The sequence below is a fragment of the Quercus robur genome, chromosome 1 (genome assembly GCF_932294415.1).
Source record: "Quercus robur chromosome 1, dhQueRobu3.1, whole genome shotgun sequence".
Lineage (NCBI taxonomy): Eukaryota > Viridiplantae > Streptophyta > Magnoliopsida > Fagales > Fagaceae > Quercus > Quercus robur.
This window is the reverse complement of record NC_065534.1, coordinates 27,925,205-27,997,293: the sequence shown is the minus strand read 5'-3', so window position 1 is coordinate 27,997,293 and position 72,089 is coordinate 27,925,205. Positions and strand designations below refer to the sequence as shown.

At 34.8% G+C, this 72,089-nt stretch overlaps 2 protein-coding genes across 5 annotated transcripts; one reads left to right on the top strand and one right to left on the bottom strand.

Moving 5' to 3' along the window:
• The first annotated feature begins 16,489 nt into the window (after positions 1 to 16,489).
• On the top strand, positions 16,490 to 28,975 carry LOC126728111 (uncharacterized). Of its 4 annotated transcripts, XM_050433982.1 has the most exons (14): positions 16,490 to 16,919; positions 21,126 to 21,233; positions 21,327 to 21,381; positions 21,480 to 21,611; positions 21,699 to 22,307; positions 22,407 to 22,553; positions 22,665 to 22,778; positions 22,869 to 23,720; positions 23,823 to 23,996; positions 24,085 to 24,188; positions 24,280 to 24,364; positions 24,450 to 24,536; positions 24,689 to 24,790; positions 28,253 to 28,975. In XM_050433982.1, exons 2-14 carry the CDS (start codon positions 21,130 to 21,132, stop codon positions 28,328 to 28,330), a joined length of 2,643 nt encoding a protein of 880 aa, XP_050289939.1. In that variant the 5' UTR covers positions 16,490 to 16,919; positions 21,126 to 21,129; the 3' UTR covers positions 28,331 to 28,975. The 4 variants fall into 4 exon arrangements, with proteins under 4 accessions (XP_050289939.1, XP_050289942.1, XP_050289948.1 ...); XM_050433991.1 differs by lacking the exon at positions 21,699 to 22,307 and having other exon boundaries at positions 16,491 to 16,919; XM_050433998.1 differs by lacking the exons at positions 21,480 to 21,611; positions 21,699 to 22,307 and having other exon boundaries at positions 16,491 to 16,919.
• LOC126696269 (protein FAR1-RELATED SEQUENCE 5-like) lies at positions 28,429 to 30,470 on the bottom strand. Its single transcript, XM_050393057.1, has 2 exons — positions 28,549 to 30,470; positions 28,429 to 28,444 (listed from the first exon to the last, which is right to left on the bottom strand). Exons 1-2 carry the CDS (start codon positions 30,468 to 30,470, stop codon positions 28,429 to 28,431), a joined length of 1,938 nt encoding a protein of 645 aa, XP_050249014.1.
• Positions 30,471 to 72,089: the final 41,619 nt, after the last annotated feature.

Genomic DNA, 72,089 nt, shown 5'->3' with positions numbered 1-72,089 from the left:
TTTTTTAAAGGAAGTTCTATATTTATTGAATGAGATATATATGTCGAGGGCCATATAACTGAATTGGCACCTCCCCATACATAAAGTGTCTAGGGTTTAAGGGAGAAAATGTTCAAATTGTGGGAGTCAAGGAGAAAAGGTTCAAGTTGCGGGGTTAGCATAGATACTGTAATTATTTCTAAATTAAAAAAAAAGATATATATATATATATATATTGTTTTCCTTGAGCTAAAGTAGTTGCAATGGATGTGTGGAGTGGATGGTTTTTTTTTTTTTTTTTTTGTCCTTGAGTATTTTGGGTTGTTTCAAATGAGTAATGGCTCCTCTTAGGTTCCTAAAATTTTTGGTTTGTTGATTTTGCTATCTATAACTTGATTCTTCTTTACCTAATAAAGTTTGGAATTTTTTGTAAGTATATTTTTTCTTCAAGAAAATGAATAGAAATTTACCTTCATGTTCATGCTCATGTTAATGTTCATATTTGTAAACCTAAATAATATTTAAGCCCCTAATTTTAAAAAGAAAAGGGGGAAAAAAAAAACCCGTAGGGGTTTCGGTGTCTTGATAGTAGTGGGTGGCCTGTATAACAAAGGTGATGACCCCTTAGATTCCTCTTTCTCTCTCTTTCAAATGTTTTATCAGTCTTAGGTTTTTTATTTTGGTAATATATAATGAAACATTGCGTTTTATATAACAATCCACAACATTTTTGTGTCTCTCTATCTTTCTTCAAGACCTTATCTAGTTAGTTATTATTATTAGTCCTTAATTATTATTATTTTGCTTTTTTTAAAATACTAAAATGGTGGGTGTGCTAAAAGACATGAAGAATAGAGAAAGGTATGGTGTAAGTTTAGTAAATTAATGAGACATTAATAAGCTAACAGTAAAATAAGTTAATATGAACTTTTGGATAACAGTAAAAACACTTAATGAAAGAGGTAAAAAAAAAATTGCACAATGCAAAATTAGAGTGACACTTGGCAGGACCTCATGCACTCCCGCATATGGTCTCTGCTTATATATATATATATATATATATATTGATTTCAATGATGTGACAATTTTTTATAAATGTTTTTATTTTTTATTTTTGTTAATTTTGGAATAGTGCAGCAAAAAGAATTAATATAGCATTTTGAATTGTGTATTTTTTTTTTCTTCCATACCTTTTTATCATTTGAAGGTGCATCAAAAATCTTAGCAACTATGTAATTTTCAAAACCATCATTTAGATTGAATTCATTCAAATGAAGTAGAGAAATCCATTTTTTTCCTAATTTTTTTTTTCAAATCATGTGGGATTCCTTCTCCAATATCAATATTTTTCCAATAATTTAAATAAGTTGTACCTCGGTTTATTTTTCAGCAAGATCTCTTGTAGATTTGTTTAGGATTTTCTCAGCATCTTGATCAAATATCACAAAATTTGTTTTGTTAGTTGCATCAAAAACTTCAATTTGAAAACTGTATCTGAAGTAGTTTGCAATTGTATATATATAGTAGTTATAGTGAGATAAATATATTATAAATATTTGAAGAGTATGTAGTTAATGTGAGTGCCTCTAACTTTGGGATAGAAAGATTTATTTTTGTTTCACATTTTGCACACCAAAATGATCCTGCTTGTGGTTTGACATTCCTTTCACAAAGTATGCACAAAATGTAATACCAACCCATTGTTGTATCAATATTACTTATTATTGCAATACCCTAGCAGTTCACATCTTGCAATGAACTTTGAAATTAATATGTATTATTTTTTTAATGTAAATAATATGATGTATTATTATTTTTTTACGTAAATGATAAGTATAATTTGAAATGATTAACAAACCTATTTCGTAGGATCTCATTTAATGGATTTTATCTTTACTATTTTCTTCGTATTCTTTAAAGATAAATCCTCCTATGAAAATTGTTTTGCATGTATTTTTGGTATTTCTTGTATGGGATCATGTTTTTTACCATTCCTATCATTGAATTTTTTTAAAAGAAAATATTAAGTTAATGGCATTTTGTGAGATAGTATATGCTATTTATTAGACTTTTTTGTTATTATAAATTTTAGAAATATGCACTTGTCAATTATTTCAGCAACCTCAGGGATCTCAAGATTTATAAATATTTTTGTTGCACTGGTCATTGATAGAGAATTTGTCTGCAGAAATTGCATAGAACATTATTAATAGACAAAAGCATATTGAATTGAAATTGGGGGAAAATGAAGACATGATTTCATGAGAATAAGATTTTGTAGAATTATCATCTATACGTGGGGAGGAAGAAGAGAGTTTGTAAGAGGGTAAGAGTTTTTGCTTTGATTTACACAATGGAAGGGTCAAACTTGGGTCATAATATGTAGGGTAAGAACTGGGCTTGAGTTTTTCATAAGGTTTGGTCTACTTTTAAAAGGTAGTCTATTTTATAGTGAATAACTTTTGGTCTAATTGATCAAATTTTCAAGAACAACCCATATTTTATATAATAGTAAAAAGAAGTTACTATGATCTATTGGATAACAGTAAAAAAAAAAAAAATTAATAATAATAATAATAATAAAAAGAGTTAAAAAATGCTAAATTTATATAATAGCAAAAATAAGTTACTATGATCTATTGGATAACAGTAAAAAGAATTATTATCTATACGTGGGGAGGAAGAAGAGAGTTTGTAAGAGGGTAAGAGTTTTTGCTTTGATTTACACATTAGAAGGGTCAAACTTGGGTCATAATATGTAGGGTAAGAACTGGGCTTGAGTTTTTCATAAGGTTTGGTCTACTTTTAAAAGGTAGTCTATTTTATAGTGAATAACTTTTGGTCTAGTTGGTCTAATTTTCAAGAACAACCCATATTTTATGTAATAGTAAAAAGAAGTTACTATGATCTATTGGATAACAGTAAAAAAAAATAATAATAATAATAAATAATAATAATAATAATAATAATAAAAAGAGGTAAAAAATGCTAAATTTATATAATAGTAAAAATAAGTTACTATGATCTATTGGGTAATAGTAAAAAAAACTTAATGAAGAAAGGTAAAAAAGCTAAATGTAATATTAGAGTACCACGTGGCAAGACCTCATGCACTCTCACATGAGGTCTCTATCTAATTTTCAAGAACAACCCATATTTTATGTAATAGTAAAAAGAAGTTACTATGATCTATTGGATAACAGTAAAAAAAAAAAAATAATAATAATAATAAAAAGAGGTAAAAAATGCTAAATTTATATAATAGTAAAAATAAGTTACTATGATCTATTGGGTAACAGTAAAAAAAACTTAATGAAGAAAGGTAAAAAAGCTAAATGTAATATTAGAGTACCACGTGGCAAGACCTCATGCACTCTCACATGAGGTCTCTGCTTTTATATATATATTGATAACATACCTCATTTCTTCCTTCTTCAAATCTTTATAAAAATGAAATTGAAGCTTATATGGCTATGGAAATTTTGCGAAAGCTAATTTTGTACAATTATAATTAGCTAGTAAATTACCCGTGTGATGTACGGATAATGTTATAATATTTTATGTAAGATGGGGGTTTTGGAGAATGTTGCATATGTATTGTAGCATAATTATTATAGAACTTTATTAGTAATTAGTTCATCATAGAAAACAACAATTATAAATTACACACACATATCCATTATAATTATTCAATTGAAGTAATGCAAATTAAAAAAAAAAAAAAAAACTTTGGAGAAATATTGTAGAATAAAAGTTAAAATAGAATGTCTTTATCTTCCTCCTTAATTATAAAACAAAATAAACATCCCAATCACCCACAATCAATCATATCATTTACAAAACCCACAAATCCAGTCCGACCTTAACATCAAATCATAATTTCCATTGTCGCTCAATATAAAATGCAAGCCCCCCTTCCTTGGTTGTATCCAACTCTTATGGGTTAGGACTAGATGAAACAACAATGTTAGAGCTCGGTAGATGTTGGTGAAAGATTGAGGGTAAATGACATCGTTTTTGGTTTGTGTGTATTTGATATGGGATAACATGATGGGCTATGGGTAGGTATATATAAATGGGTAGAAGTGCAAGAGGTGAAGGCATGAAGATGGATCCAAGAAACAAGTGAAGAAAAACTATTTTATTAAAACTCGACAAATAGCTACTATTGAGACTAAATGGAAAGCGCGACATAAGCTCGATCTATTGAGAATTACGATTTTAGAATTTCCAGATTTGAAATTCGGCCCAAGCTGTATTATTTGTTTAGGGTTTTTTTTTTCTTACAACTCTAAACATATATAAGGTTTATTTTTAAGAGCCGTCACACACAGATATAGAGACCAAGAGTTTATTTTTTCTTTATGAGAAGCTATTACGTTTGTACGCCATAGGATTTTGTAACCAAGTGCTTCTTGATTTTCATCGTTTATGAAATGAAGAACTTTACAGCCAACAACAATCATTCAAGTTGCTAGAGTTAGTCACGTACAGGGATCCATGCAAATGAGTTAGTCACAGATTTGAGATTTGTGCATCAAAGGAAAAAAGACTACCACAAGATCAAGTCCAATTGAGTATTGGAGTGAAGGTTCAACTGTAAGGTGGTATTTTGAGATAGGTTAGGGTAGTGGTAAGATTCCTCATACTTGTAACTGCTTGATTATTGATTAGTGGATTCTTGAGAGTGGTGACCTTAAATTCACCTGGTGAGGTTTTTGTCTTGTGAAAGGTTTTTCCTATTTGTCAACAAATCACCATGTCAATTTAATTTCAACTGCATTTAGTTTATTTGGTGATTTGTTGGTGCCTCCATGATTTGTATGTAATTTGACCTAATTAATCAACTTGGGCAATTGAATTAATTAATTGAGGTCAAGCTATCTTAACCCAACAATGTATATATGCAAGGAATGAAAAGTCTTGAAACATTGAATCAAATGATAAAAAGAATATATATTTTTTAATTAAAAAGGTATTGAAACATTGAACCAAATGAAAAAAAAAATGTCAATATTTAATTTGTTTTTATCTTTGATATGACACTTGAGACTATTTTAGTTCTTTTTGTATAGAAAGTGTCACTTGGCAGAATATCATTCTTCCCCACTTGAGGTTTCTGCTTATACATATATATAAATATATATATATATATATATATTGCAGATTTTGTTAGAAAATATATAATACTATACAATTGTACATAAGTTAAGTAGAGAAAGTTACAATTTAAGCATAGTTTCTAATTAAAGTGATTACTCTAATTACTATATTTTTAACCCATTGGAGTATGTTGCAACATTAAGGGTCCGTTAGGTTGGAAGAGTGGAAAAGTGAGAGGATAGAAAATTGGTGGAAGAAAGAAAAAGTAGGAGGATAGAAAATATTTAGTTTTCTCTTGTGTGTGTTTGGTTGGAAGGGCGGAAAAGTGGAAAGGATGGAAAATTTTTGTTAGGTTGAGGAGAAAAATGGGAAGATAGAAAATATAGTTTATATAAATTTACTTCTATACCCTTATTACATAAAATGTAAGAAATAATTTATTTACTTATTAAATAATTTAAAAATTAACACATCATATATATAACATTATATTATTTTTCTTTGTTATTATAGATATTATAATCTAATACATTCATACATATATATATATATATATATATATCTCTCTCTGGACATGTTGCAGGTAAACAAAAAAAAGTGGGCAGCAAAAAAAAAAAAAAAATCTGGAAAACAAAGAGAGTAGAGAAAACTAGAGGAGAAAAAGAAAAAAGAATAGAAAAAAGATGAGATGAATTACTATTGAGTTGTGTAGATGAGAGTGAAGAGGAGATACAAACAAACAAGGAAGACATAAAGTAGGTGTGTAGACCAAGGATGTCAATACCGTACCGGAGGCCGTACCGGTTTGGCCACCGGTACGATATATTTCGGATACCGGTCAATACCGGTGTACCGTTTCGGGTTTACCGCTATTTTTTATATTTATAAATAAATAAATATATATATATATATATATTTATGTATGTATGTGTCTATGTATATATATATTATAATAAATATAAAGTTTACCATAAAACATTTCCTCAATTCAGAACTAATTATTCATGGTTTTAGACTTTAGTATCAATTAAAAGGGAAAAAGAAATAAAAAAATAAAATAGAAAGCTTAAAAGTTACCATTGCATACTAAGAAAACAAATAATACTAATAAGTTAATACAAATAAGTTACCATTCTGTCCTAACAAAAATTCAAAAATTACAAAACTTAAAAAAAAAAAAAAAAACATTTTTCTGTACCGGCCGGTATTGCCTGAAATTGGCCGGTACAGCCGGTATTTTTTCCGGTACGAAACAGGGGGGTCGAGCGTACCGGATTGCTGGCCGGTACGGTATATTCTGGCCTGTACGGCCGGTACGGTACGGAATTGATAACCTTGGTGTAGACACTAGACCAGGGGAAGTGGGTGGGGATAGGTGAGATTCTTGCAAAGCATTAAAATTTTGGGGCAATTTTGTCATTGTGCTGCAACAAGAGTTTTTTGGTGGGTCAAGAAAGAAAATACCTGGTCCTACCAAAAAAATTTCATCCTTTCTCTCCTTACCAAACAACACACAAACTCATTTTCTCTTATTTTTTTTCTCATCCTCCTTGTTCAACTTCCAACCAAACATACACTAAGATAATTAAAAAAAAAAAAGTAGAAATAGTAACACATAATAACAACTATACTCACACAAATGAACGCGTGTGCATACACAAAAGTTGATACAAATGCATAATGGTTGTATTAAAACTCTTTGATTATATCTCCCAAAAAAAAAAAAAAAAAAACTCTTTGATAAAAACAACTTGCATAGCTCAAGAGCTCTCCCAACACTGCACATCATGCTTCTTCTTTATCTCTACCACCAAAAAACTATGCAATAAAATTAGGCGTAATGCACTTTTGGTCTCTATATTTTGGGTCATTTCTCAATTTGGTCCCTAAACTGATTCTTGCTTCTAGGTCAGTCCCTGAAATTAGAGAATCAATTCTATTTTGATCCCTGCCGTCAAACCATTAACAGAAAATACATACGTGGCAGATGGAATACATTGTTTGCTGATGTGGCTAATAAAATAATATATATATATATATTTAGCATTTTCTAAATGCCATGTCATATTTAAATTAATAAAGAAATGCCAGCTCAGAAAATTTAAACCCAAAAAAAAAAAAAAATCTAATTTAAAGTAAAATCATTTCTTAAAAAAAAACGAAAATAATTATCTTAGTCTTTTTCTTTTTCTTCTTATTTCTTTAACCTCATCAACATTTACTAATATCAAATTCTCTCTTTTTAAATTTCTTTTTCTTCTTATTTCTTTAACCTTATCTTTTTAAGTCTATTTCTTTTTCCAATCTCAAATATTCTCTCTCTCTTCACCGTCCATGGACGGAATCTCTCTCCATTGTAACTCCATGGCTAGAGCTCACAAGCTTGATGAGGAGAAAACAATCTAGCATGGACGGTATCTTGATGCAGTCTTGGGTCTTGGTTTAGTGGAGTTTCCCTTAAGGGTTTTCACGTGGGAGGCTCGTTGGTGGAGGTAGCAGCACACCTATTCCCGATCTGCCATAGACGAACCACCCCAAGCCTTATCTCCTCCGCCTACAGCTTCACATGTGGTTTGATTTTCCTCTCATTTTTCAATTGCAAAACTTTGTTCCTCTTGTTCTGGGTTTGTTTTTGTTTTTGTTTTTCTGGATTTGATGGAGGTTGGATTTGGTTACTAGATTTGGGGTTTGCTAGAGATTGGTTTGGTTGCTTCTTGGACTTGGGAAGAACATGAAGAATATTTCCTGTTAGTATTTAATTTAATTTTTTCTTCTTTTCGTTTGTGTTCTTCTGATATGGGTTTGAGTTCTTGGTAGTTGGGTTTGTGTTGTTGTGATTTGAGTTCTTGGTTGCTAGGTTCGTGTTCTTGTGATGGGTGAGTTCTTGGTTTGTGTTATTGTGATTTGAGTTTTTGGTTACTGGGTTTGTGTTCTTGTGATGGGTTTGAGTTCTTGGTTGTTGGGTTTGGTTTGTGAAGAACATGAAGAACAAGCTGAAGATCATGAACAACATTATGAAAAAAAATTAATTAATTAAAGTTTTTAATTAAATTAAATTTAAGGTTTTTCTTAAATTTTTTTTAAAATTTTTTTTTCTGAGGTCACTTTAAAAAGAATTAAAATGCTAATGTGGTATTTAAAAAAGGCCAAATAAAATATTTTATTATTTTTTTAATAGCCACGTCAGTATTTAATATGCCAAAAAGGCACTTCGTTTGCCACATCAGCGTTATTTTTAATATGTTCTTGTGATGGATTTGAGTTCTTGGTTGTTGGGTTTGGTTTGTAAAGAACATGAAGAACAAGTTGAAGAACATGAACAACATTATGAAAAAAAAAATTAATTAAATTAAATTTAAGGTTTTTCTTAAAATTTTTTTTTTTGAGGTGGCTTTAAAAAAAAAAAAATTAAAATGCTGATATGGCATTTAAAAAAGGCCAAATAAAATATTTTATCATCTTTTAATAGCCACGTCAACATTTAATTTGCCAAAAAGGCACTTTGTTTGCCACATCAGATTTTTCTATTAATAGGTTCACAATAGGGACCAAAATAGAATCGATTTTTTAATTTCAGTGACTAACCTAGGAGCAAAATCCGTTTATGAACCAAATCGAAAAATGGCCCAAAATGTAGGAGCCAAAAGTGCATTTATGCCTTAAAATTATTAGTAACAATATAAAAGGATTAAAGTGCATGTATTTTTATTAGGTTAAAGAAATGATCTTTCAAATTGTGTGGTTTTTCGTTAGACATTTAGATTATGTTTGGTAATAGTTTTTATTTTCTATTTTTTAAAACTTATTTTCGGGAATATAAAGAAAAAACAATTTTCTTGTATTTTTGAAATCAAAAACATGTTTAGTTAGTTGAAATTAAAAAAAAAAAAGTTTTTTGAAGGAAAAAAAAAATACTAAAATATGTTGTTATTAGGATTTGAATTCTAATACTAACTCATTAAATGAGACAGATTCATTAAATCAAATGCGTATTTTCTTTTACTTTTGAAAATTAGAAACTGAAAACAACTTTTTGCATGTTTTCAGTTTCCTTCACAGATTGAGTTTTGAGAATAATTTTTTATTTCTGTACATTTTGAGCTGCCAAACAAGTTTTTTAGTTTCAAAAATAAAAAATTGTTTTTAAAAACAGAAAAGAAGGGGAACAAAAGTTACTAAACAAACCCTTAATCTTTTTGCAATCTTCAAAGTGCTTATTTTTTTTATAGGAATCTTTAAAGTGTTAATACTTGTGGTGGCTAAAACTTTTTAAAACTTAAATGAAAATCAAGCAAAAAACAACAACATTTATTTTTTACATGTTACCTTTGCGAAGGTTTCCCTCTTGGATGTATCAAATCAATCGAGAAAAATAGTAGTATATAAGAATTGAGATGTATATAACAATACTAAAACATCAATTTAACAACTATACAAATTTAACATATAGGAAAACAATAATTTTGTTGATATCATTTTTTGAGTTAAAAGATAGAAATTATGTTGATATCATTGCAGTGACAATGATGTTTCTTTCTTTACAGATTGAGAAAGACATTGAGGAATTCAGAAAATAAATTATTTGTCAAAAGTGCTTTTTGGAAGATGTGTCACCATAATGTTAGACACAAATAATTAGTAAAAGCCGTAATTTAATATTATGCTTGCAATTAACCAAAAAAAAAAAAAAACTAAAGTTGGACAAAGCCGGATCATTTTTTAGAAACCCAAAAGGCAATAAGAATCATAATTAGCAAGTAAAAAGTATATGTAATAAAGGAACATCTTAGTACCCAAAAAGAGAGAGAAGGAAATTACCATTAAAGACCATGGTATGTGCAAGAAGGGGATTTGTTTTTGGAAAGAGAAAATGGTTTTTTTTTTGGGGGGGGGGGGGGGTGACTAGTGTAGCTTTCCTACTTGGGTGTAACCATAGTAGCATCCTAACTGCTCTCGGGCAGGACCCCATACTCCCGATTAGTTAAGTTAGGTCGGCCATTTGGGATGGAGATGGAATATAAGAAGCACTTACATACAGCTAGTTGTTGAGGCTTGAACCTAAGTCCTGAGACTTGTTAGCCCAGTTTCTTACCAACTAGGCCACTGAATGTTGGTAAGATGGGGATTATTGTTGATTACCAACCCAAGTGGATGACTATGTGTTTCCTTGGAAGATTCTTTTGCCCTTGGATCCAGCACATATTTCATAAGATGAAGATAACATTTACTAGGAACACAATAAGACATGTTATTTCAGTTTGAGCAAACTATACAACTAATAATTATAATCTTAGCAACATAAGCATAACAAAAGCAACATGCATGTAGTAATAGTGCAAGAGAAGTAAGCATGGTATGTTCTTTTAAAAAAACCAAATGGTGTGGTATGTTTTGGGAATTGGAGAAGTGGCAAGGGCTAAACATATGAAAATTTAAAACAAAGAAGCTAAAGAAATAATGGTCAATTTAAATCCTTTGGAGAGTGTGCGTAATTTGGAAAACAAAAAGTCATTAATAATTAACATCCCTCTATCCTATCTATTACTTGAAGTTTAGTAAATTATTGATGCAACATCTAAGAAAAGTGGTAAATTAATGATGATGTATTTACCCAGAAAAAGAAGTAATTGATAACGATTTGGAATATTGTGGTGTGAGTTCAATTCTCCTTTTAAGAAGTATGTCACTTGGCAAAACCTTAGACTCTCACATGATGAGATCTTTGCTTTCATATACACCAGTCGCAGATTTACACAAATAATTATTTTGTAATTGTAATATAATGTATATTTTGTTTTTTCTAAAATTTGATGAACATAATTTGTTCTCCCTAAAAATTAAACAATTGCTATTCGTTCCGATTAGGTCTACTTCAATGTACTTCGGTCCCATTTAGTCCAATTTGGTCCACTCAATCAATTTCGGTCTTCTTCGGTCCATTTTGGACTAATTGGGCCTTAAATTGATTCTTTTTGTAGGTTTCCTTTTCAAGTTTAGCTCAAAAATTCATTTTTCCCCTTAATTTTTGGATTGAAAAGAATAAATTTTATTATATTTGGGCTAAACTCTTTAATTTTGAGTTATAAATAAAAACAAAATAGACATTATAAATTAGAAATTGAGCCCTACAAATGCAATAAAAATGATAAATATTTAGAAGTCCTATTCAGTTCACTTCAGTTGTAATTAGTCCATTTTGTCCTCTTTGATCCACTTTGGTTTTATTTGTCTATGGTTGTCCTATTGGGTCCATTGGGTCCACATTGATCCTATTCTATACTTCAGTCCACATTGGTCATTTTCAGTCCATTTAGTCCACTTCAGTCCTATTCAGTCCATTCTGTCCTATTCGGTCCACTTCAGTCCTATTTAGTCAACATTGGTCCTATTCAGTCCACTATGGTCCGGTTTGGTTCACTTTGTCCTATTCAGTTCTATTTGTTCCTATTCAGTCCATATGTCCACTTTGGTCCTAATCTGTCCATTCGTTCTTATTCAGTCCACTTTGGTCCTAATTAGTCCACCTTATTCCCATTCGGTCCTATTATGTCCATTCGGTCCACTTCGTTCCATTTAGTCCATTTGTGTCCATTTCAGTCTATTTTGGTCCACTTTGGTTCATTTTTATGCACTTACATATAAGGAAAAGATATGTTTGGATTGGAAGCACCTATTCTAAATACAAATTTATTAAAAATAATATAGATCTCAAACTTGCAATATCTAAAATCTTAAGTATAACATTTATTGTTGCTACACTTTTGTTGAGCTACATTAATGTAGCATTTTAATCCACTTCCACCCAACTAAATTTAAGGGAAATTCTTTCTAAACCTTCTACTACGAATATACAAATCTAAGTGAAAGTCAATACTTTTAAATGAATTACATGAGATTGATTATACCTTCAAACAAAAAATATAAATATATATGTATAATTTTTATTTAAATAAATTATTCAAATTTTTCATCATCTTAAAAGAGATTATTATGATAATAAAAAATCATAACAAACTTATACTAAATATGTATAATATATTCTCTAAATTTTATTGTAGATAATTTGTTCTCCCTAAAAATTAAATAATTTTAAAAAGTAATTTCCATCACTCTGTTTTTACAAATGTATAATTTAATCATTTTTTTAATGTTTTTGATTGATATTATTCTTTTTATGAAATGGTCATATTCTTCTAATTATTTTTATTGTGCATTATATTTTCCTAAATTCTTTTGTTACAATTAAAATTTTTAAGTTTTAAAGTTATTATTCAAATTCTCATTCTCTTAAGAAAATTATTATGATGACCAAAACTTATCATATGATTACAACTGATATTATTCAAACAATTAATAGTACTCTCAAACCAAACTTGTATTTTGTCATTTTTAAATAGGTACACTGTATTGGACCGAAGTGATATAAAATGGACCAAATAGACTGAGTGGACCGGAATGACTAAATTAGACCAAATAGACCTAAGTGAGCCATATGGACTAAATTGGATCGAATAGATCAAAGTGGATTGAATTGACCAAATGGGGCAAATTAGACTGATGTAGACTGAATTGGATCGAATAGGACTAAATTGACTAGAGTAAACTGAATGGACCTAATTGAACTGAAGTGGACCGAAGTAGACCAAATTGAACCAAAATTGACCAATGCGGGCAGCAGTAGATCGAATCGGACCAAATTGATGATGTGGACCAAGATAGACCGAATGCCGATATGTTATTAGTATAGCGAAGATTATGTTTTGAAATAAACTCAAATTCTTGCTTATAAAATAATCAAGTATTAACTCAAACAAAATCAAACCAACAAAAACTATGTGAGAGAGAGAGAGAGAGAGAGAGAGAGAGATACTACTTGTAATGGGGAACTAAAAAAATACAACACCAAAACATATGAACCCAAAATAGAGTTTTAAAAATCATAATGATTCATCAATATAAAGTAGAGTTGCAAGAAATTAAAAAAAAAAAAATGAAGAGAGAGAGATAGATGAAAAAAGAAATAAAGAAAAAACCTAAATACAATTTTATCTATCTAAATATTAAAAAAAAAAAGAAAAAGAAAAAAAGAAGAAGAACAAATTGATATAGAAATCAAAAAATGGGGGGGAAAAAAAAGATGATTTTTTTTTAAAATTTTTTTTTTTATGGATGAGAAGAAGTTAAGTTGATATTGAATTATTAAGTTTTTGTGTTTATCAAACTTTATCCAAAGAAGGGATTTCAAATTAAAAATTTTATCCACTTGGAGATTATAGTAGAACTAAGTCCATCTTTTATTATATAATATATATGATATGATATATAGATAAAGTTAATTAGTAAGTAATTATGTGCTGAATTAAAACAATAGCATTTTTATGAAGTTTTATAGGCAATACTTACACTATGAGGGCGTTTGGATTGCGCTGAAAGTGGCTGAAATACAATGTTGCGTTTTCCAGTTTTTTTTTTTTTTTTTTTTTTTAAATTTTCAGCCGCATTATTTGACCGAGTCAACTGTGAACAGTGCATTTGTGCACTGTTCACAGACCTACAAATTCCACTTTTCAGCAACTTTTTCATTAAAAATGGATCCCACGATACTATTTACACTTTTAAAAATTATTTTGTTACAGTATTTTCAGTTTCAGTTTTCAGTTTCAGCAAAAATAAGCTCAATCCAAACGAACCCTACATGTACTATTATTCCGATCACATTAAAAAAGGACGAGACGGACACATCTCATTTCCGCGGGGTGCAAAAGTACTTCTAACTATTAATTGCACTGAAATGTAAAGTAACCTGGAATATACATATTACTAAAGCTCTAATTCATTTATAAATTTTGTAGACATAATTTTTTATGGTCATTTCATACTCTATTTAAGCCATTTAAATAAAACATTGAAATCCAAATCCTTATCATTTTAAATTTTTAATACCTCTATCTAGACAAATCAATAAAAAGTGCAATAATTCTTAATAAGAATACTAATCCCATATTAATAAGAAAAGAGTTTGTGGCATTGCTATGCAATTAAAAGAAGGAAGCGATACTCTTTCTTCAATGACTCTATTTGGTTTGTATCCAAATGAGTTTAGGGATATTTTTTCTTTTGAAAACATATTTTTTAAGGGCTGAAAATGGGCATTACTCAACTTTTGTTGTTATTATTTGGACGATTTTTATTTTTTATTTAAGGGCCAAAGATTATGTTTGGGGAGGTGGGAATTCTAAAATCTCATAAACATTTAACATTTTTACAATTTGGTCCTAAATTCTAACTATTACTATTAACAATTTAATCCTAAATAATATAAACAATTTAGTCCTAAATTTTAGACTACTCTATTTAATTCATAGTGGTTGCTAATTTTCATTGGCATCTTCTCTCTCTCTACACCATATTAGCATTAAAGAAAACCAACCACCTTTACTAACCCCCTTTTTTTTTTTTTTTTTTTGAGAAATAATTACAACATGCTGCTAACCCCGCAACTTGAACCCTTTTCCCCTTAGACCCCCAAGCACTTTGTACATGGGGAGGTGTCAATTCAGTTACAAGGCCTTTGGCTTTACTAACCTATACTAACTTATTTAAAAAATAAAAAAATAAAAAAATCTATACTAGCTTGTCTCTATTTCTTAGGAACACCAACACTCTGTGTTTAGTTTGGGCCACAATCTATCACATATGGTTGCAAAGGAACAACGGATATTATGGAGGAGTTTTGACAAAGGAACAAATTATACATAGAATTAAATGGGATATTAGAGCTAAAATGGGGCATGCCGTTATGACTGAAAATACCATGTTTCACAAGGTTATAAGCTCTAGATGGGGCTGCTTGCACCTTGTTCCCTGAGCATACTTCTTTGATTTGCTATTGACTCCTATGGCCAATTATGTTTTCTAATGCTTTCTATAGACTAAGCAGTTGCTTTAGTTAATCTGTAATAAGAGTGCTAGTTGGTTCTTTGTTGTTCTCTGGTTTGTAGCTTTTATAGTTTGCTAGAGGAGTTGGCTCTGTTTTTAAGAGTGTGTAGACTTGCTGTCTTTTTGTTATATGAAATTATGGAATTCTCAACCAAAAAAAAAAAAATCTGTATTTAGTTGCTCAAAATCTCAGTTAAAAACACATGCATCAAAATACATAGCTCATATTAAACCTTTCTCATGAGAAAGAAACCACAGAGAAAGCTCTATCTATTACAGAGACACCCAAAAAAAGAAAAAAAAATCTCCAGATCCATACTGATCTATAAAACCTTTCTCATGAGAAAGAAACCACAGGGAAAGCTCTATCTAAATAGATTATTCAGTCTACAGTGACGCTAGAAAAAGAAAAAGAAAAAAATTAGTAGTGATAAATTTGAATGAACCTCAAAGAGAGCGTCAATGGTCAGTGGTAATTGAGACTCTAAGAGAGAATGGAGAGAGCGAGAAGAACGTAATCAGTAGTGTGAAAAATGAATGTAGAAATGTAGATCAAATATTTATGTTATTTTGGGTAAAAAATAATAATTTCATGTTATTGTGGCTAAAAAAAAAAAAAAACACAACTCATAGAGGCATTTCATTGAACAGTTAATTGCTTTAAGTGGTTATTTAATACCAAAAATTGCATTTCAGTTAAGAACAACCTTGAACTCTAAAAAATAAAATCTCTAACAAATTTTTAACAAAACTAAACTAATTCAAGCTCCAAACCTCAATAACATTGTCACTCCTAGCCTTACCAGTAGATATAGACCCATATAGACACATCCAAAGAAAACAAAAAACTCATGAAAATTTTACCATAATCTTTCAAACCCATATCTAGGAATGAACGAAAATCAACCATTGAAACTAAAATAGGCCGAAGACATTACCTTTTAGTAAGGGTGACAAATGAGCTGGTTGGGTCATAAATGGGTTGGGTGCGTTATAACTCATTTATCAATTTATGACTTATTTATATATAAATTAATTATCTATTACCCGCCCAACCCATTTAATTAGTAACCTACCCATTCAATCCAATATGACTCAAATACCTTTAAAACTAGTTGAATACCCTATTGACTTCCAAAATTACCAAAATACCTTTGGAATGTCCAGAATTACACAAAAAACACTAAAAAGCCAAAAATTCCCAAGACAATGACACAGGTTTTAATGGATTGTCCTGTCTTGCACATAAAAGCTACTATATTATGAAGGCATAAAACAACTTTAGATTCACTATATTATGAATGGGTCATTCTACTGTACCCCCTCCAAAAAAGGGGGGGTACGGTACCCACCTATATCTGGGCCGTTAATTTCTTATGGTTTTGATCATGTCCGTTAATATAATTTTAAAGGTTTTTGGTTACCGGTTAAACAGGTTTTAAATATAAACAAAAAAAAATTAAAACATTCATCAGCCTTTCCGCCTTTCTCCTGTCTCACGTTTGCGTCTCTACCCAGCTCTGTTTGCCTCTCTAAACAAAACCCTCACAGAGCCTCTCTAAACAAAGCCCTCAAATCGTTTGCTCTGTTTGCCTCTCTAAACAAAACCCTCAAATCGTTGATACCACATCTGAGGCGCAACCCACAAAACCCTCAGAGCCCGGCGCACCCACAAACACTCAGAGCCCGGCGCACCCATAACCTCAAATCGGAGGCGGTCCTTCTCATCCAATCCACTTGTCGGCGCCGCTCTCTAGCTTATTCGCTTCCAATCCATATTCAAATCAGCGGCGCACTCATATCCAATCCAACTCGACGGTGCTTCATCTCTTCCCGGACGACTCGGCAGTGCTTCTTCTCTTCCATTCTAAATCGGCGGCGCCACCCACAATCTTCAGGTTCTCTCTTTACATACGATTAACGCTAATATGGGTTTATATTATTTCTCTAAACTTTGTGGGTTTATGATATTATTGTTTTGTTTGAGTTTCGGTTCTTATATATTTGACAAATTAATCTTTACACCAAAGGGCTTGTCAGTCCACCATTGATTGCCTGGATCACTACTGCCATGTGAAACGAAATTGTAATAAGGTTGCTGATGCTTTGGCAAAGAAATCCCGGGTTGGGCTAGAATTAGAATGTCAAGTTTGGGTTGAAGACTTACCTGGGGACATTATCCCCCTTGCTCTGTTTGATTAGTTTTCTTATGTTTTAATAATAAAAGCATCGGTCTGTCTCACAGACCGGTTTCTCAAAAAAAAGAAAAAAAAAGTCTTTACACTTTTGAGTTTGGAATGTGAGACGTGGGAACCCTTATCCATAAGTTGGGATAAGATTAGATTTGGTTGGGAGTGTGGGGAGGACACGATACTATGGACCTACAGATTTAGGAGTCTTTTTTTTTTTTTCGACCACCTTGGCAGTAAGAACAACCATCAACGTAAATTAAATGTTTACCAATGATCGGAGACAAGAAGAGCGAACTGGAAAATATGGAAGTCCAAGGCTGCAATACCTTAAAGAATTGGTGAGTCAGTTTCAAAACTCTACTGATGAAGGTATTATACATCATAATCATATTGATGACTTCTTGCAACCTTGGAAAACAGTTTGTGCTGTTTGGTTTGTGTTCAGATGTGCTTTTCTGATTTGCTTATTTGTTGAAACTAGGGAAAAAAGTTTTCTCTTTTTGGTGTGGGGTGCGTCAAAATAAGCTCAAAAAGCTATTTCTTTTTACTTGTTGAACGCACTTTGCACTTGAGTGGGGAGAGTCAGTGGGCCATTTTCTTCTTCAATGTTGCATAGTGTATGAGTTATGGACAATAGTGTGGAGTTTGTTTGGTCTTATTTGGGTTATGCCACAGGGTCCTTGATTTGTTAGCAGCCTGGCAAGGTACCTTTGGTAGAAACGGAAATATAGCTTTTCGGAGGGCTGTGTCACATTGTATTATGTGGTGTCTTAGGCGGGAACAGTATGCTAGATGCTTTGAGGGATGTGAATGGTCTATTATTGAGATTTAGTCTCTCTTTTTTTGTACTTTACTGGACTGGAGTCTTGCTTTTAAACCTTTTCCCTGTCCTAATTTTCTAGATATGCTTGAGCATTGTAATTTGAAAGATTGATTGTACTCTTCCCTGAGTACACCCCTAATGTACACGGGTGTTTCCTTTTTTATCAATAAAATTTTCGTTACTTATCAGGGGAAAAAAAAAAAAAAAAAGGTATATACAATTTTCAAGATACTGCCTACAATGATTGACTGCTACCTTCTAAAGCCTAGTTGTACATGCAGATAACCGGTCTAGTAAATGAGCTTTATGGATTCCATAGATCTGATATGACCAGAGCTACTGATGTAATATTTACTGCTGAGTTAAGTTGATGACTGTTGATTGTTTATATCCTTTATCACCAACTTGAATTGAATGGTTATTGCAACAAGGAGTTCTAATGCTCTACTCTTGTCTCTCACAATATGAGGATTTCTCCATGTTGGTTCTAACTAAATTTTCTATTTCATGGAGTATCTTGTTTTAACCGTTGAACAATTACTACTATGGCAAGTTTTGTGCCACTCATTATTGTACAAACTTTTGCCTCAACTGACTTGTGCTTATGAGTATACCAAACTTGCTGAGCAATTTTTAGCAATGGTCTTTGGCAAATGGCATCTCTTGCCTCAGTAAGAGAGGAAGGAAAGTGAAGTCATGTCTAATCCTGCATAGGTGCTTGAATTATTTTGTTTATTAAAAAAAATTTCTGAACAATTATGTTTTGCTTTTCTAGTTATTGGTCTTTTTCTTCAGTCATTGTATTCATAGGTTGGAAGCCATGATACAAGAGCCTATTTCTCTTGAGAATGCATACTATAAGGCAGTAAGAACACCAATTTCAGTGTTGGTTTGTGCTATTTTTTTTAGTTGGTTTCCTATTTTAGAGTTGGTTTCTCTAAAATTTAGAATTTGAAAGAAGCCTGGTGAGTTTGCTCAGAGTTTCAGTTGTAGATATTTTATCTGTCTGATGTTCACCATAAATTGAAGTTGTAATAAAAACAGCCTTCCTAATTAGATCATCTCCTGTATCAAAACTGTGTCCCTCTTTTATCTTACATGCCAACAGGACAGGTATTGGAGTCACTAAACGTCTAAACCAAACCAAGCTGCCACATTAAGCTAATACCAACTGGCACCAACCCTTCATTTCCTGCTTTCTGACTAGTGCCTCCCCTTCTAATTATTCAACACAACCCAAACCAAACCAGTCTAGACCATGTCTAGCCAAAACAGAACTTAACCAACCACTAGCTCTAACTTATACTAGTTTGCCAAAAGCCTATAGACATTTACTTTATTGGTAAGTTACAGATGGACCCATTGAGTTTTCAACCCATAATCGAGACATTTACAATAAAAAAACTTGTGGAATCATAGGCTTCAAATTGATTTGTCAACGGAGGATGCCTTTCAAGGAAAAATCCATGATAATGCATTTTACCACTCATCTATCTCTTACATGAGTAAGGCATGAATGATACCAAAGGCCTAAGGATAAACTTAAGGATTAGGATTAAAATCCCCTGGTGGACTTTGGTGGAATGGCATTAAAAAATATAAATGTGCAAATGAGACACTTGAAGGAATGTTTTGTTTTTAATAAGTGATACTTGAAGGAAAATTATTTAAACCTAGGTAACAACCAACAAAAAGCTGGGAAATTTACATCAGAAAATTCCTTTAGAGAAAGATCCACAGAAAACCCTCTCTAATGTAGTTCTTCAAATAGAACCATCCAACTGAGAACAAATTAACCAAAACTACACCCAACGGTGGAGGAACTGAGAGAACTAGGGAATCCCTTTTCTCCCAAAAAAAAGGGAGAAGAAGAAAAAAGGAAAATGTCCAACTAACTTGCATCCAAAAATTATGATAAACATTCTCACAATTGAATGATGAAACTCCTAAGCCCTGTCTGGATTTAATGACTCTTGACTTTGTACAAGCCCTAGAAACTTATACAAAACAAATAATTGATTTTAGAAATGGATGTCAAGTTGCATTAAGTGCAGTCCATCTCCATAATCACCCCACTCATTAGTCATCACATTGGAATTCAACTATTAAACTACCTTTATGTGTCAGCCTATATAATATGTCAAGTAGAAATAGAAAATTCATTAAAGAAAATGTCAACGTGCAGTATAAAAAAGAATTAATATAGAACACGAGCATGCAAAAAATAAATGCATAATCTAAACTAGCAATTTTCAGTTAGTCACATGTAAAGTAATATAAAACAAGAACCATGATAAGTCGAACACAAGTGGAGTTAGATAAATGCAAGACCAGGCAAAAGTTATACATACATCATCCTGCGCCTTTCTACTTTCTAGCAGTGTGGCTCTGCATAGTCCCTTGAGAATTCTTCTGTCTTTTATAAATTTTAATATCAAAGCCCTCTATTCTACATCAATTATTTTCTTTCAAATAAGAGTATTTGGCAACTCAAACTTACATTATTGAAAGAGGGAGTACATGGGAGTCATTCTCTAAGTCAATTCAAGAAGATCAAACAAAAATGGGATGAATTTGTTATTGATGCCACCTCTGTTTGATTCCTTGCTCAACTTTCTCATTCCTTGGCCCTGCTTATTTGGATGTTTGTTGATGCCTTTTTTTTTTTTTAATTTAATTTTTTTATATTATTTTAAAACTACATTATCAGCTGTTAAATATCATTTTATTACCTTTTTTTTTTCTTTCAATTTTAAATTTTAAATTTTTTAAAGTTGGAAAATCATTTCAATGCTTTTTTCTCTACTTGATGAAAAAGCTACTACTAAGCCAAGGCCTAGGGGTGTTGAATACTTCATAGATTTTGATGATTTAGCAGGTTTTGCATAGGTTGATGCTTTAGGCCCAATTGATAGCAAACTCCTTATATCTTGTGTCCACATCACACAAATTTATTTTATGTTTAGTTTCAAAATTCACCTTTTGTCTAGTTTCAAAATTCAACCATGAAATATATTTACTTTTTAATGCATGTTATTGCTTACCTTTTTTTTTTTTTTTTTTTTTTTCTTCATGCTATATTGTGATAGGAGTATGGGGAGAGTGAAGAACATTGAAGAGCAAGATGCCATTGAAGAGCAAGATGCTCTCCAAGTTAGGCCCCCGAAAAGACCACTTGGAGCATTTATAATTTATTAGTAAGATTCACGCAATTCAATATATATTTACTTGTTTTATTTATCCTAATGTTATATTCAAGAAAGTGAGTTTTGTTCAATTTGGATTTTTAGTAAAAGGCAAGTAGAAATGATGAAAGCTGAAGGCATTGTCAAGATAAGTAAAGCTGTAAGTTGAATAATACTTATATTTTTTTAGGTTATTATTATTTTTTAGTTCACATATTCATGGACATCATACTTGAGTATGAAAATCTAAAATTACAGGTTAAGGATGAGATTACAAAAAAGTGGAATAATCTTGATGACGACTCTAAATTAGAGTATAGGAGGGAAGCACGTGAGAATTGTGAAAATTATGCAAATCTAAAACATAATATTCCTTGCAAACCACGTAAAGTAAGTATTTACCTATGAAACTTTTAGAATGCATCACTATGTATTAAATTTCGTTATAAAACCTTTTTTATTTATTTTATAATGCAGGTTTCATTAGATACTCGGTGTACCCTTGGTCGCGTTCGTTCGATGGTTAACAAATTGAATCTAAGACAAAAATCTGTCATTCAAGAGTTAGGGTTTGGTAGTTTGTTGGATTTAAAGTTTATAAATTTGGATAGAGATTTATGCAAATGGTTAATTGATCATTTTGACCAAAATTCATGTGCATTGGATATTTGTGGTAAGAGGTTACCGATTTCCACTGAAGATGTAGAATATATTTTAGGAATAAGATCAAATGGGGTTGATATATCTATTGTTGGGAGCGCAGAAGAGATAAATCATATGTGCCAACAATATGGATTAAATGTGGAAGGGGATATACCAATTAAGCTCTTAGAGGATGAGTTGAATAAGATGGAAACATTTGGAAATGAATTTGTGAGTTATTTTTTGCTGTTTATAGTGGGTACTTTATTATGTCCCACTACAAAATCTTATATGAAACGGTCTTTTGTTTTAATTTGCCGTAATGTTGAAGAGATTAGAAACTTGAATTGGGCAAAGTTCGTGCTAGATTTTCTCATTCAAGGTGTACGCAAACATAAAGACAATAATCTTATAGCAGTTGATGGTTGCGTGTTGTTATTAATGGTAATATGTAGTAAATAGTTACATTCAAGAATACAATTTTATTTCTTAAATTTCTATGAATCTTGATTATAATTTTATAAACATTTTATACATTTGCAGTTGTTTTATTTTGAACACGTTAACGTTGAAATTGACGTTGAACATGTTTCCAAACGACATCGACCACGTATTTGTTTTTGGGGAAAAGAGGAAGTTAAGCAAAGGATGCTGAAATTACATTCAATTGGAGGTTTTGATAGTCCTAAGGTAACAATTGATTTTTTATAATGTTTGAATACTTATCATTCTATTAAATCTAGTGCTTATTTGAATTTTTACCGTATGTAGTTGACATTATTTATTTTATGTTTATTATAGTTAGTAGTAACACAAATGGAGGGTGGATATGAGACTGCCAATATTCCATTGGAAAAGCAATATATTAATCAGTCTCATGCTATGCCATGTAGGGATGAACACAAGCCAAATATGGTATCGTTTTCACCCAATAAATTTTATGACTTTGATGATTTTTTGATAATGGACATGTTTTTATGATTGTTTCTATAAATTAATCCACAGGATTCTGATGAAGCAACTCATAGATTTGAGCAATCCTTAACAAGTATTAGAGATGATATGCTAGTTTTGCATAACACCATGAATGTCATTGCAAAAAATATGGAAACATTTAAGAAAGATATTGTTTTGGAGTTGAAGAATGTCATTGCAAACAATATGGAAACATTTAAGAATGAGATTGTTTTGGAGTTAAAGAATGTGTTTGCAAACAATACGGAAACATTTAAGAATGATATTTGTTTGGAGTTAAAGAATGTAGCAAAAAGGGAACGTACTGGACATACCATTGATTTGGACCTAAATGATATCGTAGAAGGCCTTAAAAATGAGACAAAGGTGCTGCCTAAGAAAGAGTCTACATCTCTAGTCCAAGGAAAAATGGACCACGATGATACAGTTCATGTTAAAAAAGAATCTAAGAAAGAGTCTACATTTCTAGTTCAAGACAAAAGGCACCAAGATGATACATCCAAACCTATTTGTTTGGAGTTAAAGAATGTAGCAAAAAGGGAACATACTGGACATACCATTGATTTGGACCTAAATGATATTGTAGAAGAGCTTAAAAATGAGACAAAGGTGTTGCTTAAGAAAGAGTCTACATCTCCAGTCGAAGACAAAATGGACCAAGATGATACAATTCATGTTAAAAAAGAATCTAAGAAAAAGTCTATATCTCCAGTTCAAGACAAAATGCACCAAGATGATACAGTACCCATTAAAAGAGAATTTAAGACGGTGTCATCATCTCCAATACAAGACACAATAGAGAATGACCGCAATGTTCACATGGTTGGGCTAAGCAAATCCATTAAAGAATCTGGTAGCAAAACAGTCCTATCTCGTAATGTGGTAAGCAGTACAATACTTGCTAGTTAATTATTTTAAAATAGTTTAGAATTTCTATTAGCTACACAATTTTTTAATTTTGTTTATTTGTTATAAATTGTGCAGGATGTGGATATGCTACAATTAACTTTCCCACATAACAATAGAATTATTGCATCATGTGTTACACATTCTGCCAAGAGTAAAGTCAATAAATCTCTAAAACGTAGCCCAATTGTCACCTCCCAAGTTGTAGTTCCGAATTTGAAAAAGATGAAAAAAATCAAAGATACGTCCCAGGTGAATCCTTTAATGTGTACATTAATAAATTAGGGTGAGAATACAACATATTTTCCCATGTTAATTATTATATACTATATTGTTTTAGGAATCCAGACTGGTTGATGAGGAGAGTATCAATGAGTTTGCACCATTTACTGAATTGGAGAAGATCATATGCAATTATATTTTCAATAAGGATCTAGATGGGAGGTTTGTCATTTTTGTTTATATATAGAAATTAATATTAATGCATTTTTTGAATAAGATCTAACTAAATAATATGTTAATGAATAATGTTCAGTGAAGTTCTTGCTAGCATGAAATATGAGCATGGTGATCGTGCGGCTTTTTTTTCATTGCTCCCTAACCAATGGATTAGCAGTCAGGTTAGTTTATGAAATTAAAATAGGAAAATATAATATTAATTTTTTTTATTTATTCACTAACTCTAACAATAATATTTTATGCTAGATTATTAGCTTGACCATTTGCATGATGACTTTGGAAGGGAAAAAGTATGGACAACTATATGCGTGGCATTTGCCAACACATTTCTCGGTAAGTTTGCTTAATTATTTTTGGTTGTGCATATAGTATTTAATTAACATATTACTTTTCATTTTTTATATATGTTTCGGGTTGTGCTTATAGTATTTCATTGCTTAGTTATTTCTATATATATATATATATACATATATATATGTTTGTAGCAAAAAATGATTGAAGAAGATGGTAATCCCACACTGGAATGGTTTAAAAGGACGTATAGGGACGATGACAAGTATATGTCAAGATTGATGTGTTGTGAACAGGTAAATTTACTTAACACACTTGTGTATTTTAAATTAACACATGCTAATACATTATTTGTTTGTACTTTTAGGTTTAGGGAGTATTTTGGTAATTTTTTAGGTTTAGGGTGTATTTTGGTAATTGTTAGGTTTTTGGGGTATTTTGATATTTTTTTTTGGTTTTTGGGGTATTTTGGTCATTGTAATAGGTTTTGGGGTTATTTTAGTCATTTTTTAGGTCTTGGGGTATTTTAATCATTTTACAGGTTTCAGAGGTATTTTGGTCATTTTTTAGGTTTCGGGGGTATTTTTGGTAATTTTAAGGTTTCAAAGGTATTTCGGTCATTTTTAAGGTTTAGGGGGTATTTTGGTCATTTTTTAGATTTAGGAAGCATTTTGGACATTTCTTGGGTTTTTAGGGTATTTTGGTAATTTTTGGGTTTTGGGGATATTTTGGACATTTTAGAGGTTTGGGGGGGGGGGGGGTATTTTGCTCATTTTAGAGGTTTTGGAGGTATTTTTCTCATTTTGTGGGTTTTGGGGTTATTTTGGTTATTTTTTGGGTTTTGAGGGTATTTTGGTCAGTTTTTAGATTTAGGAAGCATTTTGGACATTTTTTGGGTTTTTAGGGTATTTTGGTAATTTTTGGGTTTTGGGGATATTTTAGACATTTTAGAGGTTTGGGGGGGGGGGGGTGATTTTGCTCATTTTAGAGGTTTTGGAGGTATTTTTCTCATTTTGTGGGTTTTGGGGTTATTTTGGTCATTTTTTGGGTTTTGAGGGTATTTTGGTCAGTTTTTGGGTTTTGGGGATATTTTGGACATTTGAGAGGTTTTGGGGGGTATTTTACTCATTTTAGAGATTTTGGAGGTATTTTGGTCATTTTGTGGGTTTTGGGGGTATTTTGGTCATTTTTTGGGTTTTGGGGGAATTTTTGTCATTTTTTGGGTTTTGGAGGTATTTTGGTCATTTTTAGATTTTAGGGGTATTTTGGTCATTTTTTGGGTTTCAGAGGTAATTTGGTCATTTTTTGTGTTTTGGGAGTATTTTCGTCATTTTTTTGAGTTTCAGGGGTATTTTGGTTTTTTTTTGGGTTTTGGAAGTATTTTGGTCATTTTTAGATTTCGAGGGTATTTTGGTCAGTTTTTGGGTTTTGATGGTATTTTAGTAATTTTTAGGTTTTAGGAGTATTTTGGTCATTTTTTGGATTTTGGGGGTATTTTGGTAATTTTTTGGAGTTTCAGGGATATTTTGGTAATTTTTTTGGTTTTGGGGGTATTTTGGTCATTTTTTAGGTTTCGAGGGTATTTTGGTCATTTTTTAGGTTTCGAGGGTATTTTGGTCATTTTTTGGGGTTCATGGATATGGATAAAAATTGCCACCCCTAACACTAAAAGACGAGATTTGTAAAGAATATGTAGATTTCCAAATTCTAATTTGTATGTATATATACACACAAATTTCAGTTAAGTTAGAAAAAATTAAAGGAAGTGTCCGTATAATCCATGAATTTCTCTCTCTCTCTAATTAAAAAAAAAAAAGAATTTCTTTTTTAGGCGAAGACAAAGGTACCTAAAGTCAGGATTGCCACGTAACCTAAAGTCATTCACAAAACATGAATTTTTATTTTTTTTAGAAGAGACAAAACATGATTTGAATTAAACTTTTTCTAAAACTTCGGTGACGGCTTTCTTTGATGATAATCCAATAAGTCTTCCATAGAGAGAGGGAAAATAAATATTAGAGTTCCCAAGGTCCAATCCAAAACAATTAATGAATAAGAAAAGAATGTAAAGCTTACTTTATATTTTTTTGGACAGCAAAAGAGGAGCGATCAGTAAAAACATTTCTTTAAATTGCTGGAAATGTGATTAGATCGCAACGAAAATAAAGCCTTTTTTTAAATTAAAAAAAAAAAGGATAATTAAGCTATATTTATGAAGTATAAGTAGGTATATATCTTAATTCCATTGATCGTATAGGTTCCATGAAAGTGGAAAACTCTACAGTTTGGTGCAATCAGTTGGCTTGAAGTAGGCCATCTTTGTTTCCAAGTCATACCCAATCAAAAAATTTGCTTGAACACTGCTGCCATATAATCCTGCGCCATCCTTAAAATCCAACTTAGTATTTGCAAATTTGTAATTGCAAAGCAGTAATATTCATATTCTTTAACTGGTCGATTGAAAGTTTGTATGGGCTTTAACTCCACATCTGCTCCTTCAAAATGGACAGTCAATATTGGTCCATTTTTATTAGTAATTTCAGTTCTATAGCAAAGCCGTGTCCCCAAAAGAGTGTCATTTTTAATGGGATCAATTGAAATCTGGTTCTTCACTTCCACCACTAAGCGATCATAAAAATTTGGTGGCAAAGTCAATGGTGGTGATCCTGAATCCATACAAATGTTGCCCTTAGAAACCCTACCTTAAGAGTTAAAGGGTACATATGTGTCTCCAACACTAATTCCTTCCAGTGTCAAATAATATTGATCGCCACCTACATATGGTGTTGAACCACGGTCTTCACTGATAACCTGTACAATAAAGGTCTTAGCATAAAAAGAAAAATATAAAAGAGAAAAGGTATCATTTGATAGAAGTCTGGCATTGCTTTTAAGAGTCACATGTAATTTTGAAGATAGGCCCAGAATTGTTTAACTTATTGGCATACAATTTGTGTGTCCCAATATAAAAGTTTCTCTTTTTTATTTCTTGATTTATGGGAGGAAAAAAAAAACCTTAAGAAAACCTTTCATAATATAGAAATATGAAGTCATTTAACTACTTAGAAAAACCTTTTTTTTTTTTTGGGGGGGGGGGGGGGGGGTGGCAGTGGATGCAATAATGTATCTCTGCCCCCCAGAGGGTTCCTTTGATTTTGCTTCTTGTCAAAGGGCCTACATGTACTTCAACTATCTATATAGCTCAAGCATGAAGAGCACACAACCGTGGAACATCATATTGCTACCAATAATCGTGTGACCCTCTTGATAAAAATATTTCAGTGTCCAAGGACGTATGAATTACTAGAAATACATACACATCTATCTCATAAGGATTTCAATATCATTGCAATTCATTAATGGTCCCAATATAGATATAAAACTAACAGTACTAGTCCTGGAATACAGAATTAGAATATCAAAATAAAAAACAGGACCTAGAACAGAAAATTTCTAACCATTAAGCCACATGACTAAGAACTCGGGGTTTGCTTCTAAGATCAGTACTCAAAGAGTTTTTCATATTAGAAAACATAAAGCAAGCAACTAAAAAGAACCGGTGATAACAAGATGAACTTAATACCAACTCCAATCCAGTAACTCTATTCCAAAAACTAACAATGTGATAACAATAACCAAAAATGAAGTTTAACCAAAAAAGCTAAAAGCCGGAAAAAAAAAATTCATATGTTGTCTAGTAAATATCCCATCGACATTTCACTATTAAAGAAAATTATAATAATTTGTTTCCAAATCAGGTGAGCCAACAGCTGGATGTTCCATGGATTCAGGGACGTTGTCACCATCAACATGTTCACCTTGTTGAATATGTGTAGATGGACATGTGCGCCTTGTGTGTCCAACATCTTTACAACTGCTGCATCGCCTAACTTTCGCATGGCTGTGGCTGTTGCTTGTGCTACCATGGTCGCCTTTAGTCTTGACAATGGCTGGATCACGAACATTTAAGTTTGCTTTATTGGACGCAGTGCGTATCCCATCTTCAGCAGCTTCTTTACTTGAATTATAAAGTTCTTCCATGCGGCGTGTCAACCTTGCTATTTCAACCTTCAATTCTTCGAAGCCTTGTGTTGTTCTTGAACCAAAGTAACACATCTGACTACAACTAGCAGACAATGCACTAAACTGTGCCATACGTATGATATCAGGAGACATTTGGGATTCAAGTTTGTAAGGCAAGTCGGACTTTGCTGTTTTCAGCCATCTGTTCATTATACATGTCGGTGGAATCTGTTTCAAATGTTCAACCTTCATAATAGCAAATAGGTGCCCACAAGGATATCCATATGACTCAAATAGCAAACAAGAGCACTTCATAGATTGATCAGCTTGACAATACACAACCTCCCATCTTGAGTCAGGGGATGCATACTGAGATAACGTGTACGTATGATAACCTTCCTTATCTATGTAGTAAAGCACAATGAATTTTTGTTCATTCAATAATTCTTCTTGAACCATGCTGAATATCTCCCTTGTGAATATAGTAGCAGCATGTTTCTCTATTTCAGCTAACCCAGTAATCAGAATAGGTTCAGTATAATTTGAAGAAAAATCTGCCCCCATCTCATTGTGTCTAATACGTGAAAGTGCTCTATCAACTTGCTGGAATAACTCATAAAGCCTAGTCTTCCTATCCAAAAATCTATTCAAGAATGCATTCATGGCTTCACAACATTGTGTACTCCTGCAGCCAGAAAAAAAATGACCTCTCATGTAAGCTTCAGCCCATTTCATTTTTTTAGCATACATTTCATGCAACCATTCATGGTTATGTAAATTGTGATTGTCAACCATTTTCTTCCACATGTCTTCAAATTCATCTGGTGTAACATATCGTACCATACACCTAATAAAACTTTCATATACTTTATCATGTAGATTTGCAAAAGCATTCCTTTCAAGATGCCACACACATAAACGATGTCGAGACTTTGGAAAAACTGTTTTAATAGCTCTACTCATTGCTTTGTCCCCATCTGTCACAACTGAAATAGGGGTCTTATTGTTCATTGCTACAAGCATATTTTGCAACACCCAAGTATATGTTTCAACGGTCTCATCAACCAATAATCCAAAACCAAATACTATAGTTTGCCGATGGTGGTTGACTCCTACCAATATAACAAGGGGTTTTTTGTATACATTTGTCTTATATGTTGTATCAAACGCGACTACATCTCCAAAACATGCATAATCTAAACGACTTTGAGAATCTGTCCAAAACAGATTAGCCAAACGGCTTTCTTCATCAACAGTGTATTTAAAAAAAAATGAGGAGTCCATGTCTACTTTTGCTTGTAAATATCCCAAAGCACATTCAGCATCACCATCTCGCGTATTGTTGTTGCGAATTGCCGCTACATAATTGTAGAGATCTTTTGAAGTGAACCCTATATTCTCGTATCCTCCAGCTTGTTGGATCATATGATCCATGATTTGATTTGATTTGACCCCAACATTATGCAATGCTATAATCTGAGCCTTATCAGAATCCTTAATAGTCCTATGTGAACGGAGAAATTGAGTCTCAAATTGTGGAACTAAGTCGTGATTATGCTCCCTTTTAAACTCTCCTACCACCCATTCACCTAACTTTCGTTCAAACCTAATACGAAAAGCTGCCTTGCAACCACTTCTTGTTATTGGTCTCTCACGCATGCAATTTACATTGGACTCATTTTTCCTAATTCGCAACCCTTCCTTTGCACAAACCCATCTTCTAGAAGTCACAATGTTATCTTTATTACGCTTTATCTCATCTTTACGAATACTAAACCCAACCAACTTTGCATATGTGTTATAAAACTCTCCACCATCATCTAGGGAACTGAATTTCAAACCAGTTATTTGGGCATCAGTCAACTGATCTATTCCTTTTTCGAGAATAGTACTCCAATGTTTTTCCAAATCAATAAAATCAGTCTTCCCTTCGTTCTCCGTATCATGATCCATGTGAACCAATATATTATTCCTAAACAAAGAAGATGTACAATTTTCAATTTTAAAAAAAAAGAAATAAAGAGGACCAATATATTATTCTTGTATCATGATCCCTTGTAATCATTTCTATAATGTTCTGAGTTTCCACTATTATTTTAATAAATTTTTGTGACAATTTATTATCTATACTACTATTTAAGGGGTTTCATCTGTTTGGATTTCTCACTTTTTTTCTAAGTAATTGCAAAAATGAAATTGTCTACAACTTTTTATCACTAAACAGTTTAACAAATTTCAAAAGTTTGACACATTTTTTTCCTAAAAATCCGCCTACATTATCTCTATTTAGATACATTCCACACACTTTTTACATATCCTATTCATATCCTAAATTAAAAAAAAAAAAAAAAAAAAAAAAAAAAAAAAATCCCACGTTCACCCATCTTCCAAAAATTTTATCAAAAAAAAAAAATATATATATATATATATATATTCCCAGCAAAAAAAAAAAAAAAAAAAAAAAGTTAACAATTGGATAAGATAACCTACGATGAACTATCGCTTTAAAAAAAATCTGTCTACAAATTCTCACAAACACAACTTCAAACTTCCGCCCATTATCATTAAGCAGTTATAATGTTCTCCCTCCATCCCTATCCTTCATAGCAACAACTATTTTTGTATGTAGTCTCAAAGGGTAGGGGACGTGAAGTCCGTGCTACAAATGATATGCCACCATTTTGAAGTCCCTTCATGTTGACAACCTGGCTGCTAAAGTTCATTATAAAGTCTACATTCCTAACAGAGCAACATCATCTCTGGAGGTAATTATTTCATGTTGTCTGGATCTAAATATATGTTAGAATGTATTGTGGGAGTTGGATTTGGGAAGTGTCTTCCTAAGTTTAGTAAGCCTAGATTCACATGTTTAATTTTTTTAGTACATTCTGTGTAAAGAGATCAAAAAATAATTAAAATTTATCCAAAAAATAAAAGAGTCTATAAGTACACGCGTGAGCGCGTGCTCAGAGTCTAGTATTATATGATTTATGTTTGTCTTTTGTCTTTTATCTTTTGTCTCTTTGCCATTATCTTTCTTCTTCTTTTCTTTTTTCTGATACTGACCCATTCACCAGTCCCACTACCGACACAATGAACTTATTATCCACTACCGACAAACACTTTTACCATTTTTATTCTTTGAAAGTTGATTCAGTTTTCCTTTTGCTGTGAGCCTTTAACTTGTCCTTATTTTGTTGCCCAACTACCACACAACAAACAGTCAAACACTGATATTTTCTCTAATCTCTAGAGACTCTACTCTCTCTCTTATCTATATAATATAGTCACACAGAGTCACAATTCACAAAGACAAACACAGACTCATCAGTAAGATATTCACAGAGTCACAGAGCCAAAAAGCCAAAGAAAAATAACACAGGCACAGATTCCTCATCAGTAAAAACACAAAAACCACAAGCACAGATTCTGAGATTTTGAAGGATAGATTAAATACTTGACTGTGAAGGCTGGAGCAGATCAAAGCCAGCAGCGGCGTCACGGCGAGATGGGTGTCGCGTGGTGGGTGTGGCCGTGTGGGTGTCGCGTGGGTTTGCGAGATGGGCCTCGCCGCTCTCGCGAGGTGGGGCAGATCAAAGCCAGCAGCGGTGTCACGGCGAGATGGATGTCACGTGGTGGGTGTGGCCGTGTGGGTGTCGCGTGGGTCTGCGAGATGGGCCTCGCCGCTCTCGCGAGGTGGCGGCGTCACGGTGTGGGCAGCAGCAAGATTTCAAGCTCTTACCTCGCGTTTTGGCAGCTTCACTCACGGCGTGGGCAGCGGCAAAGTCTCTCCCCTCAGACTTTTTTTTTTTTTTTGAAAAGCCTGTCACTCTGTCTTGCCTCAGCCTTCTTTTCTTTGTTTTTTTTTTTTCTTTTGTTTTTCCATTTGGACTTCGGAGACAGGCTGCTGGGTTTACATTTTTGGACTAAACCCCTTGTCTTTTTACATGTGGGCTGGCCGGCTGGGAGGGGTCCAAGCTTTTTGTAAGGGGCTCAAGTCTCATTTTTTTTTTTTCCTGAAAATTAACCTACTTAATTAATTTTTTTTTATTTTTTTTTTTACATGTGGGCTGGCCGGCTGGGTTACAATTTCAGAGGGGGCCCAAGCTTTTTGTAAGGGACCCAAGTCTTTTTTTTTTTTTTTGAAAATTAACCTACTTAATTTTATTTATTTATTTATTTTTTATATTTACATGTGGACTAGTAGGCTGGGTTACAATTTCAAAGGGGGCCAAGCTTTTTGTAAGGGGGCCCAAGTCTTTTTTTTTTTTTTTTTTTTTTGAAAATTAACCTACTAAAAAAAATGGCCCAAAGGAGCCCAGGCCCCCACCTGTGTCTATCCCTAGCCTTGCGAAACCAAAAGGAAAATAAAAACAAAACAAGATTAATAACAATTCAGCAATACAAAAGTCAAACGGCCAAAACCCCAAATGGAAAACTAAAAAATAAGGATGAGATGTACTGAGATTTTACCATGGTCTGAACACACAACTGTGATTAAGTTGCAGATGTTGTATAAGAACAATTAGAAAGCACATAAGGTTATACATCTTCGGTTTTATAGTATATATTGATGACGCATAGAAAACCAGTAGGCTGAATGCTTCGGGTTTCAATGGGCTTGAGATTGCTTAGAAGGCCTGAAAAGAAAGAAGCACAAGATCAAAGATGATTGGGGTGAATTGGCCAAGAACCCTCCAATGCTTAAGTTAGTTTTCTTTCTTGAAATCAGGAATTCCAACTCTATAAGTGGTGAAAAACTTACTTTGATTTCATATGGCTGCGTCCTTTTATAATGAGCTTTGAAGTGGTTACTTGTTTAGTAACTTCCTCAGCGTGGATGGAAGTTAGAAGGTTCGGATTTAATTGGTCACAACTGTCATCAGAAGTTAAGAACTTAGTGGGAAGTTAGAGCGATGAATAAGAATTTTGCTCCTACTTTTGAATAGTAGAACATGGTCTGAATCATAAACTTTTGGATATAGATTTACTCCGAAAATTTTTAAGTGTTTGGAGATAGTCTAATTTTTGGTTTACCATCATATATAAATAATAAAAATATAAACATCAAGAACATGACCTCAACTATGTTATTTTATAGGGAGGTATGACCTTGAATGTGATGGAAGCTACCAAGGGAGATACGTAGGAAGTTAATTGGTATATTCAAATATTTGTGGAAGAAACCAAGATAATTCCAGCTGATTTTTTTTGTGAAGAGTAATTATTGTGGTTGGGCTAAATTCATGGGATGCCTTTTTTTTTTTTTTTTGATTTTAGATCTAAATTTTTAATAACTTTAAAAAAATTATTATTGTGATGAGCGGTTATTAGTAAGTAAAAATGTGACCACAGTGATAAGCCTAAATGTAAAATTATGGTCAGATGTGATATTGGTAGTGCTTACAATGACGATTAAACTGTCAATTGTAAGGAAAAAAAATTAGGGTACCACCGAATGTGAAAAAAGTACGGTAAGAAGTAATGTGGGTACTACCCTATGTAATAACGGAACGATCAAATTTGAGAATAAAAAAAATAGGGTACCACTGAATGTGACAAAAATAGAGTCAAATGCAATGTTGGTACTACTTAATGTAATAGTGGAACCATTAAATGTGAGAAAAAAGTAAGGGAACAACCAAATGTGAGAAAAGAACTGTCACATATGATGTTGGAACTGCACAATGTGAGGATAGAACGGTCAAATGTGAGAAAAAAAAAGTAAGGGAACCACCAAATATGAGAAAAGAATTGTCACATGTGATGTTGAAACTGTACAATGTGAGGATAGAACCATCAAGTATGAGAAAAAATTAAGGGAACCACTCAATGTGACAAAAGAACTGTCATATGTGATGTTGAAACCACACAATGTGAGGATGAAACTGTCAAATGTGAGAAAAAAAGTAAGGGAACCATCAAATGTGAGAAAAGAACTGCCACATGTGATGTTGGAACTATATAATGTGAGAATGAAATTGTCAAATGTGAGAAAAAAGTAAAGGAACTATCGAATGTGAGAAAAGAACTGTCACATGTGATGTTGGAACCGCACAATGTGAGGATGAAACCGTTAAGTATGAGAAAAAAGTAAGGGAACTGCTAAATGTGAGGAAAGAACTGTCACATGTGATGTTGGAACTATACAATGTGAGAATGGAACCATCAAGTATGAGAAAAAATTAAGGGAACCACTCAATGTAACAAAAGAACTGTCATATGTGATGTTGGAACCGCACAATGTGAGGATGGAACCGTCAAATGTGAGAAAAAAGTAAGGGAACCATCAAATGTGAGAAAAGAACTGTCACATGTGATGTTGAAACTGCATAATGTGAGAATGGAACCGTCAAATGTGAGAAAAAAAAGTAAGGGAACCATCAAATGTGAGAAAAGAACTGTCACATGTGATGTTGAAACTGCATAATGTGAGAATGGAACAGTCAAATGTGAGAAAAAAAAGTAAAGGAACCATCAAATGTGAGAAAAGAACTGTCACATGTGATGTTAGAACTGCACAATGTGAGGATAGAACCATCAAGTATGAGAAAAAATTAAGGGAACCACTCAATGTGACAAAAGAACTGTCATATGTGAAGTTGGAATCACACAATGTGAGGATGGAACCGTCAAACGTAAGAAAAAAAAGTAAGGGAACCACCAAATGTGAGAAAAGAACTGTCACATGTGATGCTAGAACTGCATAATGTGAGGATGGAACCGTCAAATGTGAGAAAAAAGTAAGGGAACCATCAAATGTGAGAAAAGAACTGTCACATGTGATGTTAGAACTGCACAATGTGAGGATAGAACCATCAAGTATGAGAAAAAAATTAAGGGAACCACTCAATGTGACAAAAGAACTGTCATATGTGACGTTGGAACCGCACAATGTGAGGATGGAACCGTCAAATATGAGAAAAAAAAAAGTAAGGGAACCACCAAATGTGAGAAAAGAACTGTTACATGTGATGCTGGAACTGCATAATGTGAGAATGGAACCGTCAAATGTGAGAAAAAATTAAGGGAACCACTCAATGTGACAAAAGAACTATCATATGTGACGTTGGAACCGCACAATGTGAGGATGGAACCATCAAATGTGAGAAAAAAAAAGTAAGGGAACCACCAAATGTGAGAAAAGAACTGTCACATGTGATGCTGGAACTGCATAATGTGAGAATGGAACCGTCAAATGTGAGAAAAAAGTAAGGGAACCATCAAATGTGAGAAAAGAACTGTCACATGTGATGTTGGAACTGCATAATGTGATAATGGAACCATCAAATGTGAGAAAAAAGTAACCTGATATAGCAGGTTACCTACTAGTGGGTACCGTACCCCCCCTTTTTTTGGGGGGTACCGTAGAATTACTCATTATGAATATCTAATAATTTCTCCATTTTCTCTATCTTCCATTTAAAAAAAAAAATAAAAATTCACCATTTTGGGTTCATGGGCCCATCGCGATATGGGATCTAGGTGTAGATGTAATTACGTAAGGTTAGTAGATGACAGCCTTGTAATTCAGAAAAAATAGCCTTAATTAGCTTGTTGGTCTGATAAGAGAGTTTGGGGTCCGTATCAATTTGTCCAGACGAAGATAGAAAACAAAGGGACATGGATAAAAAGCCGAAACACACGTGATGAAAGCTAAATAGTCCAGAGTCCACTCTCATCTCTTGCTTTCTTTTGCTAAGCTGTTTTGACTTTCCATTTTTGTCTTAAACGTAATCATTCAAAAAATCAGACAAGCACGCCCACCTTCCTTTACTCTCTATCTCTCTCTCTCTTGCATAATCCTAAATTGTGTTTTTTTTTTTTGGGTAAAATGGAAATTGCATTAAAAACTAACAAGGATTACAAAGGCGGGGGTAAATAATACCCCAAGAGTATGCCATAAGTTGGTACATAATACATGCCGGGGATGGGGGTGAATAACAAAATCAAAATGGGAACAATGTCCTTTCGCCAAAAGATCCGTGCAGTGGTTTCTCTCGCAGTGGATGTGCGTGATGTGAACTTCCTCAAAAAGTAGGAGTAGGGACCTGCAATCAATGATGATGGCACTAAAGGGGTGAGTGGTGTCATGCATTGCAAATCTAACAAACAGAAACTAAAGGAACAGGAAAAAAAAATACAAAAATAGAAACTCTCAGACACAAATCCAACAAATACCTGAATTATCAAAACAAATCACATCTGAATCCAGTTATACAAAATTCAAAACATAACAGCTGAGGTCGAAAAGAAATTTCACGAGAAGTTTTGAATCTTATTACTATAGCCATGTAATTTTACTTTAGAAAGTGCTTCTTGTTGGGGAGATAAACACCTTGAAGAGCTTTCTTGAGTAATTAATATAACATATAGAGACACACTTTAACCCAAAAGGCCTAAACCCAATGGGTATGTGCTCAATTATATTATATTAACCACTCATTCTTCTCATATTTATTCAATGTGGGACTTCACTCACACGTGTAACCCAACAATCTCCCCCTCACGTGTGAGTCTCTGCTTCTCTATGGGCTTCAAGACCTCTCTATGGGCCATGAACAAGTCCTACTCACTCCCCCTTGCCTAATGGGCTTTTCACTTCATCAATGCATCATCCATGAGTCTCTCGTACGCCATCCATGGGAACCACATGTCAACCCCGCATGCACATCCATGGGAACCCCACACGTTCATGTCCATGAGAACCTTGCATCACACCATTATTTAGCACCATTAGCAATATTCATTTGTTGGGCTCTTTTTTTTCTTCTCCAAGAACTTTGTGTGTGGGCCGTTTAGGCTTTTTCTTTCCCCGTTGGGTAAGGACCATGAATACCTCACCACCTTCACCGCACACCACCATGGGCTCTGATACCACTTGTTGGGGAGATAAACACCTTGGAGAGCTTCCTTGAGTAATTAATATAACATATAGAGACACACTTTAACCCAAAAGGCCTAAACCCAATGGGTATGTGCTCAATTATATTATATTAACCACTCATTTTTCTCATCTTTATTCAATGTGGGACTTCACTCACACGTGTAACCCAACAATCTCCCCCTCACGTGTGAGTCTCTGCTTTTATATGGGCTTTTGTGGAGCCTAGTTTTGTTTGATCCGATTTGACCACCCGACCCGACCTAAATAATATTGCATGGTTTTTAATGGGAGATTTACTAAGGCTTAGTCCATGGAGCAGAGGCTTAGGCCAACAGGCCCAAGCCGAAGCGCTCATGAATTTTTGGGCCGATTTCATATATATAAACCGACTTTGCCGTGATTAGGGTTTTTAAGATTGTAGGTTGTTGTTGCCGCATTCTTGAGGGTGAGAGAAAAAAGTATTGTAGCCGCAATTCTTGTACTTTGTATTCTTCCCTGATAACAGTGAAATCCCTGCAACTCCGTAGACGTAGGCAAATTGCCGAACCACGTAAATACTGTCTTGTGCGTGTGATTGTTCTTCTTTGGCGTGTGTTTTCTCTATTTTTTTTTTTTTTTTTTTTTTTTTTTTTTTTTTTCTCACAAGTTGGGATTTTGGTTAAATTCCCTACAACTGGTATCAGAGCCAGGTTAGGTTTGAGTGGGAGCAATGGCAGAGGAAGCAGGAAAGGCATCTGGAATAGAAAAGTTCGATGGCACAGACTTTGGATTTTGGAGAATGCAAATGAGGATTACCTTTATGGGAGGAAGTTGCATCTGCCGCTTCTAGGGGAAAAACCTGAGGCTATGAAGGCTGAGGAATGGGCTCTTCTTGACAGACAGGTATTGGGAGTTATTAGGTTAACTCTGTCTAAGGTCTGTTGCACACAATGTTGTAAAGGAGAGAAGACCACAGCAGATCTGATGAAGGTTTTGTCCGGTATGTATGAAAAGCTGTCCGCAAACAATAAGGTGCATCCGATGAAGAAATTGTTCAATTTGAAGATGGCAGAGAATGCTTCTGTAGCACAACATCTGAACGAATTCAATACTATCACAAATCAATTGTCGTCTGTAGAAATTGATTTTGATGATGAGATTCGTGCTTTGATCATTTTTGCTTCTTTGCCTAACAGTTGGGAGGCAATGAGGATAGTAGTAAGCAATTCTACAGGAAAAGAAAAGCTGAAGTACAATGACATATGAGATTTAATTCTGGCTGAAGAGATTCGCAGAAGAGATGCAAGCGAAACCTCAGGATCCGGTTCTGCCCTAAACCTTGAGACAAGAGACAAAGGTAATGACAGAAATTCAAACCGAGGCAAATCAAAATCCAGAAATTCTAATCGGAACAGAAGTAAATCTAGATTAGGCCAACAAGTACAATGCTAGAACTGTGGGAAAATAGGTCACTTTAGGAATCAATGCAAAAGTCCTAAGAAGAAGAATGAAGATGATTCTGCTAATGCTGTAACAGAAGAGGTACAGGATGCATTACTTCTTGCAGTAGATAGTCCACTTGAAGATTGGGTTTTGGATTCAGGAGTTTCGTTCCATACCACTCCACACCAAGAAATCATACAGAATTATGTTGCAAGTGATTTTGGTAAGGTATATTTGGCTGATGGTTCAGCCTTGGATGTTGTAGGTATGGAAGACGTCCAGATATTGTTGCCCAATGGATTTGTTTGGTTACTGGAGAAGGTTCGACATATTCCTGACCTGAGGAAAAATCTGATTTCTGTTGGACAACTTAATGATGAAGGGCATGCAATACTATTTGTTGGTGGTACTTGGAAGGTTACAAAGGGAGTTAGGGTATTGGCTCGTGGAAAGAAGACTGGTACTATGTATATGACCTCATGTCCAAGAGAAACAATTGCAGTTGCTAATGCAAGTACTGATACAAGCCTATGGCACCGCAGACTTGGTTACATGAGTGAGAAAGGGATGAAGATGCTGCTATCAAAAGGAAAACTACCAGAATTAAAGTCCATTGATTTTGACATGTGTAAAAGTTGCATCTTAGGAAAGCAGAAAAAGGTGAGCTTCTTGAAAACTAGCAAGACATCGAAGGCTGAAAAATTGGAATTAGTACATACTGATTTGTGGGGGCCTTCTCCGGTTGCATCCCTTGGAGGTTCAAGGTACTACATCACTTTCATTGATGACTCAAGCAAAAAGGTATGGGTTTATTTTCTGAAAAATAAATCTAATGTATTTGAAACTTTTAAGAAGTGGAAGGCCATGGTTGAGACAGAAACAAGTTTGAAAGTAAAATGTTTGAGGCCAGATAATGGAGGAGAGTACATAGATGGAGGGTTCTGTAAGTATTGTGCTGCATAGGGAATTAGGATGGAGAAGACCATTCCTGGGACACCACAGCAAAATGGTGTGGCTAAGCGCATGAACAGAACTCTTAATGAGCGTGCTAGAAGTATGAGGTTACATGCTGGACTACCAAAAACTTTCTGGGCTGATGCTGTTAGCACTGCAGCTTACCTGATAAACCGAGGACCATCAGTTCCCATGGAGTTCAGACTTCCTGAGGAGGTTTGGAGCGGTAAAGAGGTAAAGTTTTCACACTTAAAAGTTTTTAGTTGTGTTTCTTATTTTCATATTGATTCTGATGCTCGTAGTAAACTTGATGCAAAGTCTAAAATATGTTTTTTCATTGGCTATGGTAATGAGAAATTTGGCTATAGGTTTTGGGATGAACAAAACAGGAAAGTCATCAGAAGTAGAAACGTGATATTTAATGAACAGGTTATGTACAAGGACATGTTAACTGTAGTGTCAGATGTTATAGAGATAGATCAAAAGAAATCTGAGTTTGTCAACTTAGATGAATTGACTGAAGGTACTATCCAAAAAAGGGGTGAAGAAGATAAGGAGAATGTAAATTCACAAATAGATCTGAGTAAACCTGTAGCTAAAGTCCACAGATCTTCCAGGAATATTAGGCCTCCACAGCGTTATTCACCTACTCTAAATTATCTCCTGTTAACTGATGGTGGTGAGTCAGAGTGTTATAATGAAACCTTGCAAGATGAGAATTCAAGCAAGTGGGAGTTAGCCATGAAGGATGAGATGGATTCCTTGTTGGGGAATCAGACATGGAAATTGACTGAATTGCTAGTAGGAAAGAAGGCTTTGCACAACAAGTGGATATACAGAATAAAGAATGAGCATGATGGTAGCAAACGTTACAAGGCCAGATTAGTTGTTAAAGGGTTCTAGCAGAAGGAAGGCAATGACTACACAGAGATATTTTCTCCAGTTGTGAAGATGTCAATAATCAGACTGGTACTGGGAATGGTGGCTGCAGAAAACTTACATCTTGAGCAGTTAGATGTGAAGACAACATTCCTTCATGGTGATTTGGAGGAAGACCTTTACATGATTCAATTAAAATGGTTCATTGCTCAAGGATAAGAGAATCTGGTCTGCAAACTGAGAAAGAGCTTGTATGGCCTAAAACAAGCTCCTAGACAGTGGTACAAGAAATTTGATAGTTTTATGCATAGAATTGAGTTCAAGAGATGTGAAGCTGATCACTGTTGCTATGTTAAGTCTTTTGACAATTCTTACATCATATTACTGTTGTATGTGGATGATATGCTTATTGCAGGGTCTAGCATTGAGGAGATTAACAATCTGAAGAAGCAATTGTCCAAACAGTTTGCAATAAAGGTTTGGGAGCTGCAAAGCAAATCCTTGGTATGAGAATCATTAAAGACAAGGTTAATGGTACATTGAAACTTTCACAGTCAAAGTATGTGAAGAAAGTTCTCAGCAGGTTCAACATGAATGAAGCTAAATCAGTGAGCACACCCTTGGGTAGTCATTTCAAACTAAGCAAAGAACAATCACCGAAGACAGAAGAAGAAATAGACCATATGAGCAAGGTGCCCTATACCTCAGCTATTGGCAACTTGATTTATGCTATGGTGTGTACAAGGCCAGACATTGCACATGCAGTGGGAGTTGTGAGCAGATTCATGAGTAGGCCTGGAAAGCAGCATTGGAAGGCAATCAAGTGAATTTTGAGATATTTGAAGGGTTCATCAGATACATGTCTTAGGTTCACAGGTGCAAGTTTGAAACTGCAGGGTTATGTAGATACTGATTTTGCTGGTGATATTGATAGTAAAAAGAGTACTACTAGGTTTGTTTTTACTCTGGGTGGTACAACTATATCATAGGCTTCAAATCTACAGAAGATTGTTACTTTGTCTACTACAGAAGTTGAGTATGTTGCAGCAACTGAAGTTGGAAAGGAGATGATTTGGCTACATGATTTCTTAGAAGAATTGGGTAAGAAGCAGGAGGTGGGCATTCTACACAGTGACAGTCAGAGTGCAATCTTTCTTGCCAAAAATTCGGTTTTTCATTCAAAGTCGAAGCATATACAAACAAAATATCACTTTATCTGTTACCTTGTTGAAGATAAACTGGTAATACTTGAGAATATTTGTGGATCTAAGAACCCGGCAGACATGTTGACTAAGGGTGTCACTATTGAGAAGTTGAAGCTGTGCGCAGTTTCAATTGGTCTTCTAGCTTGAGGACAAGAGGATGAATTTGCAAGGATTAGAGATTGTTTCTTGAAGGATAGCGGTTTCATGTTGGTGATTGAACTAGTCTCCAAGTGGGAGATTTACTGAGGCTTAGTCCATGGAGTGGAGGCTTGGGCCTGTCGACCCAAGCCGGAGCGCTCATGAATTTTTGGGCCCATTTCATATATATTAACCGACTTTACCGTGATTAGGGTTTTTAAGATTGTAGGTTGTTGTTGCCGCATTCTTGAGGGTGAGAGAAAAAAGTATTGTAGCCGCAATTCTTGTACTCTATATTCTTCCCTGATAATAATGAAATCCCTGCAACTCTATGGACGTAGGCAAATTGCTGAACTACGTAAATACTATCTTGTGCGTGTGATTGTTCTTCTTTGGCGTGTGTTTTCTCTATTCTTTTTTTTTGTTTCTCACAGATTGGGATTTTGGTTAAATTCCCTACACTTCTCCAATTTGGTATTGGACCTATATGGGTTCTTATTTTCTTGCAGGATGTTAGAACTAATGCAAGGATTCTAAGGGGGCTACTTTTTAGGCTTAGAATTGATTAAGGGAAATGAGAGTTGCTTAGAACAGCGAACAAGTTGTGACAAACCTTCTTAATAGAAATCCATCTCTTGAAAATAGCACTAGGCTAATCTATGTAATTGCATTCAAAACTAATCACAAAGTAACTACGATGTGGTACTTAGACTATTTGTTTAGCATTGGAGCCTTCTAGGTGCTTGACAAGTGTCTAAATCCTAATGGCTAATGCTTAAGCAATCATCTAACTAACTAACTAACTAACTAACTAACTAAATATTTACAAGAGGATTAGGATGCAACAACTTGAAATTCCCTGCATCAGGACTCTCCTTCTTAAGAACTTAAGAAGCACTTGACCTCAAGTGCTCTTGGTTGCCACAAGATTTGTATGAATTTCTATCCTTCTAGGATGATGCAATTGCATTGTGTAATGAGTTTTCTACAGTTTGCAGCACACCAAAGGTTGCTGCATCTGCATAGCGAAGTCCCACACAACTGAACCAACCTTCATCTTGACCATTGGCTTGGGGTTTAATTTCCTCTTCTTTGGTTGCAAATAGTGCGGGTATACCATCCTGTACATAATGTGTGTGCTACACCTTCTACCTTCTTGAAACCGACCCATTTCACATTTCAAATCAAACGTTACAAACATAAAATTACATGACAATTTTATACCTTTAAGGCAGTCACAATTTTTAGCCGCTTTTCGTACAATGTGGAATACCAAATCGATCAACTCAGCACCTTCAGTGTAATGCCCTTTAGCCCAGTTGTTTCCAGCACCGAACTGGCTGAAAACGAAGTTGTGTGGCCTGAAGATCAGGCATAAGGACTGGACCTCAAGTTGTCCATGGTCCCAGGCTCCAAGTCCAATCAGAATAGCACGACACAAATTTACCAGAACTCGCTTCATTGTAGTACACGTTAACCCTCTCAAGTTGAAGTTCCAAGTCACTGCAGTAGCGACCGGTGGAATCGATGTTATACTCAGTGCAAACCACTTCCCAGAACTTGGCACCAATTTGTATCCCACATTTGCAATACGACCAAGGTAATTAAAGAAGATAAATTGTAGAAACTTTATATTTTGTGTGCTTGATTTTATGATTTGTGTGCAAAATACTAGTCAACTGTACACCTAAGGCAGTAGATTAACAGGGAACGGACTGATGATTAAATAGTTTATAATAGCTTGCATCAAGATGATAAACATATGTCATACCACAACTTAGCAAAATAATGGAATGGAGACTACATACTCTATACAATCTATGGTATTGTTTTGCCTGCTTCCTACCTTTTCAAACCAAAACTTAGAAATCTGGTCCCAAACCACAGTAGAAGACTTTGCATAGACTTTAAAATTAGGCAACAGAAACTGAATAATAAACAAAGGATATATAGTAATAAGCCCAAAATAAACCACTCCATAGATTGAGGTAGAAGTAGTAATAATGTCTAGATGATTGTTTGGGAGCTAATAAGAGCCATTGTTAGCTTAGCCTGTGATTGATATTAGAATCCACCCCGAAATCGAAACCTAGGAAAAGCAGTGAAGGACCCACATATAAGAAAGAATAAAAACAAGTGTTATGAGTAATAGGGGCAAAACAGTAATATCATGTACTTTATATATAAATAATATTTTATGTGTTAGGGTTGACTTATCAAACCCTAAAACACTTTCACAGTAAACAACATGGTATCAGAGCCACCAAGCTGCCGCGGCCGTTAACCCTCCGACCACCACCCATCGATATTGTTGTCGCTGGCAACCATATCCCTACTCGCTAACTCCGACAACCCTAATAGAGACTTCGACAATCTCAATTTAGTGGCTGAAGGAGTTGTCCAGCGCCGGTGACCCTCTCTCCGGTCTCGCGACACCAAATCGACGTCGCCTGATCGCGAGAGAGGCAAGGTTTTACTCGCCCTCCTCCGGCGACCATCCTAGCTTACTCGTCGGTCCTCGCGCCGTCGCTCCTGCACCCTAGCGCTGCCGCCGGAGCTTTTTCAGTTAAGGGTTTCAACCATGGTCTGATTTTCTTCTCTTCTTCAATATGTTCTCTGCGTATCTGTTCAGGCAGCCTTAGGTTGATGTTTAGTGGTGGATTGGGCAATTATTTTTTTTTTGGTGTTGGTATGGATTTGTTACTGCCTTGTTTTTTGGAATAATTTGGTGTTGATTCGTTGATAGAAGAGTTACTGTTGACGTGGCTAACTGGTTGAAGTACATTGGTTGCTGGTTGGAGTTTGTTTTAATTCAGTCTAGCTTATTTCTTTAGTGTTAGTTTGTTCTTAAGATTGCTATTATGGAGTCCAAAGACAGTGCTCAGCCCCCTAATTATTTCTTATCTCCTGATATGTTATCAATTACCTCCATTCATCTAAATGATAGTAATTATGCTCAATGGGTACAGGCAGTTGAAGTCTTTCTTCTTGGTAGAAAGAAGTTTGATTACGTGATTAAGGAACCTCCTGTACCTACAGACCCTAAATTTGCTGATTAGAGAGCCGAAGATGCACAAATTAGGAGTTGTTTGTGGAATAGCATGGAGCCTAAGATCAGTTGTAGTTTGGTTTTCTTACCAAGTGCTAAACTTGTTTGGAAACAAGCCAAGGAACTTTACTCTAATGTTAATAATTTGAAGCGAATTTATGATCTTCATCAAAATTATTTCTCCTTGAGTTTGGGTGATATGTCTTTAGAAGACTATTATAACAAGTTTAAGGGTGTATGTGAAGAAACAACGAGATTCTATGCATGTTACTCACCTACTCTTCGACGTCATTTCATTAGTGCTGATGTCACATTTGATGAATCTCAATCCTATTTCTCTCCTTCAGTTGCTAGTGACAATTCTCCTCCTTGTCTTCCTCTCCTACCACCTGTGTCTCCTATTGAATCTCCTCAGAAACTACTCCAGGTATATTGTCGCTAGCAGAAACCTCCAACAGAGACCTCTACCCTGCCTAGTGATCCAACTCCTGATCCTGCCTCTCTTCCAATTGCTTTGCGCAAAGGTAAGCGTTCTTGTACCTTTCACCCTATCTCTCAATTTGTCTCTTATGGTCACTTGTCTCCATCTCTTTATGCCTTTACCACATCCTTGAATTCTACTATTGTCCCTAAGTCTGTCCATGAGGCTATGTCCATCTCGAGTTAAAAATCTGCTATAGAGGCAGAAATGTCTGCCCTGTCTGAAAATGCTACTTGGTCTTTAGTTACTCGTCCTCCAAGGAAAACTATTGTTGGTTGTCGTTGGGTGTATACTGTGAAGTATTTGCCTGATGGTTCTATTAAGCGTTTGAAGGCTCGCTTGGTTGCCAAAGGTTATACCCAAACATACGGTGTTGACTATGCCGAGACATTCTCACCTGTTGCTAAAATTTCTTCTGTTCGGATTTTGATCTCCTTGACTGCTAATTTGGGTTGGCCATTATTTCAATTAGATGTTAAAAATGCATTTTTGAATGGCGATTTGAAGGAAGAGATGTATATGGAGCAACCACCTGTGTTTGTTGCTCAGGGGGAGTCTGGAAAAGTGTGTAGGTTGCATAAAGCCATCTATGGTCTTAAACAATCTCCCAGAGCTTGGTTTGGTAAATTCAATGAAGTAGTGTTAAAGTTTGGATTGCGACGTTGCCATTCTGATCACTCTGTGTTTTCTCATACCTTTGATAGAGGAAAGATTTTGTTGATAGTATATGTTGATGATATTATAATAACTGGAGATGACAAGCAGGGTATTGATGATTTGAAAAGATACCTTCAAAACTCCTTTCAAACTAAGGATCTGGGTAAACTTCGTTATTTCTTGGGTATTGAGGTAGCACGATCTAAAGAAGGCATCAGTTTATCACAAAGGAAGTTTGTGTTGGATATTTTGGAAGAAACTGGCTTGTTAGGATCTAAACCAGTGGAGACTCCTATGGATCCTCATGTCAAATTGTATGAAGATCAGGGGGAGCTGTTATCTAATCCTAAGAGATATCGTTGTTTGGTTGGTAAACTAAATTATCTCACAATTACTCGCCCAGATATATCATTTGCAGTTAGTATTTTGAGCCAGTTTATGAAAGATCCTCGCCTTCCACATTGGGAGGCAGTTATTCAAATTGTGAAGTATCTTAAAGCACATCCAGGCCGTGGTCTTTTGTATAAAGCTAATGGTCACCTATAGGTAGAAGCCTACACTGATGTTGATTGGGCTGGATCACCGTCAGATAGAAAATCCACTACTGGGTATTGCACTTTTCTAGGAGGAAATTTGATTACTTGGAGAAGTAAAAAACAAACTGTTTTTGCCAAGTCTAGTGCAGAGGCTGAGTATAGAGTCATGGCACACACATCATGTGAGCTTATGTGGATTAAGCATTTACTTGAGGAATTAAGATTTGTTGTAAAGCTACCTATGACTATGCATTGTGATAATCAAGCAGCAATTTACATTGCCTCCAATCCTGTGTTCCATGAGCGAACCAAGCATATTGAAGTAGATTGTCATATTACTCGGGAGAAAGTAGAAGATGGTGTAATTGTTACTCCATATGTTTCTACAAGAGTCCAGATTGCTGATATGTTTACTAAAACTTTATATAAGACTCGTTTGGGTTTATTATGTAACAAGCTAGGATTGTATGATATATACTCTCCAACTTGAGGGGGAGTGTTATGAGTAATAGGGGCAAAACAGTAATATCATGTACTTTATATATAAATAATATTTTATGTGTTAGGGTTGACTTATCAAACCCTAAAACACTTTCACAGTAAACAACAACAAGAAAAAAATGATCCTCAAAATTCTCAAAATTCTTATGAACGTAGGAGAGAAAACAAATATGATAAGAAAAGAGAGCATACTGCCAAATGAGACCCTATGGCAAAACACCAAAAAATCATGCTTCCTTTAAACAGAAAATAAGTGGTAATCCAAACTGGACATGGAGTTTCCACTGTAACAGGATAACCTAGTTCAACTAAAAGCAAGAAAACATAACAGCGCAAGAAAACACACACAATATATATATATAAATAAATAAATAAATATACATATATATAGGTCTCTTCTAGATGTGGAAAAGGTGCTCGTGTTCTGAACGAACTACACTGGGATGCAGTTCTACCTCTAAGGTGGATAGTTGGCTGCCTAAAGGGTTGGTGTAGATCTATGGATCTAGACCCTGGTTCCTAGTACAGATCTACCGAAGATCTGGGCCTGGGTTCATCATAATCTAAGGGACTCCTATACCTAAATTGGTCAAAGCTAAGTCTAACTGTTCCATCGGCTAGCTGTTGGAGTGTGTCAATACTCGCGGCCAAGCAGTAATTCCCGCCAAGCTAGGAGAGCGTTAGGGTTTGCGTAAGGTGGAGTTCTAGTACACCAGAATAGGAGTAAGCGATTGTAAGTGGTTACAAGAGTCACAAAAGGCATCAGTCTCTTTGAACACCCTGTTTCAAATCTAAGGTTAGATCTAGAAATTGGAAGATAAAGGTAGTCTAGGTTGTAATTAGATCCAGAATGATGAATAGGATGTTTAGAAGGAGTGATTCATCCACCAGCATTAGATCTAGCAGTACAACCCTCCCTGAGATCCCTCAAGATGATGGAACGATCAACTCGGAGTCGTACCAGCTTTCAGATCTAGATCAGAAGTTAGGAGATTGGAACATACCAAAAGTACCTACAAACCAGGTCTATAAGTCATCATCGTGGTCCTTGAAAAAGACTTTCAAAACAGACTACCATGTTAGGACTATAGAGCAAGTTTATAGCATCAACAAGGAGTATGAAACATGCTACTTGTTATCCCCTGCAGCAGTGAAAGCTCACAAGGACAAAGATCATAAATTCCTTCACCTCGGTTTAGTCCAAGTTGGAGTAAAACCATTGATCATAAGGTTGAACAACTCAATCCTTATGACCCTTAGAGATACTCGCCATCTTAGGTTTAATGACAGCCTCTTAGGTACCATGGAATCCAGTTTGAGCGGCGCACCAATCCATTTTGATTGTTTCCCCAATCTCACTGTAGCAGTTGATGACCCTCACATCTTGAAGGTCCTCACCCTCAACATCAAAACCCATGGAACTCTCCTGTTACATGGAACCAGACAGCTTACCCTTATATACAGAGTGTATTATAAGTTCATGAGAACAAACATGTCTATCCAGGCTATAGACAAGAGAAAGGCTGGTGAAACCACCCTTATCCAAACTCCAGACGTTAGATCCACAGTTCAGGTACCCAGAACCCTGAAATGGTCTGAAGTCACATTCTCAGCACATTGGACTATAGATAATGAGAATCATCATCTACAGATCCAAAACCCAGTTAGGAACCCAGATCTAGATTTTGTCCAACAGCTAGCCGATGGAACGGTTAGACTTAGCTTTGACCAATCTAGGTATAGGAGTCCCTTAGATTATGATGAACCCAGGCCCAGATCTTCGGTAGATCTGTGCCAGGAACCAGGGTCTAGATCCATAGATCTACGCCAACCCTTTAGGCAGCCAACTATCCACCTTAGAGATAGACCTGCATCCCAGTATAGTTCGTTCAGAATACGAGCACCTTTTCCCACATCTAGAAGAGGCCTAGATCCACAGTTTCAAGGTGTAAAGAACCACTCCCAAGTTAGTACCCCTTGTTACACTACCAAGCAAGACTCAGTTGCTGATCAAGAAGAAGACAGCACTAGTCAAGACAGTTTAAAGCCTCCTTCACCATCAGGAACGGATATGAGAAATCCACAAGATCCTTATCAGCAGGAAACTGATATTGATCACCAACTCTTGATGTTGACAAAAGAATTCACCCCTGATATGGATGCTCTAACCAAGGATTTTAATTCTGAAAGAAACAGAGTTAAGAGAGAAGCATATAGAGCCAACCATACTAGAGAACAAAAAGAAGAAGTTTTGGGGAAATGGAAACTATTCATGAAAGAGGTATCCAATGATTATCCTTTCTTTGAATACTTTGAGAAACATTTCAAATGGCATAAAAGGTCTTGTGTCATTACCAAAACCAATTGGAAGTTACTTCCCAAGAAGGATGCACCAAGTTCTAGCAAACCAGAAATTGTTAGATCTAGTCACCCCACCCCCCCCCCCCCCCAGGAAGCCATACTCTTTAACTACCGTGGTAGTGAAGATGTTGTTGCCTCTCCCTTTAAGTGTGCAACCCAGAAGAAAAGGTTGTCAAGAAGGTAATAGAGCAAAACAACTATACCAACCAGTGTTTAGGAGTCATAGGAAAACAGCTTGATAGGATCGAAGATAGAATTGATAACAATAAAGTTATCCTCCAACCAGGAAACCCTAGCAAACCTATCCAGCCCCTAGAAAAGCCTTTGGTCAAGCTCCCCACAACCAGACAAGCCAGTCTCAGACCTAAGGACCAAATGGCCTTAGAAATCATTGCCCAAAAGCTTGAGGAATTTGTGAAGAAGGAACCAGTCACCCCTTCACCAAACACCACCTCAACCAGCAGGGAACAACCTAGAGATAACCGGCTTATCACTCTAGAAGCACACACAGCCTCTAGCAGTTGTTCTAGTAGAACCTCCTCAGAAACTGAAAAGGAGATAGAACACCTAGAAGACCAATTTTGAGGATTACAGGTTAATAAGCTTTACCAACCTAAGGTAAACCCAACTAGCCTTACCAAGAATTGGTATCTCAGACCTACACCTCCCGACCTCCAGTACGAGGAAAGGACTACCTAATTCACAGTATCCAATGGTAAACTCTATGAATGGAACATAGATGGTTTATCCGAGCAAGAAATCCTAAACAAGATTCAGCATATAACCATGGTAGCCAATAACTACCCAAATGATGGACTACAAAACACAGAGGTTGTAGAGCTCATAGTTTTAGGATTCACAGGAAAACTGTTAGATTGGTGGAATAACTGTCTAACAGAAGAGTCCAAAGAAGACATTAAACATGCAGTCCAAAAAGATGAGGAAGAGAACCCCATTTTTGACGAACGCATAGGAAGAGGTGCTCCCGACGGAGTCAACACCCTGATCTATACAATCATGAAACACTTCGTAGGTAAACCCAGCAATATCACATCTAGGATTTACGAACAGTTGAGTAACCTTAGATGTAAGAACCTTGGAGAATACCGGTGGTATGAAGATGTGTTCACCACTCGTGTCATGCATAGAAGCGATTGTAACTCTCCATTTTAGAAGGAGAAGTTCATCGATGGCTTACCCACATTATTTGGACAAAAGGTCAAAGAAACTCTCGCTAGCCCTTTAGGTGTCATAGATTATGATAACCTAACCTATGGAGACATTTCTGGCACAATCCGAAATGAAGGAATGAAGATGTGTAGAGATCTCAAAATCCAGAGTCAAGCCAACAAGAGCAAAGCCAAGTACGAAATAGGAAATTTCTGTACTCAATATGGCTTACCTTCTGTCATCCCCAAAAGGAAATCCAAACACAGAGAAGAAGAACCCTCTGAGAAACCCCATAGGAAGAAAACAGCCTCCAAGTATTATAGGAAACAAAAGTTCAAAACTAATGATTACTATAAGAAAGGAAAATCCAAGTCCACAGGAAAGTTCATACCTAAGACATTAGGAAAATGTTTTACGTGTGGAAGGAAAGGTCATTTCCAGAAAGAGTGTAAAGCTAAGGCCAAATCCCTTATCAATACCCTCATTAGTGACCAAACCAGTAAGAAAGAAATCTTCAAACTCTTAGAACTTGACCACCCAGATAGTGAGTCCAGTGAAGAAGAGAAACACCAGTTGTATAAGTCATCCTCTGAAACCTCTAGAGTATCTTCTAGCTCCTCTAGTGGCACAGATGAAATCATAGCTTGTCAAGATAGTTGTTGCAGAAACAAGACTATCAGTGTTCTTTCTAAGCAAGAAGAGCTGTTCTTAGATCTCATAGAACAGATCGAAGACACAGTTGAGAAAGCTCAAAGACTTAGTGAATTCCACAAAACCCTAGTTAAGGAAGCCAGTACATCCAAACCTAGGATTCAAGAACCCAAAGTTGATTTGGAGAAAATCTACAATAGGTTTACCAAATCCAAGAAAGATATAACCGTCCAAGATCTCCAGAAAGAGATTAAGGATACCAAATTAGAAGTGAGAACCCTTAAGCAAGAATTAATCATTCTTAGGGTTAATCACAATCTCACAGACCAAAGAGTCAAACAGTTAGAAAACACTTCTCATCAAGGCAATGAGGAAAGCACCTCATTACAGAACCCTTCTGATGAAGAAGTAGATGAAACAGTTAACCCTACTGCAGATATGAAACAAGAACCAAACAATGGATCATTCTTGCAAACCATCAGTAGAATTAACTTCCAAAAATGGCACTCCAAAGTCAGGATTGTCATCAGCAAGGATTTTCAATTTGAGGTAGTAGCCTTAATAGATTCAGGCGCTGATCTCAACTGCATTCAAGAAGGAATTATTCCCTTTAAATACTTCCGGAGAACCAAAGAAAGGTTAACTTCCGCAAGTGGAGGAAAAATGCAAATTGAATTCAAAATCCCAAAAGCTCATGTTTGCCAAGACAATACGTGTTTCAAAACCACATTTGTTCTTGTCAAAAATATGACAGATAGGGTCATCTTAGGAAACCTTTTCATGTGTCTTTTGTATCCTTTCATCACGGATAGTAAAGGAATCACTACCCATTCTTTTGGCCAACCAGTCAGGTTTAAGTTTCTTAGGAGCCCAGAGCCTAAAGACATCAACATTCTCCAAGAAGTCTCTATTTCTAAGACCCTTAACCTTGTCAATACCAAAATCTCTTCAAAAAAAAATACCTGAATCAAGAAAAGAACCTTGATCACTCTGTATCCTCCGCCCTCTTCACAAATGATGATTCTTTGAACCCCAATCAGTTTCAAAACACTTCATCATATCTCATTTCATGCATCCAGCATAAAAGTATTTGCTCTACGACATCTCATGATTTTAACAAAAATGTTTTCAAAAATAACCATTTTGTTAATACATGGCAGGAAGAAAAGCAAATAATTCATTATACTTGTAACACTAGTAAGTGGAAAATGGCTTCTTCAAGCAGGAACAAAGGAAAAGCTCCTATCCAGGGATTTCCTAAAAAAATGCATAAAGGCACTTCTTCTGGAAAAGAACCCAGAAAAGCAACATCCCTTCAAAATATGTACTCGATAGCGGTTACATTTCCAGTGGTTATATGGCTATTACTCTTCAAGAAGTTAAAAACAAGGCTTTGCAATTTAGCAATGGAGTGTATACAGATCTCCCACCCTCCATTAAATTCATCCTTGATAACCTTCAGAGAGCTTTTACCAAAAATCACTATAACCTTTTCCAAAGAACCCTTAAGGCACTAGAATTAGACCTAGTAGAGCTTGAGGCAGGAAATGCAATTCTCACTAGTCAACTCTTTGGCAAAGAGGATATCCATTCCTTGGATAGAATGACTATTATGGGTACTGATTATGCTAGGTTAAGTCTTAAGACTCAAAACCAGCTAAGGAGTACTGTTGCCAACTTGCCTACCGATATACAAGCACGTATCTTGGGAAGCAAGGCTATGTCTGAATCACATGACCAATGGTTCAAACATTTCAAGCTAATGGTCACCACTCATTTTCCAGTCTATGGTGAAGAATCAGATGATATTGACACCGACTTCATTAAGTCAATCTGGAATGAATACTTTGGAAGCAGTCACAGGATCTATGAAAAGAAACATCCTTTTCCTGGTCTAATAGTCAACTATGAAGATGGGGCAGATGATGAAGACAGAGATCCAAGCTGGCTTTCAAGAATGTTTGAATATGGCTTCATCAGGCTCATCAAGCTAACAAGCCATAGCCAAATTAGCCAATTCCCCCAGATAATCCAACAGGTTATTGCAAAGATCAGAAGTCCATTTGTATCCATCAGATGTTGGAGTACTCTCCCACAATGGGATAGTAACAATTGGATGACTGTTCAACCTGCTCACCACCTTGTACTCATCAACGGGTACACCCACAATGGCCCTTGGTATGACGGAGACTCTTACCTATCCTATACAGACCCATATGCTCTTGCAGGATGCTAGAAGAACTACTTCAACAATGAACTCCTAGATGTTACCAATGAATTACGGAAAGACTACCATTTCACAGGTAATACTGGTAGGATTTCAGTGTTCACCACCAAGCCATATTCTGAAGCCTTCACTACCCAGAGGCTTGACTATGTTGATCCCAGTCAGTTCACAACTCAGAATGCAGACTATGAACCTCTACTGTATTGCGGGTTTTGTAATCTGTATGATAAATACCATGAACACGACTGTAATTATAATCCTCCTGAATGGGATCCTTATGATGGATACCCATCTGGTACTTCCGACTAAGAAAGTCCAAACAATTCCAGAATAGCTCCAGGATGCCCCAGAATAGCTCAAGAACCAACTTTGCAACCCGGTTACTATTCACCAAACAGTACCCGCACTAGCAAAGCTGTAGACAAGCTACTGTTCACCCATAGTCCAGAATACTGTGCAGAATTACTATTCAGAAATGCAAGGGGACAGAACACTGTTCATGAACAGTAACCGATTACTATTCACTAAACAGTACCCTAACAATATCATTGAATTTACTATTTACTTTCGGCTGAAAAGATATTCACTTGGGAGTAAAAGCATTTCACCCTCCGTGATTCCAGCAATCTCCTGAAGAATCCAAGGCTTCCTCCAGCTATAAAAGGAACCCTTTGCTTCAGTTTTCGGTAGGTTCAGTTTGTAGGTCCAATTTACACACTACCTCAGAGTTCCAGCTTTACTTAGTAATAGAAATACTTTGTAAACAAATAGCTCTCTCCTCCTCTCCCATAGTTTACACTTGTAACAGAAATACATTTGTAACCTATTTATGCTTCCACACCGAGACTGCCCAGAACGGCACTCTCCCCCTCTGCCTGTAACTAACCCCCTTCTATGAGATCTAAGAGGAGTTCTTTTTACTTAGAAAGAACATTGATAGTGTTGTTTCTGCAACAACTATCCTCGCATGGTATGGCTTCATCTGGACTACTAGAGGTGCTAGTTGAAGCTCTAGGAGAGGATGAAGACTGGTAAATCTGACAGATTTCTCGGTTAATAGAACTATTGGGGGACTCACTTTCTGGGTGGTCAAATTCTAAAAGCTTGGAGATATCTTTACTGATTAGAGAGTTGGTAGGGAATTTGCCTGGACATTCTTTCTTAAAATGTCCTCTTTTTCCACAACTAAAGCATTTTCCTTTTGCTTTAGGCTTAAGGTTTTCTATGGACTTGGGGTTTCCTTTCTTATAGAAATCATTGTTTTTGAACTTCTGCTTTCTATATTGTCTAGAAACTATTTTTTTCCTGTGGAAATCTTTAGAGGTTTCTTTTCCTCTATATTTGGATATCCGTTTCTTAGGAAGGATTGGGGTTGAATCTTGAAGCTAATCATCTAACCAGTCTTTCTCCTTTTCATCTTTTGAGAAGGGTCTACTGGAACTGCTAGAGGATATGTGAGCTTCTAAGACATTCACTTTTGAACTGTGGATCTAACGTCTGGAGTTTGGATAAGAGTGGTTTCACCAGCCTTTCTCTTGTCTATAGCCTGGATAGACATGTTTGTTCTCATGCACTTATAATACACTCTGTATATAAGGGCAAGCTGTCTGGTTCCATGTAACAGGAGAGTTCTATGGGTTTTGATGTTGAGGGTGAGGACCTTCAAGATGTGAGGGTCATCAAGTGCTACAATGAGATTGGGGAAACAATCAAAATGGATTGGTTCGTCACTCAAACTGGATTCCATGGTACCTAAGAGGCTGTCATTAAACCTAAGATGACGAGTATCTCTAAGGGCCATAAGGATTGAGTTATTCAACCCTTCTCTGATCAATGGTTTTACTCCAACTTGGACTAAACCAAGGTGAAGGAATTTATGATCTTTGTCCCTGTGAGCTTTCACTGCTGTAGGGGATAACAAATAACATGTTTCATACTCCTTGTTGATGCTATAAACTTGCTCTATAGTCCTAACATGGTAGTCTGTTTTGAAAGTCTTTTTCAAGGACCACAATGATGACTTATAGACCTGGTTTGTGGGTACTTTTGGTATGTTCCAATCTCCTAACTTCTGATCTAGATCTGAAAGCTGGTACAACTCCGAGTTGATCGTTCCATCATCTTGAGGGATCTCAGGGAGGGTTGTACTGCTAGATCTAATGCCGGTGGATGAATCACTCCTTCTAAACATCCTATTCATCATTCTGGATTAAAAGCCCAAGAAATCAATTACAACCTAGACTACCTTTATCTTCCAATTTCTAGATCTAACCTTAGATTTGAAACAGGGTGTTCAAAGAGACTGATGCCTTCTGTGACTCTTGTAACCACTTACAGCCACTTACATCTATTCTGGTGTACTAGAACTCCACCTTACGCAAACCCTAACGCTCTCCTAGCTTGGTGGGAATTACTGCTTGGCCGCGAGTATTGACAAACTTTAGGATATTAGTCTTACCGGGCTACAAACCGACACAAAACCGGATTGATACTTCTCAATAGTACACATCTACAACAAATTTTGGGCAAGAAACAAAGATAGGAAAAAGAAGATAACTGAGAAACAATTGATTAGCTCAAACAGGTAATCACAGGATAATAAACAAAAAGAATGAACGGGAGGCTCAGCCTACCACCAAAAGAAAGAACAATAAACACTGACTAAGATGAAATAATAGATGAAGAGTGATATGTATGGGAGTGGAAGTGCTATTAGAAAATAGATGTAAAACAAAATAATGTTTGTAAGAGATAACATATTCAAAATAATGTATAATCACAAAATATTGGATAACTATGGCGGTATAACCGGCCAACTTGATTGAATAAAAACAGTAACTTACAACACTTACTATATATATATATATATATATATATATAAATAGAGACCTCATATGGAAAAGTATGAGATTCTGCCAAGTAACACATTCTTGGCAAAGAGAATTGAAATATTCTCAAGTGCCACATCAAATATAAAAACAAACTTAAGTATTAAATATTTGTTTCATTTGGTTCAATATTTCAAGATTTTTTTAATTATAAAGTAATTATTCTTTGTATCTTTTAGTTCAATGTTTCAAGATTATTCCTCTTTCAATATACACACAAAATTCTTTGCATTTTAATTCACCATTTTCACCTCTTGCATTTCTACTCCTTTATATATACCTACCCAGAGCTCTTCATGTCATCCCATGTTAAATACAACAAACCAAAAATGATTTCATTTACCTTCAATCTTTCAACGAGTCCTACCTAACTTTTTCATTTTGGTCTCATCTAATCCTAACTCATATGAGTTAGCTACAACCAAGGAAGGGAGGCATGCATACAACAATTCCGATTTTGATGTTATGGTCAAACATTGTAAATTTGTGGGTTTTGTAAATGATGTGATTGATTGAGGGTGTTCGGGATGCGTATTTTGTTTTAGAATTAAGGAGAAAGAGAAAAATACATTTTACATCAACTTTTATTTTACAATATTCCTCCGAAGTTGCTTTTTATTTCTCATTACTTGAATTGAATAATTATAATGAATCATACGTGCAATTTATAATTGTTTCTTTTTATGTAAACTCATTTCTAAAAATATTCTATAACAATTATGCTATTATATATGTACAAAATTATCAAAAACCATCTTACACAAAATATTACAACATTATCTGTGTATCGCACGGGCAACTTACTAGTATATATAAAAGCGCACACCCTTAGTGATGTTGGTATTGACTTTTCGCACAAGCAAATTGAAAAACACAGAATCCCAGCTACACAGTTTAGGACAACTTTAAATTGCAATAATTTTAAGACTACTCAAAAGGATGTTTCATTGACAAGCAAAAAAATCAAATCAACCTTAGTTAAAGCACTGCAAATGCATCACCCAAGGATTAAGCAAACTCTAAGAATGCAGCTAGAGAAAACACAAATCCCAAGCTCCAATAATAAAATATAGACTAAAAATGATTATGTGGAAGATACACACACATAAATATATATATATATATATATATATATTTATGTGTGTGTGTGTGTGTGTGTGTGTGTGTGTGTGTGTGTGTGTGTGTGAGTGTGTGTGTGTGAGAAAATCAATAAACCAAAAGGGTCAATCAAATAGTTAAGGGAGAATTAAGTTCAATCATAAATAAGATCTAACACAGCCGCAACAAGGTTATCTATATTCAATGTAAAATTTTTAAAAGACAAGGAGAAAAATACATATATGAGATTATTGAGAAAACCAAAGAGAATCTTGATCTCAACCCTATGTCACTCTAGCAAATTCTTTTAACTTGCATCTTAATTCAATAAAGAAACCTTTAAATTTTAGGAAAATAATATCGATATCTAGAGATAAGAGAGCATATGGCCTTAGGTCCCTATCTAACTTCGTTTCCCGAGTAGATATATCAACATTAAATTTTTTTTAATATGGGAAATTTGGGTAGTGGAGTCATAAAACCCGAAAACATTCTGCTGCATGGTCCAACAATAAAACACAAGCAGTAAGTGATTTAGGCTCACCAAGTCGTTTGGGAACAAATCGTTTCAGAGGAAATTACCTATGCAAGATTCCATGACCTAAAACTCTGCACAAAAGAAAAGTCACCAAAAACTTTCATTATGTAAAGAATAGAATAAGAAGATAGATTTTGAGGGAAAATAACTATAAGTTTCCATATTATTTTCACAAGAATACCATAGGGAGGTGTTCTGCTATATCCAAAAGCTCTAGGGGGTTAAGTGTAACATAATTAACCGGTTGACTCGTAAAGCAATACCATATGGGGGGAGAAGAAAACTCGTGAGGTTTGGTTTTCTAAGGGGAAACCACCGCACACACCGGGGGGAGGTTGAACATTTTTCCTAAACGAATACTTGTTCGGAAAGCCCCGTTTGCTACTTGTCAGATCTGCACTCAGTGTCTGAAGAGGAAGGAAAAAAAATAGAGGGGGAGGGAGGGTATTGGGAAGGAGAAAATTCACACATGGTAGTTTCTGCCTAAACCAAAGTAGTTTCAAAATTTTACATAGTGCATTTAAACTTAATTAGCCTTCATAAAGAACATAGGAAAGTGAGGGTGACTTGTGATACCATAACAACAATGAATCTATGTTGTAGGCTCTGGTCCAATTTGAGCACCTGTTCAAACAGATTATAAGGGACATTCATCTTTGAGATCAAATCAGGAGGGACTAACAGAAATAAAAACTTAACTAACCTGGATAGTTGCATTTTAGCAAATGTTTTTGTCTTACCAGTTTAATATTGACCCAAAACTCACCAGCAGGATATTGAAAGGGCAACTGAAACACAGTATATTGAGGGAATTGCAGATGGATTCCTGGAACCAGCTCTTGCTATCCATAAAACCGCATTCTTTTCTGCAGCAGCAAACAGCTTCAGGCCTAGTAGATCCACTAGATCCCACGGACTCCAAGAGTGCCCGATGCATTTAAAAAGATGAATCCAATAGCTCACGGATTCATGTTTTTACAGAAAATTTCAGGGGTTCAAGCATAAAGAAAATTTGAATCCCATAAATATGACATCATAATTAGTTACTAGTAATCAATTTCTGGAATCCCATTAGGCATGATAACATTATAAAAATCCAACTTGAATGTCAATGTATTACAAAATTGATAGATTATTATCAATGTTTTTTTTTAAGCGGCAGAAGGGAATCTGAGGAATTTAAAAAAGGAACCAAAAGAATACCTTTATAATAAGCTAATTCTTATAGTGTAGATGGAAACACAGTTTTAAGTACACACACAATGGAAGTGTTATGAAGCATCTATTAGAAATAACATTTTAGCACAAGAAAAGAACTCTCCCCACCCCAATAAAAATAATTACGAACTGTTCATTTTTTATAAAAAAATCCCTTTCTTGCAGGACAAGTGGACAACGATGAGAAGGAAGAAAAATAAGCAAAAGACTATATAAGTGGTTGGAGATAGAGAGAGAGAGAGCCAAAAACCACTAGGAAACCAAAAGACTCAAGGTTATGATGCAATGGGCATTAGAAACCTGAAAGCACAAAAGGAAGCATGGAGAATTAAAAGGAATTTGTTTCCACTGACATGTAATCAAAGTAAAATGCACTTACACTGATGGCATTCTTTTAAATAACCTAAGATCCCACATATCTTGAGGTATGATGACACATGCGTTTATTAAATCCTGGAAGAAGAATAGGTGCCATAAAAACACTTTCAGAATAAAAGCATGTACATTTTTGTAAATGGAATCGATTATAGAAGGCATCACATAATTGCTTAGAAAAAAGGATAATACAAATGAAGTGTGAGAACACAGTCTAAATGGATACACGTTTAAGCACTCGCATGTGAAATTATGTTTCGAAGGAGCACCAAAGCCGAATCTACCTACATGGAAATTAAAATGAACATTAAAGTGACAGCTCAAACAAACAATTAGAAAAACTTCCAGGCTATGTTAGTAAATTTCCCAAAAATTAGATCTTTTAGGCTGTGTTTATTTCATGCTATCAACAAACCAGAGAAAGGTTGTCTATCATCATAACTATAATTCAGTAAGACCCGAATCAAAAAAACAAAATGAATCCAAAAGGCATAACTTACTAATAAATAATAAATGTACACAAACAAACAAAAAAGAAGAGTCAAGCTGGGTGAAAATTGAAGGTGCTCAAAAAAAAAAAAGTTGAAGAAATATGCAAGAACTCAAACCCTCAATATACTGAGACTATCAAAGAAGACTGACACTACCAAAGAAGATTGTACAAACAAAACTTACAACAGCTATATTGACAATACGAAAGAAGATTCCATAAACAAAACTTAAAACTGCAGTTACTAAGCTGAACATTGGTAACCCATGCAAGAGACAATTCAATATTACTTGCCAACTACAGTCAAACTGCAAACTTTTCTCAAAAAAATAAGTCAGTTTTAAGTTTTAAGTATGAGGATAACAATATTAATTAAAGCAAAACAGAAGGCATATGATCATTAATAGGATTTATAATTTTGTGATACGTAAAAAGTTTTCTTGCAAAAAAAGAGGAACTTAAACACACAAAAGTGCACAAGAGGATCCCTTCAAGAAATTTATAGAACTTTATAATGCCCAGAGAACAAAAAAAAAAAAGATAGACCTAGCCCAAATGAAAAAATCAGGAAACTATTGCTGATTATTCAAAAATAAGACAATATACTTGGAAAAGAACTTCCCAGAAATTGTGCACGCATGCATTATAAGTGATAAAGATCATGATTCTCTTAAGAAAAAATCCACCCCCCACCCAAAAAAAAACCACCAAAAACTCACACACACAATTACAATAGAACTGGTATTGAATCATTGCCACATAGCTGAAAAATTAAAAACAAATCTGAAAGATTATTACATGATTAGGGAGAAGGCTAACCGCATAGAAAAATGCTCACACTTTCCAGCATCACTCTTATCCTTACACTAACAAGATCTATAGATATTAATCCGAATAAACGGCCCATTTGACTTCGAGACAGTATTAACACTGCTATTACAATGATTCTCCTCCACCACAATACTCCTCTCCATGTTAGCAAATAATACCATAGGATGCAAAAACACAATTTTCTACACCCCCCAAAAAATAAGTAACTCAGTGGGCATCATTATCATATGCTGAAATTACAATTTAGTGGTAATAAAATTAATAGACTTGAACGCAATTTAAAGCTCCATAGTCACTCACAATATCCTAAGCTAAGTCCCAAAGAAACATGTTAGGGTTTAGCACACCCACAAAGAGATCAAAAGGTTCAAAGTAAACCATAAACTAATACCCATATAAATAACAAAGCACACATTAGGGTTTTGTCCTTATAAAAGTTAGATATATCCCCATGCATTGAGATTAATTTTAGAAGCCACTGAATAGTTATAACAACTTGTTATACAAAAAAATGAGTCTTATGTAGCCATCCTGAAATCAGTAATGACAAAGCAGAAGCGTTTCATCAGCATTTCTGAAATTAGTTTTGTTATTGGAAAGCCACACCATGTGAGTTTTGAATCCACAACCTCACCCTATGTCCCACTATTGAGGGAGAAGAAGTGCTATTCAAGCTAGAGCCCATTGGCGAAATTAGGTGATATGCTTACCAAAAATTACTCTAGATTGTTTATATGACTATTAAACCAAATTTAATAATTTAAATTAATTAATGATGATCATTTTTAGTTCATGCCAGCACAGCATATGTGACAGTGACATATGAAACAAGGGGTTTGGCATGTCTTTCCAAGAATGTCTACAGCTTGCCAAAGGAATACACACGTCAACCAGACTACTCATAAAGCAGAAGGATAGTAGTTGCGTCTCTTTTCTAGTAATTGAATGCTTAACATAACTGCCTCTTGGACTAGATCCACAAGATTGAATGTGAAAGTGTTGAACCAAAGCTATGCTAAACATGACCTTTCTTGCCCAAAGCAAATTGAGGCCGAGCATGAACTTCTCTAGCACTTTTCTTGGGCTTTTTCACCTAAACCAACCAGCCCAAGCAAGCCAGTCCTAAGCCTAGTGGCTCGGGTATTCCTAGCTCAATTTCCTCTCTACAAACTAAGCAACTAGCCCTTGCACTGGAAAAATTCTAATCAAAAGGCAACTTACGACCACAAAAGAAAATCTACTTTCTCTGGGTTTGGCTCCATGTAATACCCATTCTGGCAGGAATGCATATTCTCTCCATACATGGCTTCTCCAAGAAGCCAATGACTAATACCAATGTATGGCATCTTGAAGTTACACCCTTCCAAAACATTATCCAGCAATTCTCAGCCTTAATCATCATCTACATCTTCTCCGCCTGTTAGCATACACATCGAGCTTTTACCATTCTAGCTGCACCCCCCACCACAGCTTTTTAAATAAAAAAATATTCCTCTAAAAAAAAAAAAAAAGAAGCCTAACATTCGTTTACCACCTTCAGCATCAAAATAGCCACATGCACAGCATCATCAAGCTCCATATCATCTGTGTACCTAAATGGAAAGGGGAACTTAGTCAATATGAAGAATTGGAAAAACTTAACAAAAACAAAATTGGGGAAAAGAGAGGGGTGGGGATGGTTTTGACAGATAACTAAAGTTAAGTGAGAGATCCTACATCGGTAATTCTTAAGAAATGCATCCAATTGAATTAAATACGTAGTAAATATAGATAAAAATTAAAGAAATATCGCTACATGCATTTTAAGTTCAAATTTAATGGTGTGGACAAATGTTTATGACCTGTGATATTACCTCTTGTTCTTTACAAAGTTGTACTTGATCTTTAAGCTGCAAAATTAACCACAGACATGAGACAAGCTTACCAAGACAAGTGGAAGTACGGAAGGTGCATCTCAGCAATGTGATGGGTAACTTCGAGGGCTTTTATATGATTCCAAAGGGGTCGCAAGTCAGCGAATAATTTCTTCACAGAAATCTCAAGAGACTTTGCATGCTTGAAAAAGGTGTGTTTCAATAAGTTCCGCCTCTTTGCTTGATCTTTCACCAGACACATTGCAACCATTTCTTTAAAAGACTGATCACATATGAAAATCATGCAATTAGAATATTATTCTACATGAGAGACATAGAAAGATGGCAACCACCAAAGAACATATCTTTTGAACATGAATTCCTTAGAAAACTTTCAAAATTACAAATAAACACACAGAAGACAAACTCGTAAACAACTCCAATATTTAATGTGAAGAGACTGTATGTTTCGAACTTGAGATCAAATAAAAGCACATATTAATTGGCAGCCAATATTTTAGGTGATTTAAACCTGTGATATTACCAAATTGAACTCTGATTTGAAGATATCAGATCAAAGCCCATGTCAAGAGATCAAAGGCTATATATGAGTTGTTGCTCAAAGAACTTGAAAAGTAAGGGGTTATATGAAAGCCATGAGACACCTGAAAATCAAGCTAAGCCAAAACATCACTGTAACGAGAAATTTTAATAAACCTTCACATTGTTTTCAATTACATATAGGCAAAAAAATATCAAAAAGGAACTTGTTTTTCCAGAACATAGGCATTGAAATTGAAGACACAGTCAACCAATGAAAACTTACACTGGTTTGGCCCGATAATGAAGGTCTCAATTTGGAGTTTGTCATGCTTGATTAAGTCCACAAACTGGCTTAATTCAATGGGATTTGCATACTTTTATTCCTTGTTTCGCACTGCAAGAACTTGGTCAACCATCGAATCAGTAGTTCTAAACAAAATGAACCCACGTAAGAGACCTATTTCTTGTGACTTACTGCTTGCATCCATCCCATATTATTAGTCCAGCGTAGAGGATTCAACTTTTTATAGGGATATTATCTCTTTGAAATAAATTGTTATCATTTTCCAAAACTGCCATCCAAGATTTAAATTGAAATAAAGCAAATAAAAAAGGGTATTTTTTTTAATAAAGTAACTGTTAGGAAAGTTATTAATAATCTGCCAATTGGGGTTTCAACATTCACAGTATATTGGGGCATCCCAAAGGAACAGTGGACAAGCCACATGGGCGAAGGTAGCATGTAAAGCATCACAAAGCAACAGGAAATAAAAAATTGATTTTCCATCCAATTATCACAGGTCAAAACCTAAAAAAGAAACGGCATGTGTAAATTATATGAAAACATAGGCTAAACACAAAAACATAGATATGCACACTTCAAACATGAAATCTATATCCTACAATCTAGGAAACATGGACATGGGTACAGGTACAGTACAACATGGCAATTTTTGAAAAATTAGGACATGGGTATATCGGGGATATATATATATATATATATTTCCAACTTATAAAAATTGTTTTATAACAAAAATATTATTTATTTTTAAATAATTGTTAAAAAATCTATTAGAAGCATTTTAAAGTCTATCCACTAATACCATCTACCTAGATAATGAAAAAAGAATTGTACAAAGTTGACTACCTGGCTTGATAGGTGGTAGACTTTTAACTCATAAAAGACAAAAAAAATTGAAAAGAAACATCTATTTACACATCTTTTGTTCAAGTGGGTGGTTGAAGATAAAAGAGCTCTTAATGTGTGACACTGTGAGGCAGACAAAGCAATAAAAAGCACACATGGACAGAAAGGGCAAAGGGGAAAAACTATAAAGGGAAATAGGATTATAGATCTAAGAGCTGAAGAAGAAGAAGAAGAAGAGATCAGCATGATAGGAAGAAGAAAATTGGCGTGGGAGGATGAAGAAGAAGAAAAAGATCGGTGTGAGAGGAAGAAGTGAAGGAGATCGGCGTGAGAGGTAGTGCGTTTCAGCTTTTTATTTTGGAGCAGAAAAATGGTTGGGACACGCATGCACAAAGAAAACATCAATAGAAACAAGACAAGTAGACAAATGTACAAGAGGAAAGATCAAACCCTTAGTGGCGCAAGCTTTGAATCCACCACATGTAGCAATCTGAAAATACACATACCCAGCTAAAGCTAAATAGTTCAAGAAAAACGCTTCCAAGAAAATTAAAAAAATAAAAAAAAAAATCAACTCAGAACAATATAAGAAAGAAAACAACAAAATCAAATCAACCTTACATAAAAGAATGCAAACATAAAAGGATGCAACCGCATCACCCTTGGAATTAAATAGATTATACAAAATAAAAAAATAAATACACAAGCATCATTTAACGGAAAATAAATTAAAAAAGTAAAAGAGAAAATCAAAAACCCCCACGAACAATTGTTAAAGCTAAAGCAGATCGGAAACAAGTGGTTAGGGTAGAAGCACAATCAAAACTTAGGTAACCTAAAGCAAAATGCTAAAAAGATTATGATAAATAACAGTAAAAAGTGACTCAAAATGAGATTTATAACATGCACTAAGAATGGCAGGGGTTGCAAAACAACAAATAGAAAAACTAGCATATTACCCAACAAATATAAAGCTAATTCCAATTAACACTGAAAGCCAAACTCTTCTCTTCTTCAGGTCACACTGTTATATTACTACCCCACACCTATAAGAGGCATTGATAATTAGCTATTGAAATTGATATTAAGGTTGCCAACACAGAATGACCAAAAATTAAACAAGACAGACAAAAAAGCATAAGTATTGCAAGAGAAATTTCAAATGCAGACTGAGACTGGAGTTAATAATCCGCCCAAAAAAATGGAAACAAAACCTAGGAAAAGTAACGAACGAGCCTAATTGCAAATCAACACATGCATATGAGCACTATACGGTGGCACATTGCCTATCCTTTTAGACAAAGCAAACAGCCCAGAGAAATTTCGCACATTTTCGCACTAGCCAAACAAGGAAATAGAGAACCCAAATATGCCTTTTAACTACTAATGCATGCAAGCTAAACATAACAATCAACCAAAAAAAAACTAAAAAAAAAACATTAAATCAATATAATCCAACAGAAATTTTAATATAAAATAAATTAATTAATTCTCAAAAGCTAAATCATACCCAAGAAAACCTTCATGCGATCTTTGGGCTCAATTCCAGAATTTGAAGCAGACCCACATGAACAAACACAAAGGAAACAGTATAAAAATGTGAAATTGCCTCCAAAAACAAAAACACATAAAACAAAAAAATTTAATATAAAAAAATAATTAATACTAAAAACCAAAATCATACCCAAGTAAACCTTAATGCAACCTCTGGCCTCAATTCCAGAATTTGAAGCAAACCCACATGAACAAACACAGAGGAAATAGTATTAAAAACATGAAATTGCTTCCGAAAACAAAAACACATAAATTTCATAAATTAAAAAAACGAAAAAAAATAAATAAATAAAAAATCATGGAAGTGAAGGCTCAGTGAAGTTGACTCTCCCAAGTTGAAGAACCCAACTCACCTTCGTTTCGTGGGCTCGGCAATGACATGCATATTTTCAAAAATCCGAACCCTAACGGAGGCATTTTTGACTCGGTGAGAGAGAGACTGTAAGAGAGGAAGGAAAACAAAGCTTACCTGAATTTCTAGTAGATACCTATTATTCTAATCCCAATGTTGATGCTCGAAATTTGTCCTTCAAATATGATAAAAATAATCCAACTAATTAGAAAAATCAAAATAGTACTCCAAAGATTAAAAAAAAAAAATTAACGACTGATGAGCTCCAAAAAAAAAAAAAAATAGTAATAAACAAGAGAATTGACATTTACATCTCACATAAAATTGGATTAACAAAGTTGAAAAACGAAGTTTTGGCTCCTTGGAAGCAAATTGGTGGAGAAGTATGATTGTTGTTCGTTTCACATTCTTCGTCTTAATGCTTCTTCTTCAGCAAAAGAAATTGAACAGATGAAACTAAGTTAAAACCAAAAAAAAAAAAAAAAATCAAAGAGATTTAGCCATCAAATATAGCACCAACTTTGATAAGACAATTTTAATTATGAAAAAATAAAAACCAACCTCAAGAATATCTCATAATCTCCCAATCTAAATAAAACTTGCTTAATGTGCAAGGTAGTGGATGACCCAGTTGGGATTGCTTAAGTGGCAATCCAAACTGGACATGGAGTTGCCACCATAACAGGATAACCCAGTTCAACTAAAAGCAAGAAAACATCAATAAAACCTAGATGATAGGATAGATGACCAAGCACTACATAAAAGCACAAACCCTTAGTGATGTTGGTATTGACTTTTCGCATGAGCTAATTGAAAAACACAGAATCCCAGCTACACTGTTTAGGACAATTTTAAATTGCAATAATTTTAAGACTACTCAAAAGGATGTATCATTGACAAGCAACAAAATCAAATCAAACTTAGTTAAAGCACTGCAAATGCATCACCCCAAGGATTAAGCAAACTCCAAGAATGCAGCTAGAGAAAACACGAATCCCAAGCTCCAATAATAAAATATTGACTAAAACTGATTATGTGGAAGATACACACACACACACACATATATATATGTGTGTGTGTGTGTGTGTGTGTGAGAGAGAGAGAGAGAGAGAAAATCAATAACCCAAAAGGGTCAATCAAATAGTTAACGAAGAATTAAGTTCAATCATAAATAAAATCTAACACAGCGGCAATAAGGTAATCTATATTCAATATAAAACTTTTAAAACACAATAAGGAGAAAGTACTGATATGAGATTATTGACAAAACCAAAGAGAATTTTGATCTCAACCCTATGTCACCTTACCATATTCTTTTAACTTGCATCTTAATTCAATAAAGAAGCCTTTAAATTTTAGAAAAAGAATATCAATATCTAGAGATAAGAGAGCATATGGCCTTAGGTCCCTATCCAATTTCGTTGCCCTAGTAGATATATCAGCATTAAAATTTTTTAACATGGGAAATTGGGATAGCAAAGTCATAAAACCTGAAAACATTCCTCTGCATGGTCCAACAATAAAACACAAGTAGTAAATGATTCAGGCTCACCAAATCAAATGGGAACAAATCGTTTCGAAGGAATTACCTGTGCAAGATTCCATGACAAAAGTTCTTATAAAAAAAACAACTGCAATATCAGTAGATAAGCTCACTATTATAAAAAAGCGTATTAATCCTGATATATTATTGATAGTGTTGAAGGTGTTAATGACATTTACACATTGCAGTTGCTAGAAACAAACCAAAGGAATGAAAGAATTACATTACCTTCTTTTGAAGCACTCAGAAGATTCAGTTCAACAATAACATCAGCTATATCAAAGCATTTGATCTCCTCAACTACTATCACCAACATAGTTAACACAGTTTCAAGTACCCGTATGAAGCAATAATATCAATATCTAACAATTTTGAAAGCAAAAGAGAAGGAAGATTATGGACAATATCTCTTACACACACCTGAAAGCCCACCTCATGATAAAGCAGAAACCCCATGTCAACTCAAATTGAATTACCAAACTCCACAACAAAGCACAATAGAAGCTTCCTGGGATAATGGAGAACTTTGTAACAAGAAATTAAAGAACAGGAAAAATAGAGATGGATGAACTTGGACTCAGCACCTAGGGTTGGCTAGAGATTTGATGCAGGACAAACCAAAATAGCACAAGAAGAAAAATATGTGAATAAAGGATTGATAAGAACTGATTAAGCAAAGGAAAAATGGTGAGTGACTGACTAAGAGGACAGCCATGCCTCTTAGAAGAATTGAAGGGATTAGAGAAGAATAGTACTATGAAAAGTCTGAATTCTCATTGCATGCCTCTTACAATCCATCTCCACACCTTTATACAATTCATGAACACAACTAACTAACACTAACTGCAAGCTGGCTACACTGATCTAATGATCTAACTAACTAACTGTTAAGCACATGGCTCCTAACTAATCAACAATTAAGCACATGACACAATCAATTTTTTTTTTTTTTGATAAGTAAGAAAGATGTATATTCAAGAAGCTACCTCATGAAAAAACATAAGACAGAACAAAGAGTACAGAAAAAGAAACAAACAGACAGAAAAAGCTAATTGCAAAGGAGAGAACTAAGGAACAAAGGGAGAGAATCACTAGAGGTGAGTCCCCAAGCCCTAGACCAATCAAAAAGAGAACCACTAAAAGAAGCAATGTGGCCCTAACCTTCAATTCCAAATAAGCGGCTGGTGTCTAGTACCAAGTGTTGACGCGACACTGTTGTTTCTATAGTGCATTTAAACATAATTAGCCTTCATAATTAACATAGGAAAGTGAGGGTGACTAGTGATACCATAACAACAACAAAAAATCTGTCTTTTGTAGGCTCTGGTCCAATGTGAGCACCTGTTCAAATAGATTATAAGGGATGTTCATCTTTGAGATCCAATCATACTAACAAATCAGAAGGGACAAACAGAAGTAAAACTTAACTAACCTGGATAGTTGCATTTTAGCAAATGTTTATAAAATTTGTCCTTCTAGTTGAATATTGACCCAAAAGACCATGGGTTTAGCAACAAAATCACCGTTCGTCTGCAAAAATACAAATAAAAATCAATCCTCTGTTACAGAGGTCTTAAAAAGTAGAGTTGAAACTTGACAAGAAAGACAGAAAGATCAGAATATCTCCATTTTACAAATGAAAGATGTGCAACTTCTAGTGGCTTTGGCTTTTTCAATGTACAATCTCTTCAAGCCATCAATAATTGATGTAATTGCATTGGGAGGAAGCTAAGCAAGAGACGATGAGAGAGGAGACACATTAGGCAACAAATCAAAATTAAGATATCCCTCCTAAAAAGAAGTATACTTTGTATGATGCTTTGTAATTTTATAGGTAAAAAATTTTCAATAAAAAGGCACAATACAGGGCACAATCCTAGAACAAGGGATGCATGTAAGAGAAGCACCAAAAGGTAAAGCCTATATTGTATATCAAAAGAATAATTGCCAAACAGAAAATAGTTCTCAAAATAGAAATTTTTTTTTTTTTTTTTTGAGAATAAAATAGAAAATATTTAAACATGAAGGAACCTGATTTTTTTAGAGACAAAGAAAGAATAATGAATAAAAAACTCAACGATAAAAAGTACTATCATTGACTTATATATATATATATATATATATAATTTCATCGAGCTCCACCAATGCCCTAGCTTTTACCATTCTAGCTGCACCCCACCACAGCTTTTTAAATAAAAATATATTTCTTTAAAAAAAAAAAAAAAAAGCTTAACATTCATTTATGCCTCCTTCAGTATCAAAATAGCTGTATGCACAGCATCCTCAAGCTCCATATCATCACTGTAACAAAATGGAAAGGGAAACTTAGTCAATATGAAGAATTGGAAAAACTTAACAAAAACGAAATTGGGGAAAAGAGAGGGGGTGGGGATGGTTTTGACAGATAACTAAAGTTACATGAGAGATCCTACATCGATTATTCTTAAGAAATGCATCCAATTGAATTAAATATGTAGTAAATATAGATAAAAATTAAAGAAACATCACTACATGCATTTTAAGTTCAAATTTACTGGCGTGGACAAATGTTTATGACCTGTGATATTACCTCTTGTTCTTTACAGAGTTGCACTTGGTCTTTAAGTTGCAAAATTAGCCATAGCCACGAGACAAGCTTACCAGGACAAGTGAAAGTACGGAAGGTGCATCTCAGCAATATGATGGGTTACCTGGAGGGCTTTTACATGATTCCAAAGGGGGTGGCAAGTCAGCGAATCATTTCTTCACAGAAATCTCAAGAGACTTTGCATGCTTGAAAAAGGTGTGTTTCAATAAATTCCGCCTCTTTCCTGGATCTTTCACCAGACACATTGCAACCATTTCTTTAAAAGACTGATCACATATGGAAATCATGCAATTAGAATATTATTTTACAAGAGAGACATTGAAAGATGATCACCAAAGAACATAACTTTTGAACATGAATACCTTAAAAACTTTCAAAATTACAAATAAACACACAGAAGACAAACCTGAAAATTTTGTTTTCTAACAAAAATATTTTAAAAAAATCTTTTAGAAGCATATTAAAGTCTAGGCACTGATACTGTCTACCTAGATAATGAAAAAAGAACTGTAAAAAGTTGACTACCTGGCTTGATAGGTGGTAGACTTTTAACTCATAAAAGACATAAAAATTTGAAAAGAAACATCTATTTACACATCTTTTGTTCAAGAGGGTGGCTGGAGATAAAAGAGCTCTTAATGTGTGTCACAGTGAGGCAGACCAAGTAATAAAAAGCACACATGGGCAAAAAGGGCAAAGGGGCAAAACTGTAAAAGTGAAATAGGAGTATAGATCTAAGAGCTGAAGAAGAAGAAGAAGAAGAAGAAGAAGAGATCAGCGTGATAGGAAGAAGAAGATCGGCATGAGAGGAAGAAGTGGAAGGAGATTGGTGTTAGAGATAGTGCGTTTCAGCTTTTTATTTTGGAGCAGAAAAATGGTTGGGACACGCATGCGGCCATGTCCAACAAGTTTCCTGTGTCCTGTACAATGAAAATGTCAATAGAAACAAGACAAGTAGACAAATTTACAAGAGGAAAGTGCAAAACCTTAGTAGCACAAGCTTTGAATCCACCACATGTAGCAAACTGAAAATACACATACCCAGCTACATAGTTCAAGCAGCATTTAACAAAAAATAAATTAATAAAGTAAAAGAGAAAATCAAAAACCCTAACGAACAATTGTTAAAACTAAAGTAGATTGGAAACAAGTGGTTAGGGTAGAAGCACAATCAAAACTTAGATAACCTAAAGCAAAATGCTAAAAGGACTATGATAAATAACAGTAAACAGTAACTCAAAATGAGATATATAACATGCAGTAAGAATGGCAAGAGTTGCAAAACAACAAACAGAAAAACCAGCATATTACCCAACACTTAGCAGACAAATGTACAAGAGGAAAGTGCAAACCCTTAGTGGCGCAAGCTTTGAATCCACCACATGTAGCAAACTGAAAAAACACATACCCGGCTACACAGTTCAAGAAAAACACTTC

Coding starts and splice junctions, on each gene's coding strand:
- LOC126728111 (XM_050433982.1), top strand. CDS start 21,130: ATGGGGAGAGTGAAGAACATTGAAGAGCAAGATGCCATTGAAGAGCAA. Junction 22,308..22,406: donor GTTGCGTGTTGTTATTAATG/GTAATATGTAGT, acceptor ATACATTTGCAG/TTGTTTTATTTTGAACACGT. Junction 24,537..24,688: donor ATTTGCCAACACATTTCTCG/GTAAGTTTGCTT, acceptor ATATGTTTGTAG/CAAAAAATGATTGAAGAAGA.
- LOC126696269 (XM_050393057.1), bottom strand. CDS start 30,470: ATGGATCATGATACGGAGAACGAAGGGAAGACTGATTTTATTGATTTG.